This window comes from Chanodichthys erythropterus, chromosome 19 (assembly GCF_024489055.1).
Source record: "Chanodichthys erythropterus isolate Z2021 chromosome 19, ASM2448905v1, whole genome shotgun sequence".
Lineage (NCBI taxonomy): Eukaryota > Metazoa > Chordata > Actinopteri > Cypriniformes > Xenocyprididae > Chanodichthys > Chanodichthys erythropterus.
In genome coordinates, this window is record NC_090239.1 from 3732983 (window position 1) to 3805071 (window position 72089).

At 37.6% G+C, this 72089-nt stretch overlaps 2 protein-coding genes across 2 annotated transcripts; both read left to right on the forward strand.

The window, feature by feature from the left end:
- Positions 1-26497: 26497 nt before the first annotated feature.
- LOC137007600 (sushi, nidogen and EGF-like domain-containing protein 1) lies at positions 26498-32155 on the forward strand. The gene is made up of 9 exons (XM_067369161.1): positions 26498-26613; positions 27385-27753; positions 29504-29530; positions 30211-30344; positions 30429-30707; positions 30944-31039; positions 31332-31479; positions 31633-31715; positions 31809-32155. Exons 2-9 carry the CDS (start codon positions 27456-27458, stop codon positions 31887-31889), a joined length of 1146 nt encoding a protein of 381 aa, XP_067225262.1. The 5' UTR covers positions 26498-26613; positions 27385-27455; the 3' UTR covers positions 31890-32155.
- A 24610-nt stretch (positions 32156-56765) lies between these two features.
- Positions 56766-60130, forward strand: LOC137008307 (uncharacterized). The gene is made up of 11 exons (XM_067370277.1): positions 56766-56919; positions 57524-57657; positions 57752-58024; positions 58124-58219; positions 58310-58448; positions 58690-58820; positions 58901-59179; positions 59399-59494; positions 59589-59733; positions 59880-59959; positions 60050-60130. The coding sequence occupies exons 1-11, from the start codon at positions 56766-56768 to the stop codon at positions 60128-60130; spliced, it is 1608 nt and encodes a 535-aa protein (XP_067226378.1).
- Positions 60131-72089: the final 11959 nt, after the last annotated feature.

Consider the following 72089-nt stretch of genomic DNA (forward strand, 5'->3'; position numbering starts at 1 on the left):
ACGCCCCCAATATTTACATATGCCAGCTCATGTTCAAGCGCAAGATTTAAAGGGGCCGCAGCCTGAATCGGTGCATATTTAATGATGCCCCAAAATAGGCAGTTAAAAAAATTAATTAAAATAAAATATATGGGGTATTTTGAGCTGAAACTTCACAGACACATTCAGGGGACACCTTAGACTTATATTACATCTTGTAAAAACTGGTTCTAGGGCACCTTTAAAATGAATGGAGAATATCTTGTGTTTTTCCGTGGCTGTTCGAGCCCTCAGGATCAGCGCTTATGGTTTTATAAACAACGTCCAGTTTGCCACTGGATTTACAGATCATCTGAAACTGAAAGAGCAGTCACAGTAATAATGATCCCGGTCATGAGTCTGACCTGCAGGTGGTGAGTAAAACTGCTTCAAATGTCTGTTTTGTTGGCAGTCGGCTCGTAAGTGCATATAATGTAAACAACACTTATTCATTCATTATTCATCATTCACTACACGCTATATTCATTATAGTGATTCAAAAGTTATCCAGGGATAATGTGATGGTGTATTGTGTGTTTAAATACATTTGTTTAGCTTGCAGAGGATCCCTACACAAAAGCAGCGCGTGCTTGTCACTCTTTAGCTCCGCTCACACGGCACGCCTCCAGGAGCTCGGCTGTTTTCGGAAAGACTCTGTACAGCATATCTTTCTTTTTTAAAACTAATAAAACTAAAGACTGTTCGGAGATATGAAGGATACTATACTACTCAAGATTAACATGAGATTGGAACTAGCTAAGACCTAATATAAAATAAAGTAACCTTTTAATTTATTTAACTTTTTTTGCGTATTTCTTTTAAATTAATTAAATGAAGCAATTTATAATACAGTTATGTAACTTTTAATGTAATAATACTACAATTTTAATAATAAGTCTGTGTTTTTCTGACAGGTCACAGTTTCTTGCATGTTGCAAGTGTGATCAGAGCCATCTTGTTTTCTCGAACCTAATGTGACGACTGTATCTGTGTTTTGGCAGGATCTGCCTTGTTTTATGTCGCTTTGAGATGGACATTATCTTTCACAGGAATTAAACAGCTCTGCTCGTGTCATTTATAGTTCACCACTCAGAGCGTAAAATACATCAGCAACTCTTTTTAGATCCTTCAGCCTCAAATGTGACCGAATCTTGTGCCTGACGTACATTTCCAGTCAGCCTCAGAAATCTTTTGTGCCTCATTTTAAGTGTTTGGTGGCAGATCACAGGTGATGAAATGCACACCTCGTGGGAAAAGATGATTACATTTGCTTAAGCAATTCACAGGGCCAGGAGTGAAATAAACGAGGAGAACAAAGCCAGTGTCATTTATGTGCTGAAATAACATCTCTGGTCAGGAAATCAATAACAGGCCGTAAGTCAGTGTGAAATGATGTCCTGCTACGGCAGATCGAGTATGGCAGTGTGTAATGTATTGCCTTCACATTTGATTGACAATAAACAATAATTGTAATGCAAAAGCAAAGCTTAGGCCGAAGCTGCTCTCTAACCGTCTCAGACGGCGGCCCGTATAAACATCTTGTTAGCGGCAGATGCTTCCATTCTCCTTTATTGAAATACTTTTGCTGTTTTCTATGAATCACTTTATGCTGTTCTGATTTTAATATAACTGATATATATTCATAAGGAGGGGCCGAAGGCTAAATTGAATCCATATTTCAGTGTGATTGTGTTTGGTCTCGGTGGTGCGGTCTATCACACCCGCCTCTGGCTGGAGGGGAACCTCCGTTGAACCTAATCTACAGCCTTCTCATAAACACTGCCGTGACTGTCTGTACAAATCCAGATACACAAAGGTCACTTATGTAAATCTAGAGGAATTCAGGTACACTCAATAACTAATAAAAAAAAAAAAAAAAAAAGACCCAACATGCCCAAATTCACATTTACTGTAGACTTCAATCCAAATCTGTCCAGCTCAAGTTTCTCTCTGAAATCAAGCGTTTATTAACTTGCTTACTTATCATTATTATTTTTCCCCATACACTGTAAAATGCATGAAAATATGAAGGAAATTCACTGATGTTTTACCCATACTTTGTTGTTTTCAGGTTAACCTGTGAATTCTCACACCAATTTCTGAGCAGATCTGAACATAAATGTTCGTAATTAATGAATGATTAAAGAAGACACTCAGCAGATGATTGCAGAAGTGAAAGCAGCTTCTGAAAATTGAATGTGTAAAAAGTTATTGATATTTAATATACTGTAAAGCAGATGAACTGACCTAAGCACTTTTATTCTATATAAAAATATTAAAATATTAAAAAATAATTTTATTATTATTATTAATTAATTTTTTTTTTTTTTTTTTTGAAAAATGGTTGAAAATCAAAGCCATATTTCTAACCAAGTTGCAATCCAAAGTTAATGACAAAAATTGAACTGCTAAAAGGGTTGAAAGTACTTCTTCTATGGTATAATAAAACCAGACAAATTTTGAGTGTCCATTTAAAAAGCATGCCAAATGAGTCAGTCTATTGTAAACGACAAAAGAAATGTTCAGTACATTTTGTTGGTGGTGGTGGTGAGGAAAACACTGAAAAACTTTTTGGTGCACTATTTTTTATTTTATTTTTTTTTTAACCAGATGATCTTAATGCATTTTAATGATTGGTTTAACTGCAAAAAGGGCTATAATTTGAGTTTGTTTGCAGTGATTTTTCTTTTGTTTTCTAGCTGTACTGTATGTGTCATTTTGGTTAAATATTGTTTATGGTTTTATTAATATTTTGATTTGAGCAATTTGTGATTGAACTTAATTATGAACATGTGTCACTGGATTTTATTTGGTCTCACAGGAATCGATCTTCTCGTGGTGTTTATTGCAGGGTCCCACTTATACAGCAGCAGATGGGTGAGAAAAACGAAGACAGACTCCATGTTTTCACTGCGGATCTCACTGTCTCAGCAGGTGGACGGAGTCCTTGGAGAGCGGAGACCTGTTTCTGTCTTATCTGTCTCACCTTGAGACTGAGGTTTAGAGAGCCTAAAGATCCAGGATTCAGGGATACCGACAGTAACACTCCCACACATTCGTTTGCGGAATTTATCCTAAAAAATACATTGTATTGTCTGTGTTTTATTGTGCCAAAACCTAGTGACCAAGCCTCACTGCTGACATGGACAGCTGCATTCACACAGTGTGCGTTTTTGCTGTTAAAAAAGCGAGACGCAGGTCAGTAGAATGAAAAAAAGTCTAAGGTCTACAGACTGGTGTTGTGAATGCCATGTCATGCTCGTGTTTACAGTGAAAAAACTCATTCTGTGTGAACGGCCCCTTAGGTGACATCTAATGTAACCTCATAAATGAGTGATTTGCAGTGTGAACACTGGCATCAATGCAGGTGAAGAAATGGGAACAAGCATGATTAAGAGGCCTACACTGACGCCTTAAAAGGGAGCTCACTAGGCTTGGAACAGAGCAATAATGTGGTTTATTTATAGTGTGATTTTGTTCTCATGGTTATTAATGCTGGTTTTATTTTTGTGGCATTTAAAGGGATTGTGTTTATTTAGCAAAATGTTCTGGGTGGTTCTATTGCAGTGATTAATAGCTTAAAGCAAACACTCATCCCACAAAATTCAAGCACAGCCTTAATGTTTAATCAATATATGTATGTATATGCAGCCAGAAAAGAAATATTTAACATTTCTTTTCTGGCTGCAGATGAGCAGAACTTTGTGATTTTTGTATTTAAAGGCAGTTTATTAAACACACACACACACACTTTTTCAAATATACCCCCAGAAAGGCTTTTGCTTGTGGCTCAGATGTCTATAGACATTCGAGTTTGTTATGGATTCATCTGAGAGCATTTTATTTTCCAGAGGCCCAAAGCCAGAAGAACATCAGCCGTCTGGAAACCTTTAAACGTCTGTGCTGATGTCTGGCTTCTGCTGTCGCTGTAGATTCATCTTCTCTTTAAAGTTTGCAATGATCTTTTTTTTATATATATATATTCTATATTTATGTAATACTACAAAAAAAAAATGCATAAGTCAATTAATTGCAACTTTTTGGGGGTCTTAGGTCACCAAGTGATCTAGGATTGTATAAGATGCTTGGAAAAAGTACACCTCGTGAAAATAATCAACATATTCACTCTTAAAACTAAACTTTGCAAAAGGGGTTTTACTGCAGTGATGCAAAAGAAGAACCATTTTTGTTTCCCCAAAGAACCTTTCAGTGATCAATTCTTAAAACAAACATACAAATCTTCTTAACCACGGTTAAACTGGTTTGTCGGTCTTAGCTGGTCCCCCATCTTGATCAAACTGTTTACTTTTCAGCATTAAACCAGAGAAAACTATTAAGCAAATATTTTCAGCAGGTAATATATAAAATGATATGACCTTTTCCGAATCAACTATCAGTTTGTCCACATACAGTATATTTAAAAAAGAGAAGCATTTCCATAGGCTTTACTTACTTTTTCATATCACTGAATCTTGATATCACATTTTCACACATAATTTCATAACGCTGTATAATTTATCCTACAAATTTCAATTACAGATCCTACTGTGCCTGAATCGGATAATTCTGTGAAAGCACTGTAAATGAGGGAACTGATAGAATTGAATGGATTTGCTGTGTTATAGAGTCGTCCAATTACATCCCAAACCAGGTGTATGTTTCTGATTGATTTTATGTAAATGTGGTGCCGTCCCATCGGCAAACCTGCCAGTGAGACAAATATACGGAAGAAAACCGCCCTTGTCCTATTGATCCAGGCTCATATAATCAGTAATCTATGGTCACACTCGAACACATCGTTCAGGAGACTCATCCGACACCGTGAACAAACACAACCGGGTGATCAGTCTCTTTTTACTGGCTCTTGGGTTTCCGTATCAACATTAGTCAGTTGCTTTAGCTTTCTTGTGTTGATGTATTTATATCCTATTAAAACAGGACTGGGTGATTTTAATATTCCCAGTAGCCTTTAGTTTTACATCACAGCCAAAGAAATAATTCATTCATTCATTCAGCAAAGATGTATTAAATCAGTCAAAGTGACAGTAAAGATTTTTATAATGTTATAAAAGATTTCAAATAAATGCTGCTGCTTTTCATAAAAGTTTCCACAAAAATATTCAGCTGTTTTTTCAACATGTTTCTTGAGCCTCAAGTCATCATATTAGAATGATTTCTGAAGGATCATGTGACAGAAGAATGGAGTAATGATGCTGAAAATCACAGGAATAAATTACATTTTAAAACACATTCAAACAGAAAACGGTTATTTTAAATTGTAATAATATATCTCAATATTACGGTTTTTATGTATTTTAGATCAAATAAATGCAGCCTTGGTGAGCAAGACACTTATAATCAATCATTTTGTCCATTTTCAGAAAAGAGGAAACTATATATTTTAAATGTATACTGCATGTCTGGAGGAGGAAAAAGAGAAAGCTTACAGACATGGTCTAAAAGCCTCAAAACTTAAATTTCTTTAACATCACTTAAACAGCATAAGCCTGTCATACTGCCAAAGTTGCATATTTTAGCCATAATAAGCTGTAAAGTGGGACAGAATTTATGGTGATAGTCAAAAGCCTTTTTCTGCGAGTCTAGAAAGTGATGTTGGAGAGCTCATAGACCTGTCAAATGTTTAACTGCTTGAAATGACTTTGTTCATGTTTTGTTCTCTTGTCTTTCCACTTGTTCTCTCTCAACCCATTTAGCATGCACAGAAATACTTGACTTTATTAAAACCAAAGAGTTTCTGTAACTCACAGGCACATTGATATGCTGATCCTTATGTGATGCACACAGCAGACGCTTCACAACTGATTCCAACAGAGTTTAGCATTACAAGATGCTAATAAGTTAGTATTAAAATGCACATTACACATATTGGGTAAAACAGTCTATCATTAATTAAGCTATTTTTTTTGTTAATATTTGAGTATTTACCTATATTGCGGATATGTTTTCAGCAGTTTTTTTTTTTTTTCCCACTCAGCTAGTTTCAAATCATTCTGGGATTGTTTTCTCTGCAGTAGAGTTTGGCCAGAAGTAGGCGTCTTATCAGGCAGCATGATGTCACCTGCCTTCTGGAATTTGCTTAAGTCGTGACACAGCAAGACCGGGTCCAAGCCTCATACTCGTTTCACTTGAGAATACTATCCAAATATCTGTTTATGTTACACATTTAATCTAATCTATTAAAAACTTTATTTTACAGTCCTGTTCTGCATGTATATATGTACAATAACTGTGTAATAACTAGGTACCAAGCCTGAACTTACCCCTAAACCTAACCTTAACCCATGTAGTTCTTTCTTATAGTTAAGTACACTGTAACGTAGGGGTGTAACGGTACCCTCATGTCACGATACGATACATATCATGATTCTGAACTCATGGTAAATAGATAACAAAAAGTTTACTGTTTATTAAAATGACGTTTCATGTAGTGTGTAATATAGCTCTAAATGATTGAAAACATCCTGCAAAGGTTTAAATCTGAAAGTGCACCGTATATTAAGTTATTGTCTCTCAAAAGTAAGAGTCGATTCGGAGTCGATTAAATGAGTCGTTTGTAAAACGAATCCCAAGCCGTTTCGTTGTGATGTAATGACGAAACATTAGTATATTGCCTGCCCACTTGTATGCGCAGACACCAGGGAAATGTTAATTTTTTCAAAAATACCACAGCAGTACAATCTTTTGTTGTGTTCCCATCATTTGACTGACGACTACTTCTCAAACCTCGGGGAGTTTAACACAGGATTCACAGAACGCTTGGTCTTAAAATATGGATCAATCAACATGTTCTCCAACCAATACACCTGTATAGGTCATTTGTCAATTCCCTGAAATACGACCCATAGGAGCGTTTGCTAAAGTTGTGCTCCTTTCGACAACAGGACACTTTCATTTTAATGCATTGTTCCCTTTTATCTGTGTCATATTTCGGGTTTCGCGTAGCTCAATAGGCAGAGCATTGCAATATATGACAATATGCAATCATGTGATTATGCGATCATGGGTTCAATCCCAGGGAACACGTGCTCATAAAGTGTGTATGCACTATAAATCACTAAGAGTAGGTTTAAGGGTGAGGTGGGTGTAGTCATTAATAAAAAAAAGACATTTGCTAAATGGAAATAGGACAAATGGTTTAAATGGTGTACAAAGCATTTAAATGAACACGCATTTTGATTGGTAACGACAGTCAAATGTCATTTTATGAAGACAGACGTAACATGACACTGTCATTATTTTTATGCCAGCTAGAGGGTGCATGACTTTAAAACGTAAATATAGGTCGTAATAAGGTGCTTGAAAAATTACCTATAGGGTCGTTTTTTTGGAGGACAGTCTGGGATCAATGCCCAGTTTTTTTGGACCAGCTTGCTCCTCTGAATCTCAACCTGTAAGTATGATTAATAATTGATGTTTATATTTTCTAGCGATCGTTCAAAATTCATAGTTTTTTATGTTATGTTGTGTAAGACGCTTCTATCACATCTTATAAATAACGCAAACTAAGGTGACACTTTCCATGAGAAACTTCCTGCTCCAGTCAGTTTCTGGTGATCGACTACTTCAGATGTTTCATCATTGGACTCGGGCTCGGGCTGATTCTTCAAACTTCTAACGAATCGTTTACGAAGCATTGAGATGAGATCATTGAGGTGAAATTAAATGTCTATTATGAGGAAAATAAAAGTGTTTTTTGACCTTGCATGCATGTAAACCTGTTGTAGGAGACTCCCAATAAATATTAGGAACCTTAAAATTGCATAATAGGGGCACTTTAAAATGCTAGATTTGCTATTACATTGGGAGTGGAAATGGTAACCCAATGCACAGGACAATGGTGACACCAGAATAAAAATATTCATGATTCTAACGCTGAAACAAAGATTTATTTTAGATGAATAAGTTTGCACTCTCTCACTGACTAGATACTGTATTTTTAAAATAATGTTGGCCACTTTTTACTGGTAACATACGAATATGAGGCATTATCAGGACCCCCACTGCATTATTATACATTATATTCAACATTGTATATAGTAATTCAATGCAGTACTGACACTAAAACTCTGTAAACTTGAATTTTTTCTCACACAGTAATTTTCATTTTTGATGAACTATGCACATATTGTCACGATACGACATATTTGCATTTTTGCATTGCAATATATTGTGACACAATACACCCCTACATGTAAAATAAAGTGCAACCAAAAATTTACAGTGTACACTTCAGAATCCATGCTCATGATTTTAATTCAAGACGAATCCCTGTCCGACCTTGTGACTGTTTCTGTATGGAGATAAAGGTTAGGATCAGGATTTTTCAGTAGTATTAAATGACATAATGAGTATATATTAGCACCATTTTTTGTTTGCTTTTGGCATCTGATATATCATTTGAACTCGGAAGCGGTGGTGTGTGACGTCAGACTAAACAAACGGATAGGATTTGTGTCGGGATCATGTTTTTGATGCTTTTAACTGCAGCATATGTAGACCGCTCACTGTGTTTTGGAACAGAGTCGTTGTGTCACTCTTGTTCGAGCAGTGAAATGTGTTTACAGCATGTTACGCGACACTTCATGCAGGCTGTGCATTAGTGCTGTGTGTGTTTCCTATATATATTTTGGCATGTGTGACTGTGTGAAGTGAACAGGGTTTCATCTGTTAACGCCTCACCTCACATAAGCACACACACTGACATGAATTATTTGGCAGACATTTAAATTCACTCTTGCTGCACAGGCTCTCCTAGTTCAGAAATGTTACAGTTGAAAAACTCACTGAAGATCTTTCGTACATTATTCAGCGATACCGGATGTTTCATGGAAATAGCCTGTTTATATGCACGAGAATGTGAAACTTTTCAGTTTTGTTCAGATAGGCTGCAAAAATAAGATTTCATTATTTCGATGGACAATGTTACCTATTTATTTGTTTGTTTATTATTTGTATATCTGCTATCAGTCCTCATCTGAAAGGTTGAAAACTCTGTAACTTTATCACACTTTCCATGTTTGCTTGCTCTCTCTCTTGATATTCAGTGACTGCAGTAACATAATGGAGAAGGTGAAGTCATTCCCAGTCCTTGAGGAGGTCTGAAGAGGTTTTGAAAGAACAAACAAACAAACAAAAGCCACTCGAGCGGCGGCCTGGGTGGTGAATGCGGGCCGGGTCCTTTTAATCTCTCCTCTTCCACTTCCTTTCTGCGAGGCGTTACCAAGGCAACCGTTGGCACATCCAACCTCTCCAGGTTAGTGATTAAGGATGCAAATCAGAATCTGGGAGTGTATTTACTGGCCAGCGCAGGTCTGTGGAGTCATTTATAATGCGATCATACTCTAGAGAGGCTGGCGTTTACTGCTGGCAGTGTGTGTATGAAAGAGCCCTGTTCAAGATCTCTGGCCCCTCTGGGATTTGGGCTGGAGGCGAGTGCTGAGGTTGCATTTCTGCTGTGTTTCCATTGTGTCCTTGAGCCAGAGACTTTCTGCTACAGAGGACCACGCTTTCAAAGTGCTTCAATGCCTCTTTGCTTAAAGCATCTGCAAAATGAGATGATTTTATACCAGTTGCACATGATATTAAAGGAATTTAGAAGCTGAAAGTTTTCTCATTTTACACGGTATGCTCTGTGGCTCCCATCCCAGAAGAGAAGAAACTATCAAATTAAGCCTTAATTCTTCACAATTCTACATCTGTAAAAACCATTTTTTTTTTTTACTTTTACGGCAGCTTTTTTACTACATAACTTGTTTGCATGCTTGACGAATTACACAATCTTTAAAGTCCTTATGTAGTAGATTGCTAACAGCATAATGTTTTAAAAAACATAACAGTTTCAAAATTCATAATACATATCATACACCAATCACTCATAACATTATTAACACCTTCCAAATATTGTGTTGGTCCCCGTTTTGCTACCAAAACAGCCCTTACTCCTCATGGACTCCTCTAGACCCCTGAAGGTATGCTGTGGTATCTGCACCAAGATGTTAGCAGCAGATCCTTTAAGTCCTGTAAGTTGCAGGGTGGAGCCTCCATGGATCGGACTTGTTTGTTCAGCACATCCCACAGATGCTCTGGAATTTGGAGGCCAAGTCAACACCTCAATCTCATTGTTGTGCTCCTCAAACCATTCCTGAACCATTTTTGCTTTGTGGCAGGGTGCATTATCCTGCTGAAAGAGGACACAGCCACCAGGGAATACCGTTTCCATGAAAGGGTGTACATGGTCTGCAACAATGCTTAGGTAGGTGGTACGTGTCAAAGTAACATCCACAATGATGGCAAGACCCAAGGTTTCCCAGCAGAACATTGCCCAAAGCATCACACTTCCTCCGCCGGCTTGCCTTCTTCCCATAGTGCATCCTGGTGCCATGTGTTCCCCAGGTAAGCAACGCAAACGCACCCAGCCATCCATGTGATTTAAAAGAAAACGTGATTCATCAGATCAGGCCACCTTCTTCCATTGCTCCGTGGTCCAGTTCTGATGCTCACGTGTCCACTGTTGGCTCTTTCGGCGGTGGACAGGGGTCAGCATGGTCACCCTGACTCCAAACGCAACAAACTGTGATGCTCTGTGTATTCTGACACCTTTCTATCAGAACCAGCATTAACTTCTTGAGTAATTTGAGCTACAGTAGCTCGTCTGTTGGATCTGACCACACGGGCCAGTCTTCGTTCTCCACGTCCACATGAGCCTTGGCCGCCCATGACCCTGTTGCCGGTTCACCACTGTTCTTTCCTTGGAGCACTTTTGATAGATACTGACCACTGCAGACCGGGAACACCCCACAAGAGCTGCAGTTTTGGAGATGCTCTGACCCAGTCTTCTAGCCGTCACAATTTGGTCCTTGTCAAACTCACTCAAATCCTTACGCTTGCCCATTCTAACACATCAATTTTGAGGACAAAATGTTCACTTGCTGCCTAATATATCCCACCCACTAACAGGTGCCGTGATGAAGAGATAATCAGTATTATTCACGTCACCTGTCAGTGGTCATAATGTTATGCCTGATTGATGTATATTTCAGAAAGAGAAATAGATTTTGGTAACACTAAAGCCTTTATGTATAAAGGTATTCATAATGTTATAATACATTATATCTTTTTTTTCTATATTTACTCAAATACCTATATTTACCCTCAAGCCATCCTAGGTGTATATGACATTATTCTTTCAGCCAAACACAATCAGAGTTATATTAAAAATATCCTGGCTCGTCCAAGCTTTATAATGGGAGTGAATTGAGAATGAGTCCAAAAAAGTGCATCCATCCAAAGGTTTTTTTTTTTTTTTTAAAGTGGGTCCCACTTTATATTAGGTGTCTTTAACTACTATGTACTTACATTTAAATTAATAATTTCATACAATACACTTATTATGTACATACCTGTTTTTACATTTAACATATTTTAAAGGGATAGTTGAAAATTTTATGTTTATCTGCTTACCCCCAGCGCATCCAAGATGTAGGTGATTTTGTTTCTTCAGTAGAACACAAATGATGATTTTTAACTCCAACTGTCGCTGTCTGTCAGTCAAATAATGGGAGTGAATGGGAACTCAAACAATAAGAGTAGAAAAAGACAAATCCAAATTAAACCATGCGGCAATGAGTACCACAGCGGAAGTGATGTCTGGTACTCATTCAAGTATAAGAGCAAGACATCACTTCCGCCGTCAGAGCACGATCAGACCTCACTAAGCGAGTGCTGAACGCAGTTGGACATTGTGGTGTATTAGAGGTAAAAAATGATATAAATACTGTTTGGTTTCTCGCACAAAACGATCAGTTCGTGTCTTAGGACATCAATGTGTCGTCACGAGCCACAGGGTTTAATTTGGATTTGTCTATGCATGTTTTTTCTACTCTTATTGTTCGAGTTCCCATTCACTCCCATTATTTGACTGACAGACGGCAACGGTTGGAGTTAATTTGTGTTCTACTGAAGAAACAAAGTCACCTACATCTTGGATGCGCTGGGGGTAAGCAGATAAACATAAAATTTTCATTTTTGGGTGAATTATCCCTTTAAAAACACCTGCATGTAATTGCATCTGTAATTATTTACTGTAATTATTTATAATTACACTGTTGACCCATCCGTTACACCTTACCCCTACCCTTAAACCTATCCATACCACCAAACCTGTCCCTAACCTTACCCGTATCCACCTCAATAGCAGCAAAAGTGTTTTGTAATTCAATATGAACCCAATAAGTACATTGTACTTATTTTTTTGATGCAAGTACATAGTAGTTAAAGCCACTTAATATAAAGTGGGACCAAACATTTTTATATTGTTTTGTTTATGGTTGTGTATTAGTTAAGTTGGTTAACTTTATTAAAATAATATTAAAATATTTACTAAATTACTTTTTATTTAAATTTAAATTAAAAATCAAGAATTTATTTATATTTTACAAGACATTTTTGAATTATTTACACAGATAATACTGTCAAACTCAAATCTCAAAGTTTTTAGACATTTTCTCAGCTAGTTTGTCTATCTGTGAAACAGAACTGCACAAAACCACGTCTCACATTAACAATCATCTGGATTTCTGAGTAAAACGGGATAGTCAACCAGAAATCATCAATGAATGCCCTTGAAATTGGCTGGATGGTGAAAAGTGGGTCTTCTGTACAAGGGTGAGGTGGTGGTTGGAAGGAAGAGCTTGACAAATAGCTGGAAAGTCATTTCAGATGTGGATTACTGTAAGTCATTACATTTAGATAAGATGATTTTCTTTGGAATAACGTGCACTGATGAACCATGATTTGTACATCAAGAAACATGTATTAAAGTTAATAGGGTCAAGTTTGATTTGCTCTTCAAAGGATTTTTTTTAAGTATTCAGTGTGCTTGTTCTGTGCAGAGCTGTGTAACATCACTCATTCACCCACAGTCTCTCTTTGACTGCAGACACGAGGACAGAGATGCTAATTCCACCATCTGATTAAAGGAATTCCACATTTGCATCAGTACCGGCATCATTAGAAACCACAGGTGCTTCCAGAGCAATTAACACATCATTGAGCGTTGCTAGGTGACCAACGTAGACACAAGATGTAAAGATGAGAGCTGAGATACAGCACAACAACTGCCAGCTCAAAATGACTCTCATCTCTCTCTGACACACGCCGTCCACAGTTAGAAATCTTAGTTCAAATATTCATTATGTGTACACTCTTTTGGTAAATTTCACAGCTGTTTCTGTTGCGCAAATTATGCAGCAACCCTCAGAAGATACAGATAATTAAGACTCTTAACATTCGGAGAGTGGGCCAGTTTTTACTGTAGTTGTAACTGTACCAGTTTTTACTTTCTAATGTACAAATAGCACTCCCTAAATGTATTTCAATTGAACGTGATTACACCAAGTACGTGTTCCTGGATCAACATCTTTGTTGATCCTGGAACAACATTCCAATCAACTAATCAGATTTGAGGGACAAGTTTAGAGTTTGTGACAAGTTTAGGCTTACAACCAGGGTTAGGTGCTTCTACATCAGTGTTTTTCAGCTATCTTTTTCCTCTGATTTTAGAGATAATTATGGGTAAGGTTAGGTATAGAGGTAGGGATAGGGTTAGGACTAAATTTTGGGACAGGAAATTTGTTCCAGGATCAACATATTTTGATGAAAATTAAATGAGGGTAAATAATCTACATCATCTGGCCACTTGAAATAGTGGTTTTGAAAAACCTAAACTGTGTCCTTTTGATGGGTAAGTTAAATCAATGAGGAATATGTGCATGATTTATGTTTCAAATAAACATCAGACTAATGCATAACCCTCTCCACAGTTTAATTAGCTTCAGATTAATATTTAACCATAAATCAGTTTAATGTTCATAATAGCTTCTTTTTCAGCATTTTGCAATAGTATGTGTTGTAGTATTGATCCAGTTGATCCACTGGCACAGCAATGGCTTCTATTTTGTGTGAAATACTTTATTAATAATCCATGCACTAAGAAAATTACTTTGCAAAGTTGTAAATAAAACAAAGATTAATGGGGTGTTTCACAAGTGTTTTCTACTTCAAAATTTCATGTTTAATTTTGTTTTGCTTGTCATTTCTTTGTAACGTTATATTTTTAAGACCTGTATAAATTTGCTTTGACATGCAAAAAAGGAGCTAAAAATGCTTTTAAAAAGTTTGCACACACTCAGGAAAAAAGCAGCACCATTTCAAATGGTACACCTTTTTACTTTATTTCCCTCAAAAGGGTGCATATTAGTACTTTAAAGAAACATTAGCACCTAAATGGTACATATAGTACCTATTTTTAAAAGGCACAACCCCAGTGACAACTTTTGTTCCTTTTTTTCTGAGTGTCCAGGTTTAAATGTGCAGTAAGCAATTTCTGATGATATTGAAATTAACCCAAAACAAAAACACCCCTCTCTTCATTGCTCCACCCCCAAAATGCATAAACACGCAATTCAAGAATGGATGTCTCTTTAAAGAAAAGAAAAATGAATGTACAGTACATACAAGCAAGAGTTGGTTGTTAGTTTCCAGCAGCACACTAGCTCCAGACAAACAATGACACTCCTGTTACTATAGCTAACATTATAACCACAGCATATCTTGGTTCTGTGAAACATAGCAAAACCAATGTTACTGACATATGGAGCAGAAACAATGCAACCTCGGCGTCCAGTTTCAGGCCTTCCCATTTAGGTCCCTTCAGCGCTGGAAAGCTTTACTAATATTAAAGGTGCCGTAGAACATCTTTTTAAAAGATGTAATATAAGTCTAAGGTGTCCCTTGAATGTGTCTGTGAAGTTTCAGCTCAAAATACCCCATAGATTTTTTTTTTTTTGATTTTTTTAACTGACTATTTTGGGGCATCATTAAATATGCGCCAATTTAGGCTGCGGCCCCTTTAACACTAGAAGTCCCAGAGATTTGTAACCCTCCTTTAGCCAAGTGGATGCTAACTGGCTAGTCTTTTGGCTATCATTAGCATCAATTCATGTGTAAATATGGTCATTACCTGAGCAATCTGCAGGGGGGTTGGGGGTGTGTGTGTGAATGGTTGCTGGTGGCTTGTTTGTATGTGTGGGGGAGGGAGGGCTGCTAAAAGCAGAGAACTTGATTGACCATGGGCCGGTTTCAGAAAGGAGGTTAAGTGAAAACTCTGAGTATGTTAACCCTGAAATGAGGGAGTGCAAGTGATGTTTAAAAAGTTAACTCACTCATTCACACTGCAAAAATGCTTTTCATACTAAGTATTTTTTTTATCCTATTTCAAATAAATTAAAAAAAAAAATCTTAAATCAAGATGGATTTTCTATATGAGAAAATTATATATGATATTTAGTCTTGTTTCCTGGGGGGATCTAAATTAAGTGCATTTTACTTAAGTAAAATGATCAATATCTGCCAGTGTGGTAATAAAAATAATCTTAATGCAAACGGAAAGTGTTGGAGTGTCTACCCAGGTGAAAAAAAAAGTGCAGTAAAATACACTTTATTTTAGTACACTTTTACACTTCCATAATGTACAGTGCTCTATTTCCGTGCACTTATTTTGTACTTAATATACTAAAAGCTCTTCTTTAGTACTTCTTAAGATAATCTTAAGAACATCTAAGTGTACTCAACTGTGCTATTTTGAGACACCATGAATTTGAACTAAAATGTGCTTTTAACATACTATCTCTGTATAGAAAAATGTATTCAGTTACCACTTGTAGTACACTTGAACCCATCTTTCAAACACTTTTAAAATTGACTTATGATTTATTTCAAATATAAGATTAATATATAATGAATATATACAAAATGTATTTATAATATATTGCCAGGCAGTGCCAGGATTGTGAGTGATTGCTGGAATGTACTCACTCACTTTTTAATATTATTTGTAAATATGTGTACAAATGGTTGGTTTCTTTATTTTATTTTGTACTATTTTTATCAATAGATCTCAGAAACAAAGGAAAAAAAAACATGTGTGTTGATTTCTCCCTAAGATGGCAAAGTGAAACACAAGTTTCCTTGAAGTGGCTCAGCATGGCCCCACATTGTTTACATAACAAAAGCAACTGTTCACAGCTGATTAAGGATATTAGCCTAAAGCCTTCCAGCCATTCGGCTGTCCTGCGGGTTTTATAGGTAGAAAAGCCAAATGGCTGCTCTCTGGGACTTCTAGTGTTAAATCTCGTGCTCCCCTACCCCGGAGCTTGCGCTTGCCTTAACCAGCATAAACAAAGTTCACACAGCTTATATAACCCTCAAAATGGATCTTTACAAAGTGTTCGTCATGCAGCATGTCTAATCGTGTAAGTATAGTATTTATTTGGATGTTTATATTTGATTCTGAATGAGTTTGATAGTAGCCTATGTGTGGCTAAAGCTAACATTACATGAAGTTGTGTTTATGAATTATACAGACTGCAAGTGTTTAAAAAATGAAAATAACGACAGTCTTGTCTTTAACCCCATTTAACAGTACATTAGCAACATGCTAACGAAACATTTAGAAAGACAATTTACAAATATCACTAAAAATATCATGTTATCATGGATCATGTCAGTTATTATTGCTCCATCTGCCATTTTTCACTGTTGTCCTTGCTTGCTTACCTAGCCTGTGCACAGATCCAGATGTTAATACTGCCTGCCCTTGTCTAATGCCTTGAACATGAGCTGGCATATGTAAATATTGGGTGCGTACATATTAATGATCCTGACTCTTACGCAACAGTCGGTGTTATGTTGAGATTCACCTGTTCTTTGGAGGTCTTTTAAACAAATGAGATTTATATAAGAAGGAGGAAACAATGGAGTTTGAAACTCACTGTATGTCATTTCCATGTACTGAACTCTTGTTATTCAACTATACCAATATAAATTCAATTTTTAATTCTAGGGCACCTTTAACGCAGGTCCTCTTGCCTTCTCCTAACACTTCTTTTCCAGTGATATTCCTCTGACCTTTCTTCTTTTGTAATGTCTCTCAGCCAGTTCTCTTTCTACAGTTGTTCTTCAAATCTCCCTCTTGCTCACTCGCTCTCTTCCCCCATCATGAGTGGACACGCCCCCTACTGCTGATTGGCTACAAGCGTTTGTGCTGCTTGGTCCGATGCACTTTCAACAGCGTTTTTCAGAAACCGCTTAGTTTAAGGGGGCGACAAATTTTAACTACAACTCATATAACCCCAGAATCCCCCAGAATCACATCTTGTCCCGTTCAGAGCACATGAGAGACGGTTTGCTCGGCAGATGAGAGGACATAACGAATCTCCTGACACGAGCATTTGGACATCTGACATTATACCAGTCTGAACTCAGCAGCATCTAATTGACCTTTGAAGAGCAGAAAACATTTTCCTCCATACAGCCATCAGACTGATGCATTTGTTAATCTAACCTTAATTACCAGCCAAAGTCTCAAAATAATGAGAATATTCTTATTCTTGGCAGGAAAAAGGATGAGAGATAAAAGCTCTTGACAGTGGCTCGCTTATTAGAGCCATTTGCAGATAAGGCAACATTTCTCATTGTGCTGATGACGCGCTTCTCTAAAAATGTATTGAAGTGTCTCTCTGTGTATTGTTCGCAAATTAATTAAAGTTTTACTGGTTATATTATGAAGTGATGAAGGTTTGTTTCATCTCTACACCCTTCAGGACGGTAAGTATCAATAACTCTCATCTGTCATTTTTCCTCTGTGATCACGGGGAATTTCCAAATAGTCAGACTCCTACTCATCTGAGCTTGAAGAAGGGAAGCGGCGAGGCCCGCAAGTCAAGAGCTCTGGATAAATGTTAAGGGAAATCATGAATCATCCTTTGATGTGTTTCTTTCGTTCAGACCCAAGCTGCCTTTGCCTGAAGAAGTGGCCTACAAAACACAAGCACACTAGATATGGAGTAACACTGACCCCATCTGGTGGCTCAATGCAGGTACATTTGATCAAAACGACAATATCAAGTCTCACCTGTTTAGATGGGATAGATCTAAGTGGAATGATGAGGTCGGAGCCCATATGCCAGATCCTGTCAAAAGATCTGCAACAGCATTGTGACCTTTGTAAAATTGCATTTGGTCATTAACTTTTAAATGCATCATTGCTTGCACACATTTGTGAGAAAGTCAAGCTGATATATGTCATAAAAAGGCAAGTGTCTTACAATCGGAACAGACTGGTGTGCGTATGTATGCACTAGATTTATTTGTTCAAAGGTTACACGCCATTTGTTGGATGGTTTGTGTTTATTTGTGAAACATGATGTAGACTCATTTATTTATGTTTGTAAATCACAATACATACATTTGTTACTCAACTGCGTTTTCATAACGCAATAATAATAAATAAGCCAACAAAGGAAGGGAGAGGGAGCCCCCTACAAACATGAACAAAAGCATATTAAAAGAATATTAAACATGGCACAAATTCTAGATGTTTTTATAGCTTTCTTATTACAGACAAATAGATTGTATTTAAATACAAGTTCTTGTTTGAAGATGTTAACGTGGGGTTTACTTTTTGTATATTTATGTATACAAAACTTTACAATAAATATAAGGTTTAGATAAAAACTTGATTTGATTAGATTCTTGTCATTAATATAAAACCCAAAAAGAATGTGTAAGGAAAAATCACAAAACACATTTTTTGAAACAAGAGATCTGAAGGCTAAATTGAATCCATATTTCAGTGTGATTGTGTTTGGTCTCGGTGGTGCGGTCTATCACACCCGCCTCTGGCTGGAGGGGAACCTCCGCTGAACCTAATCTACAACCTTCTCATAAACACTGCCGTGACTCTGTGTACAAATCCAGAAGTTTCACTAATCTGGGGTGAATTCAAGTAAATATGCTTCAGACAAAGAAATTAATACTTTAATTCAGCAACAATACTTTAAATTGGTCAAAGTGACAGTGTCAACAATTTCTGTTTCAAATAAATGCTTTTCTTTTGAACTTTCTAATGTGATGATCATCAGAAAATAAGGTTGTACCTCAAAGGAAGAAGTTGAAAGTCACAGAGGATACTTTTCAGATAGTGAAAATGCATTTGAATGTTTTGAAGTTTCAAACAGTTTGCCAAAAAAAAAAAAAAAATACTCTAATAGGACAAAGTCAGTTATAAATGACTGCACCATAAAAAAAAAAAAAAGGTTGTGTAGAAAATAATTTTGGAAATTGATTTCAGTCTTAAATATATGTAAAATATAAAGTCACTTATTTAGTTTTCAGCTGTGATTTCATAATTAGTCCCACAGAAGGTTAATATCTCATAGTTCAAAATTATAGAAATGGAGATAGAAAAATGGAAACAGTAAATGGCTTGTTGTTTTGTCAGACTGCAACACTCAGACTTATGACTCCTCTAAATCTAAAACAATAGATGAAAATACTTCGATAAAGAAAATTGGATCTCGGCTTTTTATGTGCCAGTCTGTCTGAATGTATTAAATCATGACAGATGTATTCAGGCTAGAAAGTGGGAAAACCCTTGAATTGACTTACGGTAAAATCACAGTAACACAAGGCCTCGGGTGGTTTATTGATTTTATTAAAATGGCAGCAGCAGAAATATGATACAAGATCTTTGCATTTATTAAAATTACTAACATGCATAAACAATTTTTCGCCAAGTATAAATATAAAATGATGAGGTTAGAGAAGGGGTTCTCAACTCTGGCCCTCGACGTCTGCTTTCCTGCAGAGTTTAGCTCCAACCTTGACCAAACTCACATGTTTATTAATCCTGAAGACATTGATTAGCTTGTTCAGGTGTGTTTGATTAGGGCTGGAGCAAAACTCTGCAGGAAAGTGGACCTGGGGCCAGGGTTGAGAACCCCTGCGTTAGAGGAACAGATTCATCCTGACTTCATAAGATGGCAAGTGGTCACACATGGTTCATGCTGGGAGATGGATACATTTATGTTGGAAATTTTAAATGGCTTGTTTGCATTATGTTGGATTCACTCAGTCTCTTTACTTGAAATAGTAGTAAACAAAATGTTATAAACTGAAGTAAACTCAAATGCTGATCAGTCGTTGTGTGTTAGTTGTTCCTGTATCTGTGCTCTTTCTCAGTGATTGTGTTGGACTGTGAGGTGGTTTAGCAGCACATTCGTAATGTAACACTGAGATGAATTATAAACATGCAAATCTCAACAATGCTGTTCTCACGTCTCAGGTCTCATTATTTACAGAAACTCAAAAAAGGCAGATTTTATAAAGTACTGATGAACAATAACCAGTGAATATACAGAAACTTATTTAAAAATCATTTTAAAATCTTACCTACCCAGACATTAGGAATGTGTGTATAAGGATGTACATTCTGGGAAACCACCTACATTGACTATGGATATTTTATCCTCATTCTGTGCATGTTTGTAGTTTTCAGGTACTCTTCCCTGTTTGTTCATCTTCTGTTTTCCATTCAATATCTAAGCTAATATGATATTCTAATAAAGAGTTTTCTCTTTTTTTGGGTCATGAGAGAGTCAAGGAGATTGTGGCTAGTTGTTCAAGGTACTTTATTAGAATGATTAATGAATCAGCAGATGCTGTTCACAAAACGTAAATTCTTTTAACATTTCTGTCAGGTTAAGAAATGTAACGAATGTTGACATAAACCTGCCCATGAGAAGTAATGTCACTCAACAGGAATTTTCAGCTAATTTTCTGTCTCAAACATAGAGATACACAAATATTGGTTTCATGTTTTATGGGAACTTGGATTTGGGGACATAGATTTGCATACTGTATATTCTACTACCCAGATAGCAGACCAACGTTGAATCAAAGTTAATGCCTTAACCAAAACGTTGATCAAAGTTGAATTTTAAGTTGATTTTTCATCAGGTTTGCACCCTGAAATAATTTTATTTCAATGATGAAAAATAGATCAACATGGTTGTAATATCAAAGTTTTTTTCAACCTTAATTAAATCACCTATTTAACATTGAATTAACGTGGAAACAATATTAAATAAATCTTGCTTTATGTATAGCCAGATTCTAATTTCAATCAGACATACAAATGTATTCATTTATAACCACACAGGAATTAACATCACATTCAGGAAAAACAAGTGGCTGTAAAAATGGCATTTCATGGTGACTAAAAAAATAGACCTGGTTTCACAGAGCTTAGGCTAAGCCACGACCAGACCTTAGTTCAATTATTTAAGTAGATTTTATAGACATGCCTTAGAAAATTGTTTATATTGAGACAACAATGGAAGTGACATTTTAAGATATGTTTTCAGTTAAAACTGCTCAGACATTTAATCTGGGACTAGATTTAAGCCTTGTCTGTGAAAGGGGTTAAGTAGTAAAAAAAAAAAAAAAAAAAAAAAAAAAAATTCTCTGTAAGAATGATTGGCGGTCTACCAATGAAAACATGTTTTCTTCCATTCCAGGAGATGATTTGCCCTTGAGCACAATGCAGAGACACATTTAAAATCATCCTGCACCCTACAGCAGTGTAAGAATCTCTGAGAAGCGGCCATATGATGTAAGTCAAATCTTTCTCTTCTCTCTTTTGGGCTCTAAACTATAGGCATATTCTCTTAGACAGTTGTAATGGGTTAAATTAAAACATACTATAATAATGGGTAGGCTTATCTTCCTTCCAATATATAATGTCTGATTTGGGAATTAATCTCAGTTTGATGAGTCTTTTCTATGAACCAGTCATAATGATTCACAAATCCAAATGAACAATTAATTAGTGAATTGGTCTGATCCATTTGCAGCTGTTTTTGAGTAAGCTATTCACTGATTCAATGATCAGATCAGTGCAAGTATCCCATTTATCAACTTATAAAACAACCTGCTGAATTGGTCATTTTTTCTCAAAACAGCCAGAATGAGTAAAATGATCCTCATAGCTGGATTGTGCAGATAATTTTACTATTGCTGAAATATGATGGTGTATGTTACTATATACATTTGAGTGAAAATTAAGATGCATATTTACGCAATATTCTACAGCATAACACATGCATGTATGATCTTAAGCACATGCAGTAGAAATAAAGTATGGCCTGGAATTGTATATTGAATATTGGCAGTTTTCAAATTTGATTGAATTTTTTTAATAAGGGTTTTAAAAAAGAGATATTCCAGACTTAAATCGGTTTAAATTCATCTCTCTCTAATTACAGATATCGATGTTCTGGTGTTATCTCTTACTTCCTCATCATGATATTGTCTCCAGTTTTACAACTTCGGCTGGTGTTCATATCTGTCATGGCACTGAGTAAGATTTTGTTTATCATCAGTTTATTTTTCAGACTTATTGTGACAAGGGTTATAATAATGTAATTGTATATGTAAATATAGTATAGAGTATCAACTTTCAGAGGAACAATACAATGCAATGGGCAGCATATGGTCGGCATGTTGGATTTCTTATAAAAGAGAGTTAATAGACACTTCTGGTTTCGCCTGACACCAGAGAGAGCCGGAGAAAGCTAAAAAAGATCTTTTATAGATGTTTATAGGATCTGTTATATCACTTAAAATACTCCCAAGATCTTTATTATTTCATGAGCCAGTGGCATTTGATACACACGCATCATGGTACACATACACAATGTCTTGTTCCCCCACCAATTATGCCTACTTTAAATATACAGATATGTAAATATAACTACATTAAAATAAACAAAGCAAATTGTGTTAAAAAAAAAAAAAAAAAGGTAACATATTATATACAGATCCATCAGTGGCTATGAATCCACAAATTTTATTTTTTTATGAAATATTTTGTTTCATGAAAATGTATTATACAATATGTTTTAAAATGTATTGCATGCCATTTATCAACACAAGCCATCCAACATTTCTTAATATGATATTCTAAAATCAATCTGTCTTACTACAGTGTGTCTCAAACAAGTGTCTCACAGCAGCCACTGAGTGAACGCACGGAGTAACATTATAACATCATTTTCAACACATTCATATGTATCTAATATGATAAACAGAGCTGTGTTACCTCATACTCATGACCGGAAAAGCGTTTGCGGCACCGGCGACTGTGGCATAATAAAAGTTTCCCTGCTCATGAGGCGTGTGTTGCTCCAGCTCCTCGTTCAGCTCCCACAACACCTGCTCCTGCTCTGCTTCATACTATAGTAATGTTAATAATCGCATCCATGAACATGATTTCTTCCCAAGTCCTGTCCCTATTCTTTTGCACCGGCTGTGAAGTGAAGACCACGTCTCAAGATTCCACGTTCAAACTTGGCGTCATCAAGCTACGTCTTTTGAATAGGCCTCTAGCGACCTCTAGCGGACAGAAATCTTATACATGTTCCAATCACTTTCATGGCCACAGGTCTATAAAATCTAGCACCTAGGCATGCAGACTGCTTTTACAAACATTTGTAAAAGAATGAGTCGCTCTCAGGAGCTCAGTGAATTCAGGCGTGGTACTGTGATAAGTCCATTCATGAAATTTCCTCACCACTAAATATTCAACGGTTAACTGTTAGTGGTATGATAACAAAGTGGAAGCAATTGGGAATGTAACCCATCCAAAGTAGCAGGAAAAGGATAACTTAAGTGATGGGTGCAGTTATGGTTGTGGCCTGTAGGTGCGCAGGTGAGCAGTCTCAAGAGAGCAGAGTACAGCATTCAGCATTGTGAGATTGCTGTTTTGAATCCTCCTATGAAAAGTTTATTTCTGTTGTGTATTTCACAAAATATTATGTTTTTTTCTGTTAAATTCATCTAATTTACGTTGTATTAAAAAAAAGGTTACGTGATATGCTCTGAGGAAACAGAGTGATGTTCAGTGATGTTGTGAGGCGTTATTTTATTGAAAAGATGTTGAAAATGCCATTGTATAAGTGCTTTCTGCTTGGTCACACAAACAAAATGTCACACAATTTATGTTTATACTGCTTTATTCATCAGTATTTCTGCACGAAACTGAGTTTATGAGGGATTTTACATTTAAAAACTCAAGTTTAACGTGAAACCAACCTGTTATGTGTTAATATGAGGAGAAAATAATTGTTCATGGTACAACAGAGTGAAAATCATTTTAATAGATGCAGATCTGTAAAGAAGAGTTCTTGTAACTTTGTAAGAGTTCAGTGTTTGAAACTGATTACAATATGTATGTGCAGATTGTTTTTTTCCCTTTCCCTTTCCCTGTGGTCTTCGACGCCACAAGGTTGTTGAATCGAAGATGGCGAGCCAGTGAAACTCCGGAGAAGAAATATCTCAAGCAGTGGCGTTCTCTACGTGCTATCTTTCAGCGATTTCTAGGATCTTCAGTCTTCACGGAGCCCTGGAACTTTTGTGAACCTTGAGAAAACCTATATGAGGAGAAAAACTTAGATAAAAACTTTTGATCATATTCACTACCCGGGTAGCTATTGACGAAAAGGCTATTTTTCTTATTTTTCTGGTTTTCTTTTATGGGCCCAAATTTTATTTTGTTTATTTACTATTATTGAACTAAAATTGTATTTTCCTTTTACTTAATCAAAATTGCACTTTCATATTCTGAAAGGGAATAGTGCAATAAAACTGCATTTGTTAAATATTACTTGTTGTTGTTGTGACTCACAAATACTGCCTCCTAGAGCCTAGGCCTTGGATTTCAGTGGTTCTAATATCGTTTAGCAGGAATTGAGTGGAATCGCTACAGGAACAGCAGCAACTCAGCCACAAAATGGTAGGCCACGTAAAATCAGAGCAGGGTCAACTCATGCTGAGGCACACAGTGTGCAGAAGTCGCCAACTTTCTGCAGAGTCAATAGCTGCAGACCTCCAAACTTTGTGTGGTCTTCAGATTAGCTCGTGAGAACAGGCGTAGAGAGCTTCATGGAATGGGTTTCCATGGCTGAGCAGCTGCATCCAAGCCTTACATCACCAAGTGCAAAGCAAAGTGTTGGATGCAGTGGTGTAAAGCACACCGCCACTGGACTCTAGAGCAGTGGAGACGTGTTCGCTGGAGTGATGAATCAAGCTTCTCTGTCTGGCAATCCGATGGATGAGTCTGGGTTTGGCAGTTGCCAAGTGAACGGTACTTGCCTGAATGCATTGTGCCAAGTGGAGGGGGGATTATGGTGTGGAGTTGTTTTTCAGGGGTGGGGCTTGGCCCCTTAGTTCCAGTGAAAGGAACTCTTAATGTTTCAGCATACCAAGACATTTTGGACAATTTCATGCTCCCAACTTTGTGGGAACAGTTTGGGGATGGCCCCTTCCTGTTCCAACATGACTGCGCACCAGTGCACAAAGCAAGGTCCATAAAGACATGGATGAGTGAGTTTGGAGTGGAGAAACTTGGCTGGCCTGCACAGAGTCCTGACCTCAACCTGACAGAACACCTTTGGGATGAATTAGAGTGGAGACTGTGAGCCAGGCCTTCTCACCAACATCACTGTCTGACCTCACAAATGTGCTTCTAGAAGAATGGTTAAAATTCACATAAACACACTCCTAAACCTTGTGGAAAGCCTTCCCAAAAGAGTTGAAGCTGTAATAGCTGCAAAGAGTTGGCCAACTCCATATTAAACCCTACGGATTAAGAATGGGATGTCATCAAAGCTGCGCACACACTTAACGATTGTAAGGCCGATTATGAATGTAAATTGATACTTATGACTGATGGCGCTCAAACGCGTCCAGTCAGAGTCAGTTGCATTCAGTCTGCGATTACAGTCGGTGTTCAAATTCCATGTATAAGTATTTAAATCTGCTTCAGTCACAGGAAACAATCGCTTGTATGTTGAGCACAGTCTTAGAATGTTTTAGCTAGTCGTTAAATGTGTGCCCGGCTTAAAGTTCATGTGCATGTAAAGGCAGGCGTCCCAAATCTTTTGGCAATATAGTGTATATTAAAATAGAAAACAAATCACAGTATTATTGTTTTGCCTATTTTTGATCAAATAAATTCAACCTTGGTGAACCTAAACATAAAGATTTGTATTAATCCTTTTGAAGAGCAATAGGCCTACATCATATCAAAATGAACAATAATTTAAAAACAAAACCAGAATAGATATAAGTCCTCAAAAACCTTTATACAGGTTTATTTCAGTTGTTACAAGCAGTGATAATAAAACAAAACTAATAAAACACTGAGTTTTAAACCATCGCAGGGTACAAAGGAAGAGCACGAGGAGCTGAGCTCATTGCAGATGATAGCTGAAGGTTGTTATGCTGTTACACAAAGTGTCTGTCATTCAGAATATAGTGACCGTTATGTAATAATCCACTAATAATGTGCTGAGATACAATGTGAACTAGTTGTGAACTAAAAACTCATTAATATTCATGCAGCCTATGCTCCGCTTTTGGAAACCCAAAATCTCAGAAACCGAAAATCTTGTAACCCCGGGCAAGTCTCTCTTTCGCTTTTCAGTTGCGTCATGGCGATAAATGACAGGTGCACTAAGCCCTGCCTTTTCAACAGCAAGTATAGCAAATCATGGATCAAGTCATGCTTGAAATACTGTTGGCTATTTACACAAGTGATTCACTATGTTCTGCCACAACTTATTGCTCTTTTTTCTTCAATAGCCATTACAACATTTGCAGCAGCAGCAACAGCAGGTAATTACAGACCTTTAATTAATGGTGTAAATTCATATAAAAATTCAAGTAAAATCATTCACATCTTCATCAAAGTCTGTAATGGACTTCACATATTTAAAATGTGATTAAAGGGGTAGTTCACCCAAAAAAAAAAGAAAGAAAATAATCTAATCAATTACTCTCTTGGTGTTCCAAACACTGTAAGACCTTCGTTCGTCTTTGGAACACAAATTAAGATATTTTTGTTGAAATCTGATGGCTCAGTGAGGCCTCCATAGGGAGCAATGACATTTCCTCTCTCAAGATCCATTAATGTACTAAAAACAAATTTAAATCCGTTCATGTGAGTACAGTGGTTCAGTATTAATATTATAAAGCAACAAGAATATTTTTGGTCAGCCTAAAAACAAAATAACGACTTAATTGATATAGTTATGGTCGATTTCAAAACACTGCTTCATGAAGCTTCGTGCATTATGAGTCTTTTGTGTCAAATCGGTGATTGGGATTGCGTGTCAAACTACCAAACTGCTGAAATCACGTGAGTTTGACGCTCCAAACCACTGATTCGACAGTTTGGTGGTTTGACACGTGATCCGAATCACTGATTCGACACAAAAGATTCATAATGATTATAATGTGCCACTGTACTCACATGAACTGATTTAAGTATGTTTTATTACGACATAATAAAAGTTCCACTGCTCTCCAGCAGTGTGTTGTGATCGTCTCTCATTAGCACATGCCACAAGTGTATAATATGAAAATACTTATTTATTATTTTCACAGACCCCTGTTATAACTACACTGTGCTGGATGATCCACGGAGAGCCACCAGCAATCAACATTCCTCTCAAGTAATGTGTGACGCTTGGGTCAGCTGGAGCGGCTGGTATCGTCTCTTCATTCAGGGTCAGAGCGCTCAGATGCCAGACACATGTGTTGGTCTGTATCACTGTGGCACTTCTGTATCACTGTGGCTGAATGGAGGACATCCAAAAGTTGAGGATGGAGTGGTCACTCGAGGTGTCTGTGGTTCCTTGACCAATAACTGCTGCTATTTCCAATCCAATCCCATTAAAGTCAAAGCCTGTCCTGGCAATTACTACGTCTATGAGTTTGTGAAGCCAAATGTCTGTAATTCAGCATACTGCGCAGGTAAATATAGTTTGCATTTATCCATGAATGTGTTTGTGTAATGTATTACATATATGAGATTGTTAGACCATCTGTCTGTTTTTTGCATACTGGTGAGGTAAAAACATTAACATGTGCCTTTTGTACTTACAGTATATAATTTATATTTCTATCGGTTTATTAATTAAAATTCATTATTTGTTTGTTTATTTATTTTGTTTTTTGCAGAAGTTAGAAACATTACCTTCCGTACTCCCGCTCCAATCACAACTTTGACAGATAAATTACTGACTGCTGAAGTTTTGATGATCATTCAGTAGGGTGTGTTTGTGTCTGTAGGTACAGGCTGTAGATAAAACAGTGTTTGAAATTTAATATTCATGTCATTTGGTAACACTTTCGGGTCCAATTCTCATTACTAACTAGGTGCTTATTATGTTTGTAGCAGCACATTAGTTTTGAAAACAGTGAATAACTAGCCTGTAAATTAAAGTCTTTAAAATGTGAAAATAGATATTTCCCATGTAATATTTTGTATGAATATTTATGCATGAATTTAAAACATGTAATTCAACAATTCTAAGCAAGTATTTTATGTTTCTTTTAGTTCATGTCTATCAGAGGTGTCAAGTAACGAAGTACAAATACTTCGTTACCTTACTTAAGTAGAAATTTTGGGTATCTGTACTTTACTGGAGTAATTATTTTTCATAAAAAACGACCAAACAAACGCCGATTAAACATGTTCAGTCTAGTAAAAACAGACTCCGACCAACGCCAACTGGGGTATCACACCTATCCAACAAACTCCAAAGACGAGTTTGTTGGCGTTTGTCGGTGCGGTGTGAACTGAAACAGCTGAAAACTACCCGCATCTGGCGGGTGTTAATGTCAAGCCCTGATTGTTACCAAGCCTGCCCTGGGTACACCAAAACTACCCGCATTTTTCTTGTCCGTTGCCCTCACAGATTCCTGCAGTTGAGCTTGGATGTACATTTACATTCCAATAAAGGTTATTAATGCCTCTGAAGTTTGACTTTTTGCACCATTACAATACTTATAGGCAACTAGTCATCATGTCTTCCACTCCATGAAACACGTTAATGCTCAGTAGTAAACATATATGGTGCTTTAATGTATTTGCATTGTACTAAAATGCGTTCATTTTCAATGGGCATATATGTGGCTGAAACGGGAAGCCTAGTGCATCCCAAATTTTTCAACATTAACATTTTAATATAACATAGTCATTATGGCCTTTAGAAAAATGTTTTTTTTTTAGGAGGTGGAGTGCACAATAGGCCCCTCTGGCGCGGCCTAAGCTTTTGTCCTTAATGGCATTTTTTTTCCCTACATTACTTTTACTTTTATACTTTAAGTAGTTTTGAAACCAGTACTTTTACACTTTTACTTGAGTAAAAAGCTTGAGCTGATACTTCTACAGAAGTATTTCTAAACCCTATATCTATACTTCTACTTGAGTAATGAATGTGAATACTTTTGACACCTGTGATGTCTATTAACTTTGAGCTTGTCTATATGTTTATATATGAGTGTACTCGTAAGAGATCAACTATTAGCAGATACACACATTAAATTTACAAAGTCTTTCTTTTCCAAGAAAAAGAATCAAAGCTTTTAATGATTCACCCTACACTGAGGGACAAGCTCTTCAACAAGTAGAACATACATAACACATGAACAAAACAGTGCTTGTCAAGTGAGTTCATGAGGTATTTAATGGCATTTGTATTTCTGTTCATTCTTTCAGAAACCACCACATTGGCAACCACTACAGGTAATAATAATATAACTCTCAAAAGGTAATAACCATGAAAGACTCATCATACGCCTGTGCAACAGTTTTTTATACTTTATGTAAGTGTTTCATAATTTAATGCTGTTTTAAGAAACATCACCAAACATTCCAGAAACATCAACTACAGAGCCGTGGACAAGTAATAACTGATTATTCATGATTCATGAATCTCAAATCATCCTCCTCACTGTGTGAGGGGCCAGTCTAGACACACTTCCTCTTCCAGGCCAATTGTTAACATCTCTATATTATTTAAACTTCTTAATTATTGCCCTGATAGTGGAAATTGTCATTTTCAAAGTTTTTATTTTCTTCCTAATTTTCTCAACAATATTTTGTCACACATCATTGCGGTATTGCTTGCTCTGTGCATTGTGATCTGTATTATGATGCAACCGTGCTTGAAGTGGGCCGGTATGAACAGGTAATACCAGCACTTTGATTGGGAATATACTTAGTTTTGCTTTTATAGGAAGGTGTGTAGTGATTATTTGTGATTATTATTGATTATTTCACATCAACACTTACACCAGTCAGCCACTAGAGGCCACAATCATCCCAATAATAATCAAACTCACACATGACATAAAAAAAGCATGAGCCTCATAAATCAGTGTGAAATGTAAACAAAAATGTCAGAATTTTTTTTCTCTTGGCAGCACCAGGAATATTCTACCCGTTCGGCTCAGCAGCAGGAGACACGAGAAACGCTGCTGCTGATGATGGAAGCTCCTCAGTTATTCCACTGTTGAGTCCATTTCTGTTCTTTGGCCGCAGATACCAGCAGATTTATGTAAGAATTTGATTCCATCTTGATTCTAAGATGGAACTCACATGTATCCTGTGGCTGATTTTGACAATATTTCTCACGTTTCAGGTGAATAATAATGGACATCTCACATTCAACCAATCTTCATCACAGTTTGTTCCCTACTCTTTTCCTGCTAATGGAAGCCAAGATATAATTGCTGGTCTCTGGACCAACCTTGACAACCGTGCAAGAGGAGTGATTTCATATAATCAGTACACTAATGGAAGTGTTCTCACACGCGCCACTCTGGATATAAACAATCATTTCCCAAATCTGACCTTAAACGCTTCCTGGGTCTTTGTTGCAACGTGGGATAAAGTTGCTTACTATCCCAATACCAGCACAGTAAGAGTGATATACTTCTGAAATGTGACTGTTTTTAATGTTTATCTTCAGTTCAGTTTTTTTTTCAATTTAGAATACACATTAGTACATAAAAAGTGTCAAAAAATATAATAAATTAAAACACTACAAATAACAAGGTTGGTCAGTAATGCTCATAAAAAAGAAGAAAAGATGAACAGTGAATAATAAGTTTAAAGTCTTTTTTTGTTAAAAATCTTTTTCTGTTATCTTTTCAGGAAACATCGTTTCAGGTGGTGTTAATTTCAGGCAGTAATTTTTCATTTATTCTGATGAATTATGGTGATATTGCTGTAACGGGATATCCTGTGGAGGTAAACGAATCAGAATTTTTACTCTACATCAGTGGTTCCCAAACCTGTCCTGGAGGACGTCCAGCCCTGCATATTTTGTATGATTCCTTCATATATCACACCTGATTCAACTCATGTGCTAATTGGTAGAGACAGGAAGACCTGAAATGGGTGTGTCGGGAATAGGGAGACATACAAAATGGGCAGGGTTGGACGTCCTCCAGGACAGGTTTGGGAACCACTGGACTAGTGTATAAAGCATATGTACTCTACATAAACACTGTTTATATGAATAATGTTTAAATACTTTCAGGCTGGTTATGACACAATAAACTCCTTTGACTACTTTGTGATTCCTGGATCAAACAACGGGAGCTTGATCTCAAACCTCAAGAACTCCAGTAATGTCAATGTTCCCGGTCGATGGGCCTTCAGGGTGGACAGTGGACATAACTATAACAGTAAGAAGTCTTGTCTTTCTAGAAATAGATAACATACTTTTGTTTTTCTTTTACAAGTCAGAGTTTTGATCAATTTCATATAACCTCATGTAATGTTTTTATATGATTAATGTCACATGTGAGTATTTTATGTGTTTGTGTATTTCTCTTTAGAAAACGTCATTGGACTTCGAGTGAGATTTTCCTCAGTTTTAGATCTAACACAGAGTGGAAACACTGATGCTGTTTTACAACAAGTATGTCAAACTTACTAGGAATATTTACACAAAATACAGTGTTAATAGATGATTCATGGAATATTTGATCTGTCTGTCCATCTTTTGTTTCAGATAAAACAGGAACTGGTCAAGAATGGTTTGCCAAGCAGCATAGAGCTGAAGTTAAAATATATGCAAAAGATAACGCCTTAAATTCAGTGTCCTTCAGGAAAAGAAATGAAACTGTCCTGTTCAGTAAGAATATGACAGCAAATATCCCATTGATCATGTGAAGAATGAAAAGACCCCAATTTCCTATTAATGTGGTTTCATTTTAATGACAAAAAATAGCATTAAAGTTTTATATTAAAAAAGAGGTCCATATGACATTTTTTTCCTATGGAGATTTTTATTTTTATTTTTTTATTTTACAACAGTTTCCTTAAACTTTCCGCACTAGGTTTCTTTGCATGTTTGAGATCCACAAGTTCAGTTCAATGATCCTATTCACATAATATAACTTTCTTGTTTTTCACTAGATTACTTAACCTATTGCATAGTATTACTAAACGGAACGATTTATTACTAGTAATCTACCAGCGTAATCACCTAGTGTCAGCCATAGCCCGCTAGCCTGCTAGCTACCGTCTATTTTTTTCCTCTAAACTAACCTTCCTTGTCGATCTAATGGCTAACTGGGTGACTGTGAGGCGGCATAGTGGCAAGAACAAACACCACTCTTCCGTTCTGATTAGAACATCAAACAGGTTCTCCCCACTCAGTGACGCACCCACTGAGAATCCTGTTGAAAGTGCCCTAGTAATTGGCGATTCTATTACACGGAACGTGAAAATAGAGACACCAGCCATCATAGTCACATGTTTGCCGGGGGCCAGAGCACCTGACATCAAAGCAAATTTAAAAGTGCTGGCTAATGCTAAACGTAAATATTCTAAAATCATTATCCACGTCGGCACAAATGATGTTCGACTTCGCCAGTCGGAGATCACTAAAATTAACATTAAAGAGGTGTGTGAACTCGCAAATTCAATGTCAGCAGAAGTAATTTGTTCTGGCCCTCTTCCTGTTCATCGAGTGATGAGATAGTTAGCAGGTTATCATCACTCAATGGCTGGCTGTCTAAGTGGTGTGCGCAGAATAATATAGGTTTCATAGACAATTGGAAATGCTTTTGGGGCAGACCTGATCTGTTGAAAAGAGATGGTATTCATCCCTCCCGGGATGGTGCTGCTCTTCTATCTAGAAATTTGGCAAATAGTCTTAGAGCTGAAACATGACAAACCAGGGCCCAGATCAGGACGCAGACAAACTGGCTAAACCGACCGTCTGCTAGCCGCCTCATGTCACAGAACTCAGATAATTCACAGCACATAGAAACTCTTTCACCTAGATATTATCACATAGAGACTGTGTCTGTACCTCGAACTAGTAAATACAAAAAACTTTTTAAGGGTAAAAATTTAATTGATGTTCAAAAAATGAAAATCACAGATAAATCAGATAAACAAATGATAAAGCTTGGGTTACTGAATATTAGATCTATTTCTTCAAAAGCACTTATTGTAAATGAAATTATAGACTTGCTGTGTTTGACAGAAACCTGGCTAAAACCAGAAGATTACATCATTTTAAATGAGTCTAGCCCACAAAACTAACAGAATGCATAGCTGAGATTAAAAACTGGAAATTTCTTTTTATTAAATTCAGAAAAAACTGATATCCTAATCTTTGGACCAAAAACTTCCTCACGAAAAAACCTTGAATACTCTCTAACACTTGACGGGTGCTCCATTAAATCTTCGTCCTCAGTTAGGAACCTGGGTGTGCTCTTTGATACCAATCTTTCATTTGAAAGTCATGTTTCTAGTATTTGTAAAACCGCCTTCTTCCATCTAAAAGACCAAGAGGACGCCAGTGTACCTGTCGGCATGCCGTCTCTCAGAGTCTGTAGCTGTTGTACCTGCTCGTCTGGTGTTTGTGCTGTTTTTATTCTGCATGTTGGCGCACTGGTGTCGTGTATTCTCGTTTTCAATCCTCGTTCAACCTACCCGCGTTAGAGCATGCTCGCCTGTTACCTTGCTGCGTTCCTCTTCTAAGGAAGCGCCGCAGAAAGAGAGGTAATCGTGGTGGTGTTCGAGTGAGAGTCAGACGGACAATTGCCTCTTCCATACAATCGGCGGAGTTTCCCTTGGATACTTTAAACTTGGAGGGATTTCACTTGACGCGACGCTCATGGGATTATAGATATGTTTTTCATCAAACTCTTTCTCCGGACTTCTCTCGCTCGGCAGTTTGCTCCGCCCCTCCGCGATCACGGATTCGCCACAGAGGAGTAAACTGCTCAAATCTTCGCCAACTGGATTTTGTTCAAATGGATCTGCCCTCGTTACCTGAGTCTCATCTCAATATGGCTCTAGTAAATGCTAGGTCTGTGTGCAACAAATCTTTTATATTAAACGAATTTTCTACCAGTCATGACTTGGATATCTTATTGGGCCAGTGCTGGCGAGTCAACAGTCTTCGAGGAACTCTGTCCGCCTACCTATAGATTTATTAGTATCCCAAGGTCTGCTGGCAAGGACGGTGGGGTTGCTATGGTTTTTAAACAAACACTCAACGTGGACAGTTTCCGTTGGAGTTTACTCGTCGTTTGAGGTGCAGTGTGTCGCATTAGAATCCACTTCTTCCACTCTATTCTGTGCATTGATCGATAGGCCACCTAACCTGAACAGTGCTTTTATAAGCGACTTTTCTGAATTTGTAACTTTTATCCTGCCTTTGTATGATCGTATGTTAATTTTGGGTGACTTTAATGTACATGTATGCTGCAGCATGCCCAGGTCGACCCTTTGTTACTGAATTTTGTAATGTCTTGGATTCCTTTGGTCTTAGTCAACACATAAATCAAGCTACACATGTCCTTGGTCATACTCTCGACCTTATATTGTCATTTGGGACGCGTATTGATAATGTTAATATGGAAAAAACTTCCTTTTCTGATCACAAGCCCATTGTTTTTAATGTCTCTGCTATAAGTTCTGCTGTGTTAACTACGCCTACTGGCTACTACTCCCGTTTTATAAACTCGCTTACTGCTTCTCAGTTTAGTGAATGTTATCTAGCTAATGCTGTTGAAACATCTATCTTAAATGCTGCTGAGTCTTCCTCTGGGCCTGATGATTTGGTTACTTTATTTTATACATCTTGCTCTAACATTTTAGATGCCATTGCACCCTTCAAGCTGAAACAACGAAAGCAAAAATCTTATTACTGGCTGGACGAAAATACTCGTTCTCTCAGACAGACCTGTCGTAAAGCAGAGCGGAGATGGAAGCATGATCGTTTAACTGTGTCCTTTGAGATTTTTAAAGACTGTCTGTTCAAGTTTCAGCATGCTGCAAAATTAGCAAGATCAAGGTATTTTTCTGATTTAATTGCTACACATCAACATAGGCCTAAGATTTTATTTGCCACATTTAATTCAATAATTAACCCTAGTTTGCCAGTTTCATGGGGAACCCTCGGTTGAACTTTGTGAGAAAATTTTAACCTTTTTTTTTCTGACAAAGTGATAGCCATTCGTTCTTTCCTCACTTTACAGTTTGTAGATCAGACTCTGAATTCACTGGCTACTCCAGTATGCTTTTATCGTTTTCAGCATGTTTCGTTAAAGGATCTGGGGTGATCTGGTTAACCGAATGAAAATAACTTCCACCTCACTTGATGTTCTCCCCTCAGAGATTATTAAAGCATCTTTCTCTGAAATTGGCCCCAGTATCCAAGCGTTGATTAATTCATCTTTGGATGCTCGGTAAGTCCCTAATTGTTTTAAACATGCGGTTGTTCAACCTTTGCTAAAGAAACAGGGTTTGGATGAGGGTTCTTTAAATAATTATCGCCCTGCCTCAAAGCTATCGTTCTTGTCAAAGTTGTTAGAGAAAGTTGTGCAGTCACAATTGATCTTGTTTTTAAATTCAGCTAAGTTAATGGAACCTTTCCAGTCTGGCTTCACTGCTCATCATAGCACAGAGTCTGCTTTGTTAAAGGTATCTAATGATATTTTACTTGCAGTTGATGCTGGTAAAAATGCTGTTTTAATGCTACTGGATCTTACAGCTGCCTTTGATACTGTAGATCATGATGTACTTCTTTGGCGTTTAGAGCATTTGATTGGTGTCAAGGGTACCGCCTTACAGTGGTTCACTTCATATCTTAGAGACAGGTCCTTTTCTGTATCTTTGGGCAAATGTTCTTCTTCTTCAGCTCCTATTATTAGTGGTGTACCTCAGGGTTCCATCTTGGGCCCGCTCCTTTTTAACTTATGTGTCCATTAGGGAATATTATGAGAGGACACAATGTTTCGTTTCATTTATACGTTGATGATACCCAGTTGTACATTCCATTGAAAGCTGCTGATTCTTGATGAGGTCAAGAAATGGTTAAAGAATAACTTTCTCCAAATTAATGAAGACAAAACTGAAATCATTGTTTTTGGTCCCCCAAAAGTGAGAAATGGACTCATTAACGAACTTAGAAATCATTTCCCCTCAGTTTCTTCTCAGGTTAGGAATCTTAGACTCTGAATTATGCTTAACCAAGCAAATACATTCAGTTGTTAAGAATAGTTTTTATCAATTACGGATTATTTCTAAACTTAAATCATTCTTGTCTTTTCAAGATTTGGAGAAGGTCATTCATGCTTTTATCACATCGCGTTTAGATTATTGCAACTCATTGTATTTGGGCCTTCCTCAGTTATCCATTGCTCGCCTCCAGATGGTTCAAAATGCAGCTACAAGGATGTTAACCAGAGCAAAGAAATTTGACCATGTCACCCCAATCTTGACATCGCTCCATTGGCTTCCAGTCCACTTAAGGATTCAGTTCAAAATTTTGTTGTTTGTTTTTAAAGCTCTTAATGATCAAGCCCCCTCCTATTTAAAAGATCTTATTATTCAACATTCATCTAAAAACACATCTCTTTGCTCTTGCATACACATAACACATTATCAATACATTAACATTTTTCAAATCCGTTAAAGGATTGTTACGCTGCAATAATTAGGTCGGCCGGAACCGAGAACATTTCCTATAACACTAGATATACCTGTACATCAGAACAAGAATGGCATCTACGCTAATATCTGTCTCTCTGCTTATCCTGAGGTTTGCCGGGTGCTGGATCCAGGCCGTATCCAGGTCAGATGGAGAACCTGCGTCTGGACCTGACTACAACGTAGCCCAGGATCCCCGTATCCGCTTACATATATTTATATATAATCGATTTTTAAACTCTATAATAAAAATGTACAATTCAGATTTTGATCTCCATATACATTTACATATATATATCTTCCAAGGGGTTTTTTCCCTCCTAGGACTTTTTTCCCAGTGCTAGCACGCTGGGTTTTTCTCCTAGGGGGTTTTTTCCACCCCTGGAAGTCAGCCGACATTGGCTTAATGTAGCACCATCTTGTATATGTTACATATTACCACGCTTGTTTGTACAGTTTTAACCACTTCCCTTTTTTTTTTTTTTTTTTCTGTGCTTCTAATATGTAAAGCTGCTTTGAAACAATTACCAATTGTAAAAGCGCTATATAAATAAATTTGACTTGACTTGACTTGACTAGTAGATCCTTAAGGTCTGCAGACCAGTATCTCTTATATGTCCCTCTATCACGTTTGAAAACCAAGGGTGACAGAGCTTTTTCAATTGCTGCACCTCGCTTATGGAATCAGTTGCCACTGGATATTCGCCTTGCACCTTCTATTGTCATTTTTAAGAAGAGGCTGAAAACGTATCTTTTCTCCCAAGAGTTTTTAAATTAGTCTTAGTTCTCTGTTATTTTAGTATATTGTCCACCATGTTGTTTTATTCTGATTTTATTTTATTTTATTATTTTTGTATTTTATTTCATTTTTATCATTATTAATATTATTTTTTTTTTCTATACTCTGTTCAGCACTTTGGTCTGCTTTGCTGTTTTTAAATGTGCTATATAAATAAAATGTACTTACTTACTAAAAAATATATCTAAATTACGACATATGCTCTCAATGACAAATGCGGAACAGTTGGTTCATGCATTCATGACCTCAAGACTAGATTACTGTAACGTTCTACTGGGTGGTTGTTCTGCTCGGCTTTTAAACAGACTACAGTTGGTCCAAAATGCGGCAGCTAGAGTTCTTACTAGAACCAGAAAGTATGACCATATTAGCCCAGTTCTGTCAACATTACATTGGCTCCCTATTAAACATCGTATAGATTTTAAAATCTTGCTACTTACTTATAAAGCTCTAAATGGTTTAGCTCCCCAATATCTAAGCGAGCTCTTGGTGCATTATAGTCCTTCACGTCTATTGCGATCTCAGAATTAAAATAAAAATCATTACAGAATATAAGTAAAGAAATGTTGATTAGCTTATGTTGTGTCAAGCATATTTCTTTCTTTAAAGATATGCATTTTACATTCTGCATTACTTTTGCATTCTCTGGGTGACTGTTCTCAACAAAAAGCAAAGCAAGTTACAGATTAGTATTGTCAGGCGAAGCCGATTTAAGAACTTAGGAGAGCTTTAAAAGGAGTGGACTGAAGCTGGAGTCAGTCCATCAAGAGCCACCACACATAGACATCTTCAGAAAATGGGCTACAACCGTCACAATCCAAGTACCAAGCCACTTCTGAACCAAAGACAATGTCAGAAGCGTCTTACCTGGCTAAGGAGAAAAAGAACTGGACTCTTGCTCAGTGGTCCAAAGTCCTCTTTTCAGATTAAAGTAAATTTTGCATTTCATTTGGAAATCAAGGTCCCAGAGTCTGGAGGAAGAGTGGAGAGGCACAGAAACCATATTGCTTGAAGTCCAGTGAGAAGTTTCCACAGTCAGTGATGGTTTGGGGTGCCATGTCATCTGCTGGTGTTGGTCCTCTGTGTTTTCTGAAGTCCATAGTCAACGCAGCCATCTACCAGGACATTTTAGAGCACTTCATGCTTCCTTCTGCTGACAAGCCTTATGGAGATGCTGATTTCATTTTCCAGCAGAATTTGGCACCTGCCCACATTGCCAAAGGTACCAAAAGCTGTTTCAATGGTTCATGGTGGTACTGTGCTTGATTGGCCAGCAAACTCACCTGACCTGAACCCCATAGAGAATGTATTGGGTATTGTCAAGAAGAAGATGAGAGACACCAGACCCAACAATGCAGAAGAGCTGAAGGCCACTATCAGAGGAACCTGGGCTTCATTACACCTGAGCAGTGCCACAGGCTGATCGACTCCATGCCACACCGCATTGATGCAGTAATTCAGGCAAAATGAGGCCCAACCAAGTATTGAGTGCATAGAAATGAACATACTTTTCAGAAGCCTGACATTTTTTTTTTTTTTTCCTTTTTATTATTAACAGACAGACAGACAGATGTACAGACACTAATAGTGCAGTGACCAACAATCTAGTAGTTCCATAATTCCAGAAGTGAACAAAAAAAGGTGTAAATGTATAAGTGTGTGTGTGTGTGTGTGTGTGTGTGTGTGTGTGTGTGTGTGTGTGTGTGTGTGTGTGTGTGTGTGTGTGTGTGTGACCATTTATTACCATTGTCACCATTACCACCGCTCACCCACCAATCACTATTCTGGCATTAGTCAATTTTTTTTTTTTTTGTCCGATTTAATGATTACCATTGTCACACCACTCTCAATGAATTTCAGCTAGTGATATAATTATAATATTATATTATATTATATTATATTATATTATATTATATTATATTATATTATATTATATTATATTATATTATATTATAGACCTCCCCCTGCATCTTTTCGATACCTATGTTCTTCTTTTTTTTTTTTTTTAATCTTATGAAGTATTCTAATTTGTTGAGATAGTGAATTGGTGGGTTTTTGTTAAATGTGAGCTAAAATCATCACAATTAAAAGAACCAAAGAATTAAAGTACTTCATTCGGTGTGCATTGAATTTATTTAATACACGAGTTCCACATTTGAGTTGAATTACTGAAATAAACTTTTCCACGCTTGTGACTGACAGAATTGCCAAAATACAAACTCAGTACACGACAGTAAAGACCCCAGTTTTACATTATTGTGGTTTTATTTGAAGGATTAAAGCTTTGAAAGGAACATAAAACACCACAAAATTGTTTTTACAGTAGCTTTGTGTGAAGAACAGACTGAAATTTAAGCCGTTCAGATGTACACTGACATAATGACATCCACTCTAGATTTGCTTGTATGCTCATGAGAGTTTACTGATGTGATGATATCCAATTTGATGAAATCAATTTTTTGATTCAAATCTTTTCAGTGAATCAGATACTGCTGTTCAATCACAAATGGGACTAATCTGGTCCTCAAGTTCAGTTTACTGAAATAGTGGTTAACAACCTGCTGAAGGGAAGGATTATGGGTGGATGACAGCTTCAAATTCAGTCTCTTCCTGACTGAAGACTTGAAATATAATGCACAAGTTGTATGAACCAGTTTATAAAACTTTTTGGTGCTTTTGCATTCTTGAAAATCCTTGTGTGCGCTTTTTGTTTTTATCTAATGCATTTATTCTTAATTTCTCCTCACATTCCACTATTTCTCCAGCATGTCCGGTTTAGAACTGCATTAAATGTTTTTTAAATGCTTTTTTTTCCTTGTTAGAAACCAGTGTGTTTTGAAAAGGAATGTCGCTCAGCATGAAGGAGAACTCGACAGTGGCAACGAGCCCAAACTCCATCAGGTGACAGAAATGAAGAGAGATAGAAAAAAAAAAAAAAAACCTTGGGAGAAACCAGGTTCAGTTAGGGGCCAGTTCTACACAATAGAAAACTTTTTAATTGTAATAATGTTTCACAGTATTACTGTTTGTACTGTATTTTTGATCAAATAAATGTAAAAAGACTTTTTTCTAAAGCATTTAATGCTTTCCCTTATGGAGCCCAGTATGTGAACAAGGAAGGGTGTGTGCACTGTCTACGTTCTGGAATTTTTTTTACCTACATTCACTACATGAATATTTTTTCCCCTCTGCTTAAGGAGAACTGATGGGCTTTTGGGGTCAGAAGGAGATTGTAGCTAGTATAGTACTTTATTAATATTGTCAAAGCAAAAATGCCCACAGAATATTGACAGAGTATGTGTGAGATAAAATACAGTATATTTAGAACACAGTGTTTTTAAAAGCAAATGTTGTATTATTTAATTACATTTTGTATCTTGTTATTAAAATAAATTTTTAAAATATATAAAACAGAATTATATAATTTTACAAGTGAAAACAGAATAAAATATAATCATAAGCCTTTTATAGTATGCCTTTTTGAAAGACAATTCAAAATATGTCTATGTTCCACGAAATGAAGATAGTTGTAAACATTTTGTAATGTAGATGAAGTATTTATATAAACATAAATGAGAAAGTGTTTTCTTTTTTTGGAAAGAATGTGAAGGAGGTTTCTTTGGTAAGACATGTAAGTGACTCATCAGGGAAGGGAACTTCATTTTTTTAGTATTTTGACATGATTTAAATACAAAAGTAAAGTCAAAACAGCTTTCAGCACATACTGATACTTTCATAACCATTTGTTGTATTAGTTAACTGTCACACACACACACACACACAAAAAATGTGGTTAAGCAAAACGCATTGTCACTCTTTCCTGATTTAAGTTCTTAATCGGAGCAGAACAGTGGCAGGAAATGGGCATGTGCATTAAATATTACCAAAGTAATATTATTCAACTAATAAATAGATGACAGTACTACATTGCTGAGTTTGCTCAAGGGATACAGACAATCTCAGACACTTGGCGTGTAAACCCTATAATCTGAAATCTAAATGTCAGATGATATCTGCAGTAAAAGACGTGCTGATGATTACATGTTTTTTTTTTTTTTTTTTTTTTTTTTTTTTTGTCCACTCCAGATCTTCCCCCTAAACATGGCGTGAGACACATTTAAAATCAGTGAAACTTCCTGCTCATCCACATCAGGTACAAGAGCAGCAGCAGAAGCAGTCTGACGTGAGTCAAATCTTTCTCTTTAATGTTAAGCTCTATAAACTATTCTCAAATTAGACTATTTATTCTTACTTGTATAATGGATTGAAATAATAAAAAAAGACTATACATACACAGACATATATATATATATATATATATATATATATATATATATATATATATACAAACCCGATTCCAAAAAAGTTGTGACACTGTATAAATTAGGATTTACAAATCTCATAAACTTATATTTTATTCACAATAGAATATAGATAACATATCAAATGTTGAAAGTGAGACATTTTGAAATGTCATGCCATATATTGGCTCATTTTGGATTTCATGAGAGCTACACATTCCAAAAAAGTTGGGACAGGTAGCAATAAGAGGCCGGAAAAGTTAAATGTACATATAAGGAACAGCTGGAGGACCAATTTGCAACTTATTAGGTCAATTGGCAACATGATTGGGTATAAAAAGAGCCTCTCAGAGTGGCAGTGTCTCTCAGTCAAGATGGGCAGAGGATCACCAATTCCCCCAATGCTGCGGCCAAAAATAGTGGAGCAATATCAGAAAGGAGTTTCTCAGAGAAAAATTGCAAAGAGTTTGAAGTTATCATCATCTACAGTGCATAATATCATTCAAAGATTCAGAGAATCTGGAACAATCTCTGTGCGTAAGGGTCAAGGCTGGAAAACCATACTGGATGCCCGTGATCTTCGGGCCCTTAGACGGCACTGCATCACATACAGGAATGCTACTGTAATGGAAATCACAACATGGGCTCAGGAATACTTCCAGAAAACATTGTCGGTGAACACAATCCACCGTGCCATTCGCCATTGCCGGCTAAAACTCTATAGGTCAAAAAAGAAGCCATATCTAAACATGATCCAGAAGCGCAGGCGTTTTCTCTGGGCCAAGGCTCATTTAAAATGGACTGTGGCAAAGTTTCTTAAAATCTCTTGGAGACGGCCACAGTTCTTCTGGATTTGGTTTGTCTCAGTTTCATCTGTTTCTTCATGTAATCACAGACGGATTTGATGATGGTGAGCTCTGATCTCCATGTGGAGCACCGGATGTTATCAGTCTTATTGTGTATTCAAAAATCTCACTGGATTATTACAATTAATGGCAAAATGAATGTTTGGAAATGTGAACAGATATTGACACACTACAGTAAAAGATATAAATAACTGGCTTAAAACCTTTTTTGGGGGGTGAAAATACTGACGTTTCTAAGAGTTTTGCACAGTACGGTATATATATTCTCAACTCTGGCCCTCAACGTCCACTTTCCTGCAGAGTTTAGCTCCAACCTTGACCAAACTCACATGTTTATTAATCCTGAAGACATTGATTAGCTTGTTCAGGTGTGTTTGATTAGGGTTGGAGCAAAACTCTGCAGGAAAGTGGACCTGGGGCCAGGGTTGAGAACCCCTGCATTAGAGGAACAGATTCATCCTGACTTCATAAGATGGCAAGTTGACAGTAAAATCTGCCAAGTGGTCACACATGGTTCATGCTGGGAGACGGATACATTTATGTTGGAAATGACTGGAAATTTTAAATGACTTGTTTACATTATGTTGGATTCACTCAGTCTCTTTACTTGGAATTATCCACACAGAATTGTAAAACATTTTACATCAAAAGTAGTAAACAAAATGTTTTAAATTGAAGTAAACTCAAATGCTGATCGTTGTGTGTTAGTTGTTCCTGTATCTGTGCTCTTTCTCAGTGATTGTGTTGGACTGTGAGGTGGTTTGGCAGCAACTCCGTAATGCAACACTGAGATGAATTATTAACATGCAAATCTCAACAATGCTGTTCTCACCTCTCAGGTCTCATTATTTACAGAAACTCAAAAAAGGCAGATTTTATAAAGTACTGATGAACAATAATCAGTGAATATACAGATAAATGATGGCAAAATATCAAACATCAAATAAATGCAGCCTTGGTGAGCAAAATAAACGTATTTAAAAATCATTTTAAATTCTTACCCACCCCAAACATTAGGAATGTGTGTATAAGGATGTACGCTCTGGGAAACTACCTACATTTTGTCCTCATTCTGTGCATGCTTGTGGTTTCAGGTACTCTTCCCTGTTTGTTCCAACACGATCACATGACAATGCGTATCAATAGTACGAGTTTGTAATCTCGTAGAATATATACGCCAAAATGAGTTATGCACATGAAAAACTGCTTACCATAAGCACGCCAAAACTCATTGTGGCTTATATATTCTACGAGATTACAAACTCGTGATACGAATTTTCGTGTGATCAGGCTCATTTGTTTCTAGACAGCTTCTGTTTTCCATTCAATATCTAAGCTAAAATGATATTCTAATAAAAAGTTTTCTCTTTTTTTGGGTCAGAAGAGAAGGCGATTGTGGCTAGTTGTTCAAGGTACTTAGAATGATTAATGAATCAGCAGATGCTGAATATATGTGTGTGCAATTTCTTTCACGTTAGACAAAGTTCCCATATCAATATTGTAACGAAATGTAGCGGTTATTAATCAATTTATGGATGAAATATGAATATAATAATTCATAAGGTTATGAATAAATTATGATTCATATATCGACCCAACGGGGAATTAAACATATATCGTGAATCAATTACAACGAATTATAATCAATTACATATATGATTAGTTCTGGTTTAATAATTATTTAGAGAAACTGTTCGTTTGTCCAGCAAACTAAGTCCCTCACAGAATATTATAAACAGAGTTATTATCTGGCCATGAAAATAACCTGCTATTATAACATCAAAGCATAAAGCGATGGAAAAACGTTAAAGTGACTTGGTTTTCAGCTGAAAGAACAAACAGAACAATCGAGCATGAATAACGTTTTAATATATGCAAACTACGAATACAGAGATTATACGTCTAAATTATATACAGAAGGTATACACATATACACAAGAGTGAAAATGAAGAAAAGACATGGAAAGAAAGATGATCGAAGAATGGCAAATTACACAGTTAAACCTTTTTGGGAGAGCCAGCACAGAAATCAGTTTAGACGAATTCAGATAAATGATAATACTTGCTTATTGGTTCGAGTCCGTGTGTAGCAGTTTCAATGTGCCTGGCTGGGTTGGTCCTTTCAGAGAGGGTTTTCAAAAGAGGTTTAAGCTTAAGTAACTTAGCCGAAGAGAGAGAGAGTCTAAGGAAGTGGTCCTCCCGAGCTGCGCGCGTGGTTGGGAAGCGCAGTCACCTGAGGCGTCCGTGCACGAGGTGCTCGTGAGTCAGTCGGGAGACAAAGGAGAAGAAGAGGAGCAGCGAAGAAAAAAGGAGAAGGTGTGTGTTGTTGTTTTTATGGTAACTCAAGCTAACACACCTCCTGAATTGTAGCGACCAATAGATGCGCAGCATGACTCTCGGATGACTCAGATGACTCTCGGATGACTCTCGCCCACTCGGATGACTCTCGCCCACTCTTTGTAGCTCGGCATTGGATCGTGGGCCATTAGTCGATTCAGGTTGTCGTCCAGCTGCTCGTTGCTTAGGTACTGGGGACCCACAGCGTCGTTGGGCAGGATCGTGCTGGTCAGGGAGCCCAACCCGGTCTTGAGTCCGTCCCCATGGGTGCTGGGGCTGGCTGCTCTGAACACGTTAGCTTGCTGTTGGCGAGAGAAAGACAGCACAAACAGAACCAATGCAAGCACGCGCAGGGCTAACGACTTATAATAATGCATGATTATATAATTCTTTGGTTTGGTTCCAGTTAACTGGTGCAGACAGTTAGTGGAATGTAGGCTAGACACTTAATTGTCGATAGCCAAAAGGACCACGCGGGTCAATTTGTGTGGGTGAGTGCCCGGATTTGAATAAAGATTTTGACAGGCGGTAGCCCTAAGAGTCCTTTGATGACTCTCGCTGCTCGGTCGTCTATCTATTACTCAGTTTTCCGTGATGGCTCTCACAGGCTCTGCTTTTACATGAACTGAAAGAAACAAACACAGTAGAGAAGCAAAACAGAACAGGGTGGATGCAATTAAATGAGAAATAGAGCAGTGAACAAATAGAAAGGAATAAAAATAGAATCGCAATAAACTAAAACAGAAGGGCTAGAGGGGAGAAGTGAAACTTAAACTTCCTATTCCAGCTGGGTTTATGACGGTGTCAGGCGAGTGCACTGTTGCGTCATAAAACCTAGAGGGATGGTATGGATCGAGAGCCTAAGGGTTGGCCCGCACCTGAATAATTGAAGAATATGTAATATTCTGTGGCTTTCAATTAGGTGAAGTGACTGTATGTCACTAATTTAGGCCTGGGTGAATCGTGGGTGCTCAGATAAGAACTCAATGGCAGGCCACCTTTCCTCGACGATCAAACACTCTACTGCGGTGTCCGTGGCCACCAGTCCCCTTTGTACCACGGTGCAACCTCTCAAACAGGGAACACCAGCACAATTGCGCACTTTGGCAAGGTATTTGCGCCAACGGCCCGAGTGACCGGTCAAGATTGAGTTTTCCCTAAACTCAGAGTCTGTCCCCTTTACGGGCAGTTACTCCAAAAGGGCGGTTCTGTCGTGCAGAAGCCTGAGCAGGGAAATTAAACAAAATTGCCGTTTGTTGTCAATCTGGCTCGTTGCCTCCCTGTACCTGATACCCAACTCGCTGATGTCCTTGCGTGTTGCCCGTGATACGAGGTCAGAGTGTCTCCGATTCACAAACAGTCAGTGCAAGAACCGCCAGGCCAGGTAGCTCCACTCACTGGAACTCACTGGAGCAACCGTCAGCTCACCCCAGGGCGCTAACAGGCCTTATCTGCAAGTGCACAAACAGTCAGATAAACACGACTTAATTGTAAATTTAAGTCTCAATTTAAATCTTGTTTAAATAGAATTTAAATGATTAAGTGTGTAGGATAAAAGATTAGGGGTCTAAAATGAACTAGCTAGAAGCAGAACAAAAGTAAAAATAAAATAAAACAAAAACAAATCAGATGCACTTGATTCAAATTTGAATTAAACTCTGTTCAATTAAATTTAAATGAGTGCATAGAATAACAGGATGGGAAAAAGCGAAAAGAGGATAATTCAGAGGCACTTGATTCAAATTTGAATTAAACTTGTTCAATTAAATTTAAATGAGTGCATAGAATAACAGAATGGGAGAAAGAAAAGAGAAAGCCTTCCCTATTTGCAGATTTTTCCTAGAGAGAATTGCTTGTTGATAGCAAAATGCCAACTGATGACCCTACTTAATTTTAAAATTGAATTAAATGTTATTTAATTAAATTCAAAATAAGTGTATGAAATAAGGGAGGCTTGGGTGTGTGTGAATATTATTGCCAGCCAATAACACACAGGACCCAGAACTAAGAGTGAATAAAATAAAACATTAAGTAATAAAAGGGAATGAATTTCCAAAGTAAAACTAAATAAATAACTTGAGAGAAAGAAAAGACAAAAAGGGAATGGATGAAATAACACAAAGTAGAATAAAAATAAAATAAATAAACTGAAATAAAATAAAATAGAGTAGATCTGTGAATACAGGAAAAAGAATACAAGGGAAAAGATAATTGACTTATCTGGCAGTGTCCACCAGGGGGCGCACTCTCAGAAAGTGAATTCCCTTGTTGGAAGGGAAACAATTTAAATAAAAAATTTAAACGTGTTTAAATTAAATTTAAATCAGTAAACCACATTCCAACAATGATTGGAAAGCATAACCACCAAAAGCAAATTACTTTTACAACTCCCCGCAGTATAGAGAAGCAAAAGATAACTTGGAGATAATTTCAGTTCAAAGTATGGAGCGGCTTTAACTCAGAACGTCCACACGGTGGCGTCACTGAGTCCACACAACCAATAAGTAGGGAGGGGTGGCACACCTGAGCAGACTGCCCTCTGGCGTCTGGTCAGAGTTACTGCATCCCCTTTCTTTAATTCGTGATATAAAAACGAGCGCTTTGTGGGGTTCAGACCCTTACGCTGTTTTAACTGCACGGTCACGATTACAACTATAGAACCTCAGCGGATTCTTTCATAAATATATGTGTACCGTTTTACTCACGGGTACACAACTCTGGGAATCAGTCCCTTTGGTGCAAACTTTAATGCACGCGAATATGTAACGCTTGCGGGATTCCTTCGCCGCGGGTTACAAATCAACATTGTATCAGGATGCTGATATAGCTCCAAACTCTCACACATCAATCGTTAAAGCAGATGAACTACTCGATTTGTAAGGGGGATCACGTGGTTTGGTTAGCTAGGCCGAACGACGTAACCCAGGAGCGCCAACTATTGTGAATTTTTTTTGGACGACAAAATAAATTCAGATTCAATAGTGGCAATTTACTAATAAGGCCTTAAAAGAGATTTAGTGGGAATATTAGCCACTATACTCGTTTCAAAATGCGTTGAATATGATTCAATTCGTTAATTCAAGCGGAAATTAATATTCAAAACTGTAACTTACTGCAAAGATTGTCGTCCTTCACAGATACGAGCTTGAAATATCAATAGACTGCAGTGTATTTCACGGTCAACCAAGGCTAGGCCTGCAGTGTTTTTAGACACAAAAAGCAGCTTGTTAACGGTGCGTAGAGACTCGTGCGTCTTCTCACTGAATAAAGCGCGCATGTACATTAAGTCACACACAAATTATTCTACATTGCTCTTTTACCAAAAACCAAGTTTAAAACGTTGCCCGCATTCTCCACCAAATATTATGTAACGAAATGTAGCGGTTATTAATCAATTTATGGATGAAATATGAATATAATAATTCATAAGGTTATGAATAAATTATGATTCATATATTGACCCAACGGGGAATTAAACATATATCGTGAATCAATTACAACGAATTATAATCAATTACATATATGATTAGTTCTGGTTTAATAATTATTTAGAGAAACTGTTCGTTTGTCCAGCAAACTAAGTCCCTCACAGAATATTATAAACAGAGTTATTATCTGGCCATGAAAATAACCTGCTATTATAACATCAAAGCATAAAGCGATTGAAAAACGTTAAAGTGACTTGGTTTTCAGCTGAAAGAACAAACAGAACAATCGAGCATGAATAACGTTTTAATATATGCAAACTACGAATACAGAGATTATATGTCTAAATTTTATACAGAAGGTATACACATATACACAAGAGTGAAAATGAAGAAAAGACATGGAAAGAAAGATGATCGAAGAATGGCAAATTACACAGTTAAACCTTTTTGGGAGAGCCAGCACAGTCATACTTGCTTATTGGTTCGAGTCCGTGTGTAGCAGTTTCAATGTGCCTGGCTGGGTTGGTCCTTTCAGAGAGGGTTTCTCCGGCGGGGTTTTCAAAAGAGGTTTAAGCTTAAGTAACTTAGCCGAAGAGAGAGCGAGTCTAAGGAAGTGGTCCTCCCGAGCTGCGCGCGTGGTTGGGAAGTGCGGTCACCTGAGGCGTCCGTGCACGAGGTGCTCGTGAGTCAGTCGGGAGACAAAGGAGAAGAAGAGGAGCAGCGAAGAAAAAAGGAGAAGGTGTGTGTTGTTGTTTTTATGGTAACTCAAGCTAACACACCTCCTGAATTGTAGCGACCAATAGATGCGCAGCACTATTTGGCGGGCAAAGTTCCTTTGTTTGGAATCCTAGCTGAATTAGCATACTTAATGCCCATCAGATCGGATTTCGAGATGGAGTGTGTTCTTCACAGGATCATTAAACACATAGAAAAATGCATTTGTCCGTTTGGTGACATGTCTCAATGAATAGCTCGAGTCCGGAGCTTTCAAACGAGATCAAACTCGATAGGTCAGAAAGGCATAGAAACCAAGTTATGGTTTACAGACAAAATTATATCATTAAAATACACACTAGCACAAATACACTCATTTAAACACTGGGAAACATGCATAGGCCCTAAAATACATGATGAAATACATACATAAAATACATATATTTCAGCATAGTTGTATTTTACAGTCAAAAATGTATGATTGTGTGTTTCTATATGTGTCTGTGTGTGTGTCTTTGTGTGTCCCTGTGTGTGTGGGGTGTTGGAATGTGGATCTGGTCAGTCTCTGGGGGGGGTGCTCCTTTTGAAGTCACCAAAGTGAGGAAGTCGTGACTTTCTGTTTATCCTCGCAGGCCCAAAAACCTGCCGAAAGTCACAGCCGTCCGGCGCCGATTTAGTGATTTAGAAACAAAGTTCACCAGGTTAAAAGCGTTCTGCAGACTCCAAAGTTTATTGACTCTGAACGGATCCATCCAGGCATTACAATATAGAGCTGCGAATTTTTAGTGCGAGTGCATACAAGCACGTCTGCTTCATAATACAACATTGAAGCTATATTTTAGTGAGCAAACGTGTCGCCTTCGCCTTGTGATGGCTTGGAATTCCAATGGGAATCGGATATGCGTGTTTAAACGTTGGTCGCATGTCTAGAAATCGGATATGTATCGGATTTAAAACCACATTTGGAAGTGGCTCAGATCGGATACGAAAAAATCAGATCTCGTGTGGATTTGTGTTTACACGTGTGCACCTAATTCCGATCTGTATCAGATGTGAGCAAAAGATCGGATTTTTTGTGCCAGTGTAAATGCAGCCTTTTTTACATTTTCTCAAAATATAATTTAGTGTAGTTTGTAAGCTGTTTTCCTCATGGGGACCAAAAAATGTCCTCACAAGATCAAAAATGTCAGGTTTTACTAATTATGGAGAACCAGAACGTAGGGTTTACACAGAATCAGCTGTTCTGTTAAACTGTACTGATTTTGTAACTATTTTTGTATATTTCTGGTTACCATTTGTGTAGATGTAGAAACATGTTTCTGATATTTGCCATAGTCAGATATAACTATTGTGTTAAATTCAATGGCCATAAATCTGTTAGTTGTAGTGACTGAAACACATGTTTCATAAAGGTCACACTTTAGATTAGGGTCCAATTTCCACAATCAACTAACTATTAACTAAAACTTTTGCCTCAATAAACTCCTAATTACTGCTTATTAATAGTTGGTAAGATAGTTAAGTTTAGGTATTGGGTAGGATTATGGGATGTAGAATATGGTCATGCAGAATTATGCATTAATATGTTCTTCATAAGTACTAATAAACAGCAAATATCCTAGTAATATGAATGCTAATAAGCAACTATAGTTAATAGTGAGAATTGGACCATAAGTGTTACTGACATGAATAATCTATTTTCATTTCCTAAATAAAGTAAATCCATATGCATTAAATGTTAACCTCACAATAAGGTTTCATTAGTTAACATTAGTTAAAGGGTTAGTTCACCCAAAAATGAAAATTATGTCATTAATGACTCACCCTCATGTCGTTCCAAACCCGTAAGACCTCCGTCTTCAGAACACAGTTTTGATATTTTAGATTTAGTCCGAGAGCTTTCTGTCCCTCCATTGAAAATATGTCCATGTCCAGAAAGGTAATAAAAACATCAGAAGGTTAGTTAGAATTTGTTGAAGCATCAAAAATACATTTTGGTCCAAAAATAACAAAAACTACAACTTTATTCAGCATTGTCTTCTCTTCTGGAATCCTTTCCATTGAATTGTTTCAATTGAATCCTTTCATCTGTCGGCATTGGTAATGCACTTTTACATCACAACATTTTGAAGCATTGAAAATACATTTTGATCCAAAAATAACAAAATGCTTTATTCAGCATTGTATTCTCTTCCGGGTCTGTCGTCAATCCGCGTTCACGACTCCGCTTCTTCTTCTTTCCTGTTTTGGCATCCAGCTTATTGGTGCATTACCGCCCCTTCTGCTCCGGAGTGTGGTTCACGACTCCGCGGTGCTTATGTAAGACTACAAGCTTTTCTACATTGTTTGTATTTTGGTATTGCTATATTTTTTTAAATGGTGCGTAAGTGTGCATGTCGCGGATGTCCTAATCGGCAAAAACAACCACAGTGATGTAAAAGTGCATTACCAACGCCGACAGATGAAAGGATTCAATGGAGTCAATTCAATGGAATAAATTCAATGGAAAGTATTCCGTAAGAGAAGACAATGCTGAATAAAGTCTTAGTTTTTTATATTTTTGGACCAAAATGTATTTTCGATGCTTCAAAAACTTCTATGTACAGTCTACCATACATACATTTTCAGTGGAGGGACAGAAAGCTCTCAGACTAAATCTAAAATATCAAAACTGTGTTCTGAAGATGAATGGAGGTCTTGCGGGTTCGGAACGACATGAGGATGAGTCATTAATGACATAATTTTCATTTTTGGGTGAACTAACCCTTTAACTAAGAACGAACAATACTTCTACAGCTTTTACTAAACTTAGTTAATGTTAATCTCAACATAAAACACTTTTAAGATCAAATGGTGTCTGTTAACATTAGTTAATGCACTGTGATCTAACATGAACAGGACATTTTTTAACTAACAAATTAATAAAGATTAGTAGATGCTGTGAAAATATACTGCTCATTGTTAGTTCATGTTGTTTAATGCATAACAAAAGTTAACAAATGAGACTGTTGTATAGTGTTACCAATATTAAGTAATAAATCGGTTACAGTACTACATTCAGACATTGTTATTGACTCTCAATGTGTAAATGTACAAAAAATTCTAAATGTAAAATTAAATGTGAAAAAAAAAAAAAAAATGATTCTCTGTAAGAATGATTGGCAGTGTTCCAATGAAAACATGTTTTCTTCCATTCCAGGAGATGATTTGCCCTTGAGCACAAGGCAGAGGCACATTTAAAATCATCCTGCACCCTACAGCAGTGTAAGAATCTCTGAGAAGTGGCCGTCTGATGTAAGTCAAATCTTTCTCTTCTCTCTTTTGCGCTCCATTTAAACTATAGGCATATTCTCTTAGACAGTTGTAATGGGTTAAATTAAAACATACTATAATAATGGGTAGGCCTATATCTTACTTTCAATGTAAAATGTCTGATTTATGAATTAATCTTAGTTTTGAGACAATTATTTTCTATGAACCAGTCAAAACGGTCCACAAATCCAAATGAACAATTAATTAGTGAATTGGTCTGATCCGTTTGCAGCTGTTTTTGAGTAAACTGCTCACTGATTCAGTGGTCTGATCAGTGCAAGTATCCCGTTTATCAATCATTTTTTAATCAGCCGAAATGAGTAAAATAATCCTTATCTGGGTTGTGTGGGTAATTTAACTGATGGTGCGAAAAAGTAAGTTAAACAACTGCTGAATTATGATGGTGTATGTTACTATATATGTTTGGGTGAAAATTAAGATGCATATTTAAAACAGTGTAACATGCATAAAGCCCATAGAGATGGTTGAGGAGTACAAGTACCAGGGCACAATTTTTGACACTTTGTTGAAATTTACTTTCAACACAGAGGAGATACTTCAGAAATGTCAGCAACGGCAGTACCTTTTAAGGAAGCTCAATTATTTGGGGGTCAACATTCTCACTGTTCTATTAGATATACTGTAGATATACATGCATGTATGATCTTAAGCACATGCAGTAGCAGAAATAAAGTACTAGATCTAGAATTCAGTATTAAATATTGGCAGTTTTTCAATGGCTATAAATAACTGGAATATTATTATTTTTTTTTTTTTTTAAATGATGTTTTTAATTAAGATATATACCAGACTTACATTGGTTTAAATACATTTATTATAATGCATGATACTCTAATAATGCTCTCTGATTACAGAAGAAGGACTAATATCTGACTTCATGACCTCATCATGAGATTGTCTCTGGTTTCACAGATTCTGCTGGTGTTCATATCAGTTCTGACACTGAGTAAGGATTTGTTTACCATCTGTTTGATCAGTCTTAATGCAGAAAAGACAAGAAAAACAAGCAAATATGTGTTTCTGAAGTCAATTATCTCTGTTTTTCTTTAACAGCCAGGGTACAAACAACATCTGCATCAAGACTGGCAGGTAGACCTTTATAAGTACTGAACAAATTGTTTTTTTTTTACACTCAATCCATTCCCCTGTGTGGGGCCGGTGTAACATCTTCATTTGATTTAAAGTTTTATCAACTATTAAACTGTTTAGCTCTTCTCTTATAGCCACTTCCTGATTTATGCAGCTCAACAACCTTTTGTCACACATCATTTTTGTATTCTCAGTCTCTCCCATAGTGATGGATTAGGAATCTGGCTAATGCATCACCTCATATTTAGAGCAGGAAATCATGACTTACTTAAGTGTTCCTAATCACTTAAAAACTTACAGTATGATTAGGAATACCTTCATTCGATTTTAAGAATTTCTAGGGTTGACAATTTCTGTTGTTTTTACAGAAAAAAAAAATGGTAGCTGTATTTGCCAGAACAATCGAGTATTTGCCAGAATAATCGAAAAAATACAGTAAAATGTAAACACATTTACAGAACGACTGTACATTTTAAAGTTAAAAAAAATTACATTTTAAAACCGATAAATCCAAAAGCCCTTTTCTGCTGAATGAGCAAGGCTATGTTGTTCCTTAAATCTGTTTTGTACTTCATACATTTACTGACATTCACCATAATAACACTGCTGGTAAAAAGAAAGACACATGATGAAGTTCATCACAAGCAGCTTTTCCACAAGCTGAAATAAATAAGGTGCAGACAATGTTATTCACACAAAACACACCATCACATTAACACACAACACTAAAATAATGCAATATACATTCATTTAGGAACATAAGATGTAACATAAAACCCTAATGTACGTAACTGATAACAAAACTTAATAAAATTAAAAACCATTAAATGTGATGCATCACACAGGGTATTCTGGGAATGTCAGTTTTTGGCTTTTCACTGGAAATTATAAGATTGTTCTTTTTACCTAAGACTTTGTACATTTAACAGTATTTTACTGTAAAGTCACAAACTGTAAGGTTAGATTGATTAAATTTTTTTTCTGTATATAACTTACTGTTAACAGTGACTGTTAACTGTAAACACTGTTAAAGGGGCTGTAAAAAAAAAATCACGTATTAATTTTTTATTTATTTATTTATTTATTTTTATTGCCAATATGCGAAGTGTGTAACGGAACTTAAAAAATGAGACCTTTCTTGACTTCATAGGTTGTCTATGAAAGCCTGTAGACTGATTTATGGGATTGTTTTTGCTGGGAAAATCAAAAGGATGTGACGTTTACATGCACTCCTGAGAGCCTCTTTTCAGTTCTGTGACACATGAAATGAATGCTTATACAACATTCAGGATAATGCCGAAAGAGCCATTCTGTACTGTACTGTTAATGTGTCATGCAAAGAAAAGAGATTAATTCAAACTATAGTCTCACATAGCCAGATCTATATAGTGAGTCTATAGTCTCAAATATACTTATAGTCTCAAATATCAAACTATTATAATCATCTGTCACATCTGTTGACATGATGCTGGTGCTAAACATATATTCATATCGCTATGCACAGATGCTTTCTTTCTTTTGTTTTCTCACTGCTGTCATGTTTGTTGTATTTTTGTTATTGAGAGGAAAGTGTGCAAAACATATTTACATACGTGGACAGCATCAGGATGTTCATTAACAGTATATCACTGGAAGTTATTACCAACTTCTGAATACTTTTAAGCGAAGAACGAATATATCGGGGCAATGAATCACACTCAGTCTCTTGTATGTTATGTGACAGATTTGGCCATCTGAGGCTAGCTCGCATCACTATGGAGTGTGCGCACAAGTGCGAGCACGTGCAATACGTTGCTGGATGCAGTTCATTTAATGGCCACTGATATCGCTAATAACAAGGGTTTCTGAATGGAATATATGCACGGTTACTTCCTGGTTGTCATTAAGCCAGCTCGGGCATTTCCGGGGAACTGTTAGCTGTTCATTCTGTACTTGCTGTACATCGACACAAAAACATCAATGGTTGACTTTTTAATGTTGTATTCCTATTTTAATGCAGTTATCACATTTACCTAATTTGCCAATAAACCAGTTTTATTGATTGTAATAAAGACAAAGCTACTAGGACTGTTTAAAACGCTGTGTCTGTAATTAGACACACACACACATTTTTTCCCCAGCACTTCAAATGTTATTTTTATTGTGATGACTACAAACATTACTTGTTCATCCTTCTGAGATTGTCCCCATTGTAAAACCGAACGTTTAAAAATGTAGGAAATTCAACATGTGATAGAAAACACTAAAAAAGACAATAATTACCACTTTAACCAGCAGGTGGCGGTAAAGTAGCATTTATTTGCGCATATATCAGCCATTTCCTCTAATAGATTTTCACTTCGTTTTTGACAAAATATTAAACATTGACAAAATTTATTTTTAAACCGTTATTTTATAATGTGAAGTATAAAGTACTCACAAAATCTCATGAAAAACAATAACTTTTCTTGTGAATTAATGACACAGAGCGAGCATCCTTTATAATCACAGCAGATGTCAGTCAGTGCAGCGCAAGATCAATGATTTCAGCACATTTGTAAAAACACATTTTATTCAATTAATCTAACTAAAGTGCACGATAAATATTTAAATTCTGAAGCTTTTTTCACATAAAAGTGTGAAAACTGATGGTCGAATTGAATTTAGCAGAGGAGGAACAATGAGGTACATCTTTATTTATTTATTTGCTGGCTTATATTAATGCGGAAGTTCTAAAGAATGCTCCGTGCATATAGAATGATACACCAGGCTTTTATGGCTTATGTGGTATGATAAAATCAATGAAATCTTTATAACAGTATAGTGGACTACTTACAGGTGCATCTCAATAAATTATAATTTCGTGGAAAAGTTAATTTATTTCAGTAATTAAACTCAAATTGTGGAACTTGTGTATTAAACAAATTTAATGTATGCAGACTGTAACTACTTAAAGAAAGTACTTTAAGTCTTTGGTTCTTTTAATTGTGATGATTTTAGCTCACATTTAACAAAAACCCACCAATTCACTATCTCAATAAATTAGAATTCTTCATAAGATAAAAAAAGGAAAAAAGGATATTTTAAACAGAAATGTCAGGCTTCTGAAAAGTATGTTCTAAACTCAATACTTGGTTGGGCCTCCTTTTTTTATGAATTACTGCATCAATGCGGCGTGGTATGGAACAGCACTGCTCAGGTGTTATGAGAGCCCAGGTTGCTCTGATAGTGGCCTTCAGCTCTTCTGCATTGTTGGGTCTGGTGTCTCTCATCTTCCTCTTGACAATACCCCATAGATTCTCGGGGTTGGGGTTCAGGTCAGGTGAGTTTGCTGGCCAATCAAGCACAGTAACACCATGGTCATTGAACCAGCTATTGGTACCTTTGGCAGTGTGTGCAGGTGCCAAATCCTGCTGGAAAATGAAATCAGCATCTCCATAAAGCTTGTCAGCAGAAGGAAGCATGAAGTGCTCTAAAATGTCCTGGTAGATGGCTGCGTTGACTGTGGACTTCAGAAAACACAGAGGACCAACACCAGCAGATGACATGGCAGCCCAAACCATCACTGACTGTGGAAATTTCACACTGGACTTCAAGCAATATGGTTTCTGTGCCTCTCCACTCTCCCTCCAGACTCTTGGACCTTGATTTCCAAGTGAAATGCAAAAGTACACAGTACCAGCCCTTCCATTGGGAATATAGCCTACTTAATTTATATTTTACTCTAGAAGAACGTGTGTGATTATTTGCTGTCACATCAACAGTTACACCAGTCAGCCACCAGAGGCCATCATTGTCCCACGACTAATCACAGTCATTCCTCATCATAGACTGTAAAAAAAGATCCTCACCCATGACATAAAGGAACATGAACCCAAATCAGTGTGAAATGTAAATATAATATTGTTGTCTTCATTCTCTCGCAGCACCAGCGATATTCTATCCATTCGGCTCAGCGGCAGGAGACACTGAACGTTTTGAAAATGGTAGTAAAACCTCTGTAAATGTTGCCTTCTCCACTCCATTTGTGTTCTTTGGTCGCACATACAACAACACATACGTGAGAATCCGGTTTCAATACCAGACTAAATATAAATGCAAATGTAATTATAAGCAATTTCATACTGAATTTGAACTGATTTCTTTTATTTCAGGTTAATAATAATGGACTTCTTACATTCAACCAACCTTTACCACAATCTCTGCCTTACTACATTCCCAAATATGCAACTGAATATTTCATTGCTCCGCTCTGGACTAATCTTGTCAGCTTTGGATTGGGCAAATACTGGTATCAGCAGTACACTAATGGAAGTGTGCTCACTTGCGCCACTCAGGATATAAACCGGTATTTCCCTCAGAGGGGTTTCACTGCTTCTTGGGTCTTTGTTGCAACATGGGACTATGTTCAGTCGGGGGATATGAATGTATTTAATCTTCACTCAGCGCCGGTAAATAGTTTTTTCCCTCTTTTCAGGTGCGGGGTCGAAGACTATGAATCATTATGTTGTTTCTTTTCTCTTCAGGCAATCACGTTTCAAGTGGTTTTAATTTCAGGAGGTGGATTTTCTTTCATTCTGATGAATTATGGTGACTGTGCTGGGATATCTTCTCCAGTAGAGGTAAAACAAACATCACAAGATTTAAATAATAATCTATAGGATACTGGCTCTATATGAATACATAACATTCATGTTTTATGGTTTTAATAGGCTGGATTTGACACCATAAACTCTACTGACTACTATCTAATTCATTATGCAACCAATGGCAGCTACATCCCAAACCTCAAGAACACGACTAACGTAAACGTCCCGGGCCGTTGGGCCTTTCTTGTGAACAGAGGATCAGGTAGGACTTTCATCAGGATGTGTATTACTATTAGCAGTTGTGTGCAGCTCTGACTTAAACATGTTTGGTTGGATACCACCTGTTGTCTTAAAGTCTGAAGTCTTAAAGGGCAAGAAGATCAAAGATGGTGGTAGAGGGCATCATTATCTCTATATTAATCACAGCCAGACTCAAACATGAGCCCTATAAATCAGTGTGAAATGTAAACATAAATGTCAGAATTTTTTTTTTCTTTTGGCAGCACCAGGAATATTCTACCCATTCGGCTCATCAGGAGACACGAGAAACGCTGCTGATGATGATGGAAGCTCCTCAGTTATTCCACTGTTGAGTCCATTTCTGTTCTTTGGCCGCAGATACCAGCAGATTTATGTAAGATTCTAAGTGTAACTGTGAGTGTTGAATATGTTATAAAGTCACCTGTGATTTTGACAATATTTCTCATGTTTCAGGTGAATAATAATGGACACCTCACATTTAACCAGCCTTCATCACAGTTTGTTCCCTACTCTTTTCCTGCTTATGAAGACCAAGATATAATTGCTGGTCTCTGGACCAACCTTGACAACCGTGAGAGAGGAGTGGTTTCATATCATCAGTACACTAATGGAAGTGTTCTCACACGCGCCACTCTGGACATAAACAATCATTTCCCAAATCTGACCTTCAACGCTTCTTGGGTCTTTGTTGCAACGTGGGATAAAGTCCCTTACTTTCCCAATACCAGCACAGTAAGATTGATATACTTCTGAAATGTGTTTTCAATTCATCCATTCAATTCAGTTCAATTTCAGAATACTTCATTGAACTCATTAGTACACAAAAAAGTGACACAAAATATATAATAAATTAAAACACAAAAAATAACAAGGTTGGTCAGTAATGCTCATAAAAAAAGATGAAATGTGAATGCTAAGTTTAAAATTATTATCTTATTTCAATCTTTTTAGGAAACGTCGTTTCAGGTGGTTTTAATTTCAGGCAGTAATTTTTCATTCATTCTGATGAATTATGGTGATATTGCTGTAACGGGACATCCGGTGGAGGTAAATGAATCAGAAATAAAATGTTATATTGACTAGAGTATACTGCATACTATACATATACACTGTTTATATGAATGTTTTTACATACTCTCAGGCTGGTTATGACACAGTAAACTCCTTTGACTACTTTGTGATTCCTGGATCAATCAACGGGAGCTTGATCTCTAACCTCAAGAACTCCAGTAATGTCAATGTTCCCGGTCGATGGGCCTTCAGGGTGGACAGCAGCACCTCTAAAAGTAAGAAGTCTTGTCTTTCTAGAAATAAATAATATGTAGGTTTTGTTTTTGTTTTGATTTCATGTAACCCCATGTAATGTTTTTGTATGATTAATGTCAACAGATATGAGTATTTTAGGTGTCTGTGTGTGTGTGTTTTCCTTTAGAATACGTCATTGGACTTCAAGTGAGAATTTCCTCAGTTTTTGATCTAACACAGTATGAAAACATTACGATTCTACAACAAGTATGTCACACTGACTAGGAATATTTACACAAAATACACTGCTAATAGATCATTCATGGAAAGTTTGATCTGTCTGTCCGTCTGTTTCAGATAAAACAGGAGCTGGTCAAGTACGGTCTGCCAAGAAACATAGAGCTGAAGTTAAGAAAACTGCAAAAGATAACGCCATAAATTCAGTGTCCTTCAGGAAAAGAAATAAAACAGTCCTGTTCACTTAGTGTCTGACAGAAAATATCCCATTCCCACTGATCATGTGAAGAATTATTGGTTTCATTTAAAGGTGCAAGTTGTAAAATTTGTGAAGATCTATTGACAGAAATGCAATATAATATACAACTATGTTTTCAGTGGTACATAAAGACCTTACATAATGAGCCATTATGTTTTTATTACCTTTAGAATGAGTCATTTCTATCTCATACACCGCGGGTCCACTCTCCATGTCAAGTCGCCATTATGCGCCGGCATGTTTCTACAGCAGCCTTAAACGGACAAACGCTCAAAAGCGTGTTTCATCACTATGTTGTTGTTCTAAATTGTTCGTGTTTTTAGAGGCAGCTTGCATCATCACTACGTTGAATACACATGAAGTAATAGTAGTAGTAGTCGTCTTGTTTATTAGAAGCAGAGACCGTTCTTTGTTAGAAGTAAGAAGAAACCTCATTGCTTCACACAAGCTGCTTTGTATGGATATCAGTTGCATCATCATACATTTAATGGTGTTTTTGCATCCATTTTAATATTTAAAAAAGTGTGACTAATAAAGTTATTCAAATGTTCTCCTTTTACATTCCCACTTTACTTTTAATCAAAATGTATGAATTTATAAAATAAAACCAGAATCTATTGAACATTCTTTAATGTCTGCTGCTTTTTTGCCCCATCATGGTGTGTGTCAAAGGCTGATATCAAGTGTCAGCTGCAGAAGTTTAAATTAGTTCTTAACTGAAAGTAAAACTGTTCGTCTCATTAATTCACCTTCATTAACCATAACATGTAAGAATACAAATACTAAACTACAACCTTCTTTGCCTTTTGTTGAATTTTTTTTTTTTTTATATACTTCGTTTGCTTTTTTTTTTTTTTTAAAGACACCTCGGAAATACTCCTAGTATGGGTGTCTCGAAATACTGACATAAATTTGATAGACTGAGACTGTTCCTTTGCTCACCACGAGGGGGAGACACCATCTCAAGACACGAGAAAGAGTGATTATTCGGTAAGATCAAGACTTTACAACATAGTAGTTGATGGTACTATTTTCGTATTTTAATCTTTCAGTACTAATAAGTTTGAATGCTGCTTCATGTTTACTTTCATTTCATTTATATTTGAAGTGAATAGCAGTCTCTTGGAAGTCTGACGTCTTTTCAAATGGTTTTAATTTCAGGTAATTATTGATTTACTCTGATGAATTGTGGCGATGTTGCTGTTACGGGATATGCAGGTAAAATAAGCTTTTTCTAAATCAATAAATCAAATCTGTAACCTGTCCTATCTCACTGTGTCTTTCTCTGTTTTTATATAATTTTTATGATTTGTACAGGCTGGTTATGACACAGTAAACTACATCTCAAACCTCAAGAGCTCCAGTAATGTCAATGTTCCCGGTCGATGGGTCTTCATGGTGGACCAAAGTCAAACAAAGGTAACCCTACAACTCACACATTACTATCAGTTTGTTCATCATGATAAAATGTTTCATCGTACCCGGAAAAGATTTTGGTTTACAAACCAATGTTATGACACGCCTCAACACAACTAGCAAGTCAAATTTCATTTCACCCACATATAATTCTTTTGTTTGGCCATAAACCAACATGCACACATTGAACAAAAAATTAGGGTTATTTCACCAAAAAAAATTAAAAATTCTGTCATTAATTACTCACCCTCATATCGTCCCTCATCTTCGGAACACAAATTAAGATATTTTTGATGAAATCCGAGGGTTTCTGAACCACACGTAGGCAGCAACATCACTGTACCTTTTGAGGTCCAGAAAGGTACTAAAGACATCGTTAAAATAGTCAATGTGACTACAGTGGTTCAACCTTAATGTTATGAAGCGACAAAAATACTTTTTGTGCACAGAAACAAAACAAAAATATCGGCATTATTCAACAATGTCTTCTCTCCCCTGTCATTCTCCCATGCAGTTGATGTAGTGAACGCAGTGCAGAGCTTCTGTGTTTACGTCTGATCACTGGCTCAGTATTGGCCGACGCTGTACACTTGAGCGCATGACGCATGTGTGTGATGCTGACGCAGGAGCCAGACAATAATGAGTCAACCTCTATACTGTTTCTTCTTTTTGTTCACTGCACTGATACTGTATATAACCAAACTCCATCAACACAGTTTTTCAGGACACTGGAAATGGCCAACCAAACTCTAACTCAGAGTTTATCTCCAGAATTGCCAAAATACAAACTCAGTACACGACAGTAAAGACCCCAGTTTTACATTATTGTGGTTTTATTTGAAGGATTAAAGCTTCGAAAGTAACGCAAAACACCACGAAAGAGGTTTTACAGTAACTTTGTGTGAAGAACAGACTGAAATTTAAGCTGTTTAGATTTCCTTGTATGATCATGAGAGTTCACTGATGTGATGATATCCAATTTGATGAAATCAATCTTTTGACTCAAATCTTTTCAGTGAATCAGATACTGCTGTTCAATCACAAATGGGACTAATCTGGTCCTCAAGTTCACTTTACTGAAACAGTGGTTAACAACCTGCTGAAGGGAAGGATTATGAGTGGATGACAGCTTCAAATTCAGTCTCTTCTTGACTGAAGACTTGAAATATAATGCACGAGTTGTATGAACCAGTTTATAAAACTTTTATGGTGCTTTTGCATTCTTGAAAATCCTCATTTGGGCTTTTTTTTTATCTAATACATTTATTCTTAATTTCTCCTCACATTCCACTATTTCTCCTGCATCTACTGTCAGGTTTAGAACTGCATTTAATTTTGAAATGCCTTTTTTTTTTTTTTTTTTTCCTTGTTGGAAACCAGTGTGTTTTGAAAAGGAATGTCGCTCAACATGAAGGAGAACTCGACAGTGGCAACGAGCCCAAACTCCATCAGGTGACAGAAATGAAGAGAGAGAGAAAAAAAAAAAAACTTGGGAGAAACCAGGCTCAATTAGGGACCAGTTCTACACAATAGAAAACTTTTTAATTGTAATAATATTTCACAGTATTACTGTTTGTACTGTATTTTTGATCAAATAAATGCAGCTTTGGTGAGCAGAAAATACTTTTTTCTAAAGCATTTAATGCTTTCCCTTATGGAGCCCAGTATGTGAACAAGGAAGGGTGTGTGCACTTTTTTTTACCTACATTCACTACATGAATATTTTTTTTTTTTCCCTCTTAAGGAGAACTGATGGGCTTTTGGGGTCAGAAGGAGATTGTAGCTAGTTTAGTACTTTATTAATATTGTCAAAGCAAAAATGCCCACAGAATATTGACAGAGTATGTGTGAGACACAATACAGTATATTTGGAACACAGTGTTTTTAAAAGCAAATGTTATATTATTTAATTACATTTTGTATCTTCTTATTAATATACATTTTTAAAATATATAAAACAGAATTATATAATTATACAAGTGAAAACAGAATAAAATATAATCATAAGCCTTTTATAGTATGTAGTGTAGAGGTCGTTGAGCCAAACGTCAAGCTCAAATGTAAACCTTACAGCTTCCTTACTATCAGTTTCTTCATGATGCTTTTATTAATTGCCTTTTTGAAAGACAATTCAAAATATGTCTATGTTCCATGAAATGAAGATAGTTGTAAACATTTTGAAATGTAGATGAAGTATTTATATAAACATAAATGCGAAAGTGTTTTCTTTTTTTGGAGAGAATGTGAAGGAGGTTTCTTTGGTAAGACATTTAAGTGATGTAACTCATCAGGAAAGGAAACTTCATTTTTGTCTCTCTCACACACACACACACACACACACACACACACACACACACACACACACACATGCACGTACTCACACACACAAACTTCTTTTATATCAGTACAGTAGACTCTGCAGAGGCGTAATACTGAGTTAATGATTTTTTATATCCTCTAACCCTACCCCTATACACAACCCTCAGAAAACATTCTGCAGTTTTACATTTTTATTTGAACATAATTTAGTATGATTTATAAGCTGTTTTCCTCATATTCTGATCACCACAATATATAAAATGTCAGTTTTTACTATATGTTTACAATGTGTAGAGTAAACAAGTACTCACAAACATGTTTCTCTGTTGCAGTATATATTTACCACTTTCAAATTTGGCCAAATTGAAATATCAAAATGAATTATACTCTACATATGCAAATCCAGTGTGATGCAAGATTTATTATTATTTTTATTTTTATCAATATTCATTGTCATTGAATATGCTATTATATGAAATTTAGAATAAACACATGTGAATCACCAATATTATTCGGGCCCTTAGATGGCACTGCATCACAAGATACTGTAATGGAAATCACAACATGGGCTCAGGAATACTTCCAGAAAACATTGTCGGTGAACACAATCCACTGTGCCATTCGCCGTTGCCGGCTAAAACACTATAGGTCAAAAAAGAAGCCATATCTAAACATGATCCAGAAGCGCAGGCGTTTTCTCTGGGCCAAGTCTCATTTAAAATGGACTGTAGCAAAAGTTTCTTAAAATCTCTTGGAGACACGGCCACAGTTCTTCTGGATTTGGTTTGTCTCAGTTTCATCTGTTTCTTCATGTAATTACAGATGGATTTGATGATGGTGATCTCTGATCTCCATGTGGAGCACCGGCTGTTATCAGTCTTATTGTGTATTCAAAAATCTCACTGGATTATTACAATTAATGGCAAAATGAATGTTTGGAAATGTGAACGGATATTTCCTATTGACACTCTACAGCAAAAGATATTAATAACTGGCTTAAAACATATATATATATATATATATATATATATATATATATATATATATATATATATATATATATATATACAGTCAAAAAAACTAATAATTGTGATCATGTCAGATAACACTGATGACCCTGCAGCTGACCCACGGGCACTGGAGGAGGTGCGACAGGCAGCAATGCCCAGCAGGTGGAAACATCTTCCTGTGCAATTACTGAAGTTCTGGCGAACCCAGTGACTACTGTGAATAGGGCAGTTGGAGTCCAGGAAAGACTGGATGGCAGCAGGGAAAGACCGCACCGGGAGTGGGTGGCTAGTTACCTAACCCACTGGTCTTTTGCGAGAGAGACACCCAAACGTTAACTACAAAGGAACATAATGAGAAACAACCCGCGGGCCCCTCCGAGAGGTGGGACAAAAGATGGGCCCAACAGGACAGACCACACAGTGACGACGGCAATGAATACGAGATAACTAGAATACCAGAACTCCAGCAAATGAGAAGATCCTTTGAAAGTGTGCATGTGGATGGGAGAAAGTGACCACGTTTAGAGGCTTACGGATCCACCAGGGGAAAGCAAAGTGTGGACAGAAAGGCCAACAGCAACCTTGCACTGCTTCGGCAGGTGAGACAAGAAGGACCAAAAGCCAGGGAAAAAACCACAGAGCCGAAGGACCTAACGTTGCTGAAGGCACGAGAATCACAGAGGAAGGTCCCCTGGTGGAGGCTGAGCCGCCACGTGAGCATGAAGGCCCAGTCCCCAACACGTCAGACAGAACAGAGCCTAATAAAGAGACCGAAGAACCAACCAAAAGGAGTAAGCTGAAGTGGCCGAAGTCCAATGAAGCAGAGGCATGGCGCAATTTGGACTTGGACCTGATCAAGACCCTAGAGGGATCACTGGGCAGAGGGGCCGAGACTAAGCTTAACCTGATTGGAGAATATACCAGACCTGTAAAGACAGGTTTGGCGAAATTGTCTCCAAACAGAGGACAGCCAGGAGAGAGAATGGAAGGAGGGAAAGGGAAATCCTCCAACTTGTGCAAAGGCATCGGCAACTCCGGAAGAACTGGAGGAAGGCAACCCATGCAGAGAGAGAGGGTCTGAAAGTCCTGTGGGAGGAGGTCCGGAAAAGGCTAGCCGGGCTTCGCAGAGCAGAACGCATCCGCAAGCGCAGCCAGCGGAAGCAGAAAGAGTGTGGCAATTTCTTCAAGGATCCCTTGAAGCATGCCAGACAGTTACTGGAGGAAAAGAAGAGCGGCAAGCTAGAAACTACCAGGGAGGAATTGGAACAGCATGACAAAGAGGAGTACAGTGATCCACAAAGGAGCGTCCCTTTAGGAACTCCAGGATACGTACCCCAGCCGGCAAAGCCGACAGTTGAGTTTAACATCATGCCCCTCAAGCTCAGCGAAGTCAGGCAAGTCGTGGAAAAGGCAAGGTCCTCTTCCGCACCTGGTCCCAATGGGGTCCCCTACAAGCTCTATAAGAACTGCCCCAAGGTACTAGAGCTGCTATGGTATCTGATGAGAATTGCCTGGAAAAAGCAAATCATTCCATCGGAGTGGCAAAGAGCGGTGGCAGTCTTCATCCCTAAGGAAGCGAACTCCAAAGACATTAGCCAATTCCGAAACATTGCACTACTGAATGTAGAAGGAAAGATCTTCTTCTCAGTGCTAGCCAGGAGGATGACCAACTATCTGATTGAGAACGGCTACGTTGACACCAACTGCCAGAAGGCAGGAGTTCCAGGTTTCCCAGGATGTGTAGAACACTCCACTATGATCTGGGACCAAATCCAGAAGGCCAAGCGGGAAAGAACCGACCTGCATGTCATCTGGCTCGATCTTGCCAATGCGTACGGATCAGTCCCGCACCAGCTGGTCAACTATGCCATGGAATTTTTCCACATGCCCACCTGCGTCAAGAACTTGGTAGCTCAGCACTTTACAGACTTCACCACCGGGTGGCAGCAGCTCGAAGTAGGAATCGCGATGGGGTGCACCATATTTCCAGTACTGTTTGTAGCAGCATTTGAGATAATCCTCATCGGGGCAAGGCAAATGGTTGGGGGGATCAAACTTCCAACTGGTAAGAGGCTTCCTCCACTGAGGACTTACATGGATGATGAAGATCAAGCCCTCCAAGTCCCGGAGCTTGTCCCTCAGAAGAGGAGTCAGAAATGACAATACCACCTTCGTCGTTGGAGGGGAAAAAATCCCACTCCTATCAGAGCAACCCATTAAAAGCCTGGGGAGGCAGTACACTGCAGACCTATCTGACAAACAGATGGGGAAAACCGTCATGAAGCAGCTCTCTTGACGGACTGGCAAGGATCGATCAAAGCCAACTCCCTGGGAAATATAAGGTCTGGTGCTACCAGTTTACACTCTACAGGAGGGTAATGTGGCCCCTGAAAATGAGTGAGATTCCCTCATCAACCGTAAGTAAGATGGATGGAAAAGCCAACTCATTCATCCGAAAGTGGTTGGGGTTGCCACGGTGCTTATCTGAAAATGGTCTCTTTGGAAAAAACATGCTGCAGCTGCCACTACAGTCCATACAGTTGGGCTACATGCAGGAAAAAACCAGGTTGGTTCTCGAGCTGAGGGAGTCCACAGACGAGTCAGTGAGGAACGCAAATGTTAAGGTTCCTACCGGCCGCAAGTGGAAAGCCCAACCTGAGGTCGATCAAGCTGTCGGTCGGCTACAACACCGGGAGATCATGGGCAGAGTTCAGGCAGGAAGAGCAGGGCTAGGATGGGGAGAGACGCCATGCTTTTGGTCCAAGGCCAATCGCAAGCAAAGGAAGGAGATGGTGGTAGCAGAGGTGACGAGGATGGAGGAAGATCTCTACAAAATCAAGGCCGTGTCGCAGGGTCGACAAGGAAGCTGGACAACCTGGGAGGGAATAATAAACCGGAACATCAGTTGGTCAGACATGTGGAAGATCCCACAGGCAAGACTTAGCTTCCTCATCCGTTCAACCTACGACACGCTTCCCTGCCCTCGAAACCTCCAACAGTGGTTCGGGAATGAAGAATCCTGTGTACTCTGCAATGCCCCCAACGCAAGTCTCCAGCACATTTTGTCAGGCTGTAAGATCGCTCTCTCACAGGGACGCTACAGATGGCGCCACGATCAGGTCCTGAGAAAGCTAGCCGAAGTACTGGAGGAGTGCCGACAGGGTAGCAAACAACCACCACCAGCAGAGGACCCCACCATCTTTGTGTCGGAAGGAGGGGTAAGGAGAAGCACCAGATCAAGAGAAACAGCAAGGCCCTTCTCCCCCAACCAGGAATGGAATATGAGGGTCGACCTGGATAGGCAGCTCCGGTTCCCAACGGAGATAACCACCACATCTCTCCGGCCAGACATAGTGGGGTGGTCAACCAAGACAAGGTCGATACACCTCATTGAGCTTACTGTACCAATGGAGGAGGGAATCGAGGCCGCCTTCGAAAGGAAGAAGGCCAGGTACTCAGAACTTGCTGCTGAGTGCCGGGAGGCTGGCTGGAAGACGAACATCTACCCAGTGGAGGTCGGATGCCAAGGTTTCCTTGGGTTGTCAATCATATGCCTCTTGAGGGAAGCAGGAGTGACCGGAGGGAGGTTAAGGATTGCCCTCCTTAACCTCCCTCCGGTCACTCCTGCAAAGGATCTGGCAGAGGAGGCGGAGAAAGGTAGCTTTTGGCTCTGACTGAGGAGGAATGATAGGTGTTGGGGGAAGAACACCTAACCCCAGACAACAGCCGCAGGGAGAACAGCGATCAGCTGCAGGGGGTGACAGGGAGACGTCCCTGTCACTGCTCCGCCACCAGGAGACGTTCCAGAATTAAAGGAGCGAAACATTGGTGAATGGTGGTTTCTGGCTGATGTCCCTGCAGCTGACCCATGGGCACTGGAGGAGGTCCGACAGGCAGCAATGCCCAGCAGGTGGAAACATCTTCCTATGCAATTACCTTAAGCAAAATATGGTCAGGTCAAAGTGTCTGAATAATTTTTGGTTCCAAATTGTTATGATAATTATATGGTGAATAGCTGTTTCAGTTTAACGACTTTAAATCACTCATAGGATTTGATTGATTTTTCTAAATTCTAATAAGGGTTCTTATTAAGAGAGAATCTGAACTAATATCAGTTAAAATGCGTTTTTAACAATACATTTTACAGAAGGACTCCTGTTACGTACTGGTTCTATCTCTGACATCCTCATCATGAGATTGTTTCCAGTTTTACAGCTTCTGCTGGTGTTCACATCAGTCCTGACACTGAGTAAGATTTTGTTTACCATCAGTTTAATTTTCAGTCGTATCGTGGCAAAGACAATAATAGTAATTATAATATTAATTTTAAAAAATTATTTCTAGTGCTGCCCTTGACCAAATATTTTTCTGGTCAACTATTAGTCGTTCATTTTAAGCATTAGTCGACTAATTGTACATTTATAAATAAACCATGTAAATCATAATTAAGAGCCTTTAATACCTAAATAGCCTAATCAGCATTCAAACAAACACATAAAGGTTGCCACAGCGCACCCGCAGAAGTCATGATTTTGAGTGCATCAGGGGAAAACAGCAAGGAGATTGCTTTAACATTTTAATAATAATTAGTTGATAAACTAGGGTTTTCTGTATTTTCGGCTGCAGTGATGAAGTTGACGATGACTCCTCATCTCCACAGTAGTGCACGCACCTATATGCATACGCTTCATACGGATTACATAACCTGAGAATATTTGTTTTCCATTTGAATTGGTTCATATAAAGAGTACATAACACACACAGTTTCGGCCAATCTCATGTTAATCTTGAGTACCTATAGAGTAGTATAGCATCCTTCATATCTCCGAAGAGTCTTTAGTTTTATCAGATTTATAAAATACAGATATGCTGTACCGAGTCTTTCCGAAAACAGATGAGCTCCTGTAGGCGTGCCGTGGGTGAAGCTAAAGAGTCATGAGCACGGAGCTGGAAAAACAGCGAGAATATTTGAAAGAGGATATGAGTGCGTTAATCAAGTCTTCCCTGGCACCAATTCAACTATCCATAGAATCGTTTCAAGAAACCGTGGATGCGTTCGGAAAGCGTCTCACAACTGTGGAAACTACAGCAGGAGAAAACTTTGAGGCCCTTATTAAAGCGGAGGCAGACATCGCTGCGTTAAAAAGAACCAATGAGGCGCTGTTAGACCATTTGGACAATCTTGAATCGTTCACGCAGGGCAAATCTTCGGATAATAAATGTGCCTGAGGACAGCGAAATCGGAACGGACATGATTAAGTTCACTTCTGATCTACTGAAAGACGTCATGGGGGATCAGGTGTTCGAGAAACCACCAGAACTGGAAAGAGCGCATCGTAGATTGACGCCTAAACCCAGAGATGGCCTAACTCCAGAGATGGCCTAACTCCAAGACCCATTATTGTATGTTTTCATCGATTCCAGGAGAAGGAACAAGCCCTTCGCTGGGCTAGGCAACATGAGCTGCAGTATCGAGGGAAGACTCTCAGATTCTATCCTGACCTAAGCGCGGCACTCTCCAAGAAGCGTGCTGCATTCAAGAACATTAAAACAATGCTCTACCAGAAAGGGATCCGTTTTAGATTTCTCTACCCTGCCCGCTTGCGATTCACATACGACGGGGAAACCTTCACTTTTGAATCAGAAGCCGAAGCCTTTTACGAATGACGAATCAACGCGACCGTGGCTGCAGCAGGGGAGTAATTTGCTAAACACATATTTCTAACTGAAGATAAGCACACAGCTACCTTTGCTGCAGGTTTTTTTTTTTTTTTTTTTTTTTTTTTTTTTTAATATATACAATGACGGTTCTTGTCACTGTTTGGGGGTTGGCTAAAAAACACCAGTGTATGTACTGCTTATGACGGATGACACCTATGCTCGGAAGACGGACTAAGTGCACCCCCCCCCCTTTTTTATAGTACATAATCCTTTTTTACAGTATATACAGTATTTACAAATTGCTGTGATGTGTAAGGATTAGGTTGCCGGGGGGCTCAACAGCTAAGTAGATAATGAAGAGTTATTAATGAGAGTGCAACGGGGTTATAGGAGTCCTGCAGCTTACCTCAGCTGGGGAGGTAAACATAGGAACGAGTGTTCTAATGTTCATGGGTTGGTTTACTGCCTTATTTATTGCATTTTTCTTTCATTTTCCCTTTTTTTTTTCAATGGATACTCCATTTGTCTTTGTTTTGTTTTGGGATGAGAAATTTAGCTGGGTACCAGCTCTGTCTATGCCACAGGTGCAGTGTTTATCTTCTTATAGTGAACTATGTCCAATGTCTAAACAGGAATGACAGGAAAGTCATGTATTAGGTTTACATCATGGAATGTTAAAGGTCTTAATGGTCCTATAAAGAGGTCAAAAATCTTTTCCCACCTTAAGCATCTTAAATCTGATATTATCTTCCTTCAAGAGACATACTTACTCAATTCAGATCATCTTAGGTTGCAGAAACCATGGGTAGGTCACATTTTCCATTCTAAATTTAATGCCAAGGCAAGTGGAACAGCTATAATAATACACAAAAAAATTATATTCTTTGTCTCTAAAGTTATTGCTGATTTGCTGATTATTGCTATCGTTTTATCATGGTGTCTGGAAAACTATTTCATACCCAGGTCTTGCTGGTGAATGTTTACGGCCCTTATTGGGATGATAAGAATTTCACATTAAGAATTCACATTATCTGATTTTAGGCGAAGATCTAAACTGTGTAATGGACCCAAACCTAGACCGCTCCAACCCAAAACCACAGGCCCCTTCTAAAATGGCAAATTAAATCTCAGCCTTTTTGAGCCAGACTGGCTGCGTAGACCCGCTTCTACAACCCCCACAATAAGGTTTACTCTTTTTTTTTCACATATACACCATTGTTACTCAAGAATTTACTACTTTTTTATTGACAAAAATCTCCTCTCTTCAGTAAAGGGAGTGGAATATTCTGCTATTGTAGAATCGGATCATGCTCCCTTATTACTAGATCTCTCCTTTCCATCTAATGTAACGAACCACATATGGCGATTTAATCCTTCACTATTGTCAGATGACTCATTTTGCAAACATGTATCCTCTTCAATTGACGATTTTTTACAATTCAACTCCACAGAGCAAGTCTCCCCTTCTCTCCTTTGGGAGACGCTGAAAGTAGTG

Coding starts and splice junctions, on each gene's coding strand:
- LOC137007600 (XM_067369161.1), top strand. CDS start 27,456: ATGTGTGACGCTTGGGTCAGCTGGAGCGGCTGGTATCGTCTCTTCATT. Junction 27,754..29,503: donor TAATTCAGCATACTGCGCAG/GTAAATATAGTT, acceptor TCATTCTTTCAG/AAACCACCACATTGGCAACC. Junction 31,716..31,808: donor CTGATGCTGTTTTACAACAA/GTATGTCAAACT, acceptor CTTTTGTTTCAG/ATAAAACAGGAACTGGTCAA.
- LOC137008307 (XM_067370277.1), top strand. CDS start 56,766: ATGCGGCGTGGTATGGAACAGCACTGCTCAGGTGTTATGAGAGCCCAG. Junction 56,920..57,523: donor GGGGTTGGGGTTCAGGTCAG/GTGAGTTTGCTG, acceptor ATTCTCTCGCAG/CACCAGCGATATTCTATCCA. Junction 58,821..58,900: donor GCAGATACCAGCAGATTTAT/GTAAGATTCTAA, acceptor CTCATGTTTCAG/GTGAATAATAATGGACACCT.